The sequence below is a fragment of the Drosophila albomicans genome, chromosome X (genome assembly GCF_009650485.2).
Source record: "Drosophila albomicans strain 15112-1751.03 chromosome X, ASM965048v2, whole genome shotgun sequence".
Taxonomy (NCBI): Eukaryota; Metazoa; Arthropoda; class Insecta; order Diptera; family Drosophilidae; genus Drosophila; species Drosophila albomicans.
This window is the reverse complement of record NC_047627.2, coordinates 25263785-25335873: the sequence shown is the minus strand read 5'-3', so window position 1 is coordinate 25335873 and position 72089 is coordinate 25263785. Positions and strand designations below refer to the sequence as shown.

General features: G+C 38.7%; 1 protein-coding gene across 5 annotated transcripts; it reads left to right on the top strand.

The window, feature by feature from the left end:
* The first annotated feature begins 30397 nt into the window (after window positions 1-30397).
* LOC117577872 (chondroadherin) lies at window positions 30398-66689 on the top strand. 5 transcript variants are annotated; one of them, XM_052008649.1, is made up of 4 exons: window positions 30398-30546; window positions 35036-35185; window positions 60052-60671; window positions 64896-66689. In XM_052008649.1, the coding sequence occupies exons 3-4, from the start codon at window positions 60552-60554 to the stop codon at window positions 66057-66059; spliced, it is 1284 nt and encodes a 427-aa protein (XP_051864609.1). In that variant the 5' UTR covers window positions 30398-30546; window positions 35036-35185; window positions 60052-60551; the 3' UTR covers window positions 66060-66689. The 5 variants fall into 5 exon arrangements, with proteins under 5 accessions (XP_051864609.1, XP_051864608.1, XP_034118721.1 ...); XM_034262830.2 differs by lacking the exons at window positions 30398-30546; window positions 35036-35185 and adding exons at window positions 37552-37619; window positions 38249-38456; XM_052008648.1 differs by lacking the exon at window positions 35036-35185.
* The last annotated feature ends 5400 nt before the right edge of the window (window positions 66690-72089 follow it).

Here is a 72089-nt window from a genome sequence, read left to right as displayed (position 1 = left end):
AGAAAGATTTTTGCAATTTATTTAAGTCACGTGCCACATTCTCCATCCCAAAGTCAAAGGCGCGGCGAGAGAGGCGAGAGGGAAGCGAGTGAGCTACCTGCCAACTGCCACCTGCCTGACTTGATTTGGAACTCAAAGTGACTGACTGACTAACTGACTAAAAGACTGAGAGACAGACAGACATGCAGACAGACGGACGGACAGACAGACTGAGGGACGCAGAGACAGCGAGACTTTGTTGAGGCCAAGTGGCAAGCAAAGTTATGCCAGCCAGCCAGCAAATGTAACATAAATTATATGAAGCAAAGGCCCAAGAAGTTCTGATGTCAGAGGTGTTTTTCGAAAGAGCAGAGCGGAGAAAGGGGAATGGGAATGGGAAGGGGAAGGGGAAGGGGCATGACTTTGGGATAGCAGCAGCTGCTGGAGCCGATGGAGGCGATGGAGGTGAAGGCGAAGGCATCTTCTTGCTCATCATGAGGCAACTTACTTCTTACTTGGCAGCACTTAATTAGTGTGCGCGAATTTTGAGCACGTGAATTTTCACAAGTGTGTGCGAGAGCAGGACACAACGCAGGTGAGTGTGTATGAGAGAAAGAGAGATAGCGGAGAATGAATCAGAAAGAGAAACAGAACAGAGAGTGAAGAGCAGGAGAGGAGAAAGGAACTACAAACTTTGCACAATGGCACAAAATGTTTGGAGCAGAGCGAAAAAAATTAACGAAAATTCCTTCAAAATGAGACTAATAATTTTGTCCACTTTCGAAATGAAGATTGCTTGGCAAACACCCATTTCAATTGAACAATTTTTTAGATGAATTTCTGGCAGAATTTTTCTTGAGCCTAGACATAAGGTAGCCAATAATTTGATAAATTAAATTAAAGAAAAATATTTCATGATATAGAGATGAAATTCTCTTGGAGAAAATAATATTGTCTATATTCCTTAAATAAGAAATATTTTAGAATATAGAAAACAACTTCTCCAAAAAAGAAAATATTTCATAATGTAGAGACTTAATTTCCTAAGAAGAAAGTATTTTCATAACATGGAGACTGAATTTCAAAATGCAGAGGATAAGTTACGCAAAAAAGGAAATATTTCCTAATGTATTTCCCTAAGAAGGAGTTATTTCATAATGTAGAGGCAAAATTTCCTAAGAAATATTTCATAGTATTATGATGGAAATATTTTAAAATATTGAAGATAAGTTTTAAAAAAATAATAGAAATATTTCATAATATAGAGGCTGAATTTCCTAAGAAGGGCATATTTTATGATATAAGGGCTAAATTCCCTGAAGGAAATATTTCTATGTTAAATATTGAAGATAAATTACTCAAAAAATGAAATATTTCAGTTCTTCAAAAAGTAAATATTGTATAATATAGCGGCTAAATTTGCAAAAAAGGAATTACTTCATAATATAAAGGATAAATTCCCTAAAAGTGAAAATATATGTTAAATTTCCCACATGTCATAATGTGGAGACTAAATATCCGAAGACGGAAATATTTCATACGATGGAAATCAAATTTCCTAAGAAGGAAATATTTCACATAACGTGTTAATATTTTCGGAGATAATTGTGAAGTATATATTTGCTTGCAAAATTATAAACACAATATATAAATGGAAAATTAAAAAAAAAAAAATTATGGTTTCAAACTATGATCGAATCATTTCAATAAATGAACCCAAAAATTCAAACTCACTTTCATTGCAATTTGGCAATCTTGTGTAATCATATTAATTTCAAAATGTTCGCCCCTCATTTTGTGTCACTGTGCGTTGAGCCTTGAAAGTTGAAGTTGCGTTTTTCGCCGCGTGCGCTTTGAAACAGTTTGATTAAGTTTAATTGATGTAATTACACTCTTAAATTGGATTGGATTTGTGAATACAAAGCACGGGCTTGGGCACGCTACGATGACAGACAGCGAGAGGGAGAGGGTGACGGAGAGATAGATAGAAAAAGAGAGAGAGAGAGGAGTTAAAAAGTTGGCATCAGGTAGGCAGTGTTATTGAGTGAACTGTTCTAAAGTCCCGCAGTATTGCACGGCCCATGCCCATCGATATCTTTAACAACTTCAAAGTCCAGAATGCCTCCCTTCTCCCCTCCTCCACCTCCCCCCCTCATCTGTGCTGTCCCGACCCTCTCTCTTCATCAGTTGCCCGCCTGGCGTAGTCATCATAGCAAAGCGCTCCTCCCCAATTTATTGAGTTCCTCTTTGCGATAGACACACACACACACATACTATCTCTTTCTGTCTCTGTCTGTCTGTCTCGCTCACACACGCACACGCAAGTTTCATCAATTTGAAAATGAATTTGAAAGTGTTGTTGCTGTTGCTGTTGTTGTTGCTGTCGTCAATGCACGTTGACAACGGGCCTTGGAATGGCCAATGGATGGCAACATGTTTGCCTCCACTCAACGCCTCGCTTCCCTACTCTGCGTTCCCTTCTGTCCGTTCCCTTCCCTACTCTCCCTCATCTCTTCCCTTCCCTTCCCTGTTCCCTCGTTTGCTCGGATTGTGCTTTTGGTTTGGTGGCGCGCATATTTTGCATAATTTAAGCAATTTGTGCAACTGCAACGGCCCCGACGATGACGCAGCCCGTTGACAGCAGCGGCCAGGGACGGTGAGGGGACGTTGAGGGGTCGGTGGCTAGCTACAGGCGGCGATTTTGGGTAGGTGTGAAATGCACCCACATTATTGCATTTGACTGGCCAGTGAAGTTGGCTGCCGTTGTTGCTGTTGCTGCTGTTGCTGGACACAGAGTCCAGATAATGAAGCAGCAACATTTTAACCAGGCAAACACGCGCACAACAACCAAGACCGGAGACGGGAAGGAGGATTGGACGGGGTGGAAAGACAAAAAGCAGAGGACAGGCTCGAAAAATGAGACGTCCATGTGTGAAGTTGTTGCTTGGTGTTGCTCTGTTGATTGTCGCAGTCACCAGAGTGACTAACGCACTCACTAAATGACTGACGGAATGACTGAATGACTGACTGACTGACTGGTTGTCTGATGCACTGACTGAATGACTGCCTGACTGCCTGACTGGCTGAGTGAATGAGTGACGTGGTCGCCCCGCCGTACTGATTCATGAACTCACACAACGAGCTTCGGCGGCCAACCTGAACCTGAGCCGATCTTTCTCTCTCTTTCTGTCTGTCTGTCTGTCTGTGTGTGTGTGTGTGTGTGTGTGTGTGTGTGTGTGTGTGTGTGTGTGTGTGTGTGTGTGTGTGTGTGTGTGTGTGTGTGAGTGACGCTTTAGCTCATATTTCGTTGTCCACAAACGTGGCCAGAACGGGGCAAAGCTCTCACTCTGACTCTTGCTTGCTTGTTCAGCTGCTCATGGCTGCTGTTTTTGCTGTTTGCTGCTGTTGCTGGCGTTGCCATGACACTGGATTTTACAGAGACTTAAGTGTCGACACACGCTGCCAGGCGCGCGCTCACTCGCTTACAGAGCTCTCCCCTTTACCCTCTTGCGCTCCCCTCCTGCTCTCCACTCTGTGTGATATATGCAGCTGACTCATTCTGCTGACGCTCCAAATTCAAACGCAAACACTGTTGCATACTTTTGTGCGTCGCCAACGCCACTTCCGCTTCCATTGGCATTGCCACTGCCACTGCCATTGCCACTGCCACAGCGACGACTCCTCTTGCAACAGAGAGCATTGCGTTGCACTTGCAACGGACACACATATTTTCTGATAAATTATTGCATTGTTGATTTATTTTTGGCTTTTCGCTGTCTGCGGCTTAAGATTAATTTCCTTGCGTTGTTGAATTCACACTTATGTGAGTGTCTCTCTCACTCTCTCTCGCTCTCTCTACCTCTCTCTTTCATCCTTTCTCCATCTCTTTCTGTCAGTTGCAGCATTCCCCATTCCCATTCTTCGCTTTACTTTCCTCCCCCCCAACTGTAAACTGTTAGTGGCGAGTGTCGTGTTGTGTTGTCGCTCGTTAAATGGCTTTTGAAAAAGCGCCAATAAAAATTAAATCAAATAAATATAATTTTTAATTAAAATGCCCTTTAATCTTTTTACAATTATTGCAAGCACAATGCACAGCCCAGGCAACAACAATAACAACAACAACAACGGGTGAGCTTAATGGTCATTTGTATTGGACATTTTCATGACTGTTAAACGAATATTGAGCATTGAGTATTGAGTATCGAGTATTGAGTATTGTGTGTATCGAGTATCAGTCGCCCCATTTGATGGCTCTCGCAACGATTAAAGTGCCGTCAGTCCGTCAGTTAGTCAGTCACTTTGTCTGTTTGTCAATCAGTCCCATATGAAAACATTCAACACTTTACAATATTGCAAAACTAAAAGGCTTACCTGCACTCACAGTGTGTGAACTGGACTGCACTGTGGACTTCGCTGAGTCTGCTGTCTGCTGTGTGGTGTTCAGATGTCTGTCTGTCTGTCCGTCTGTCTGTCTGACTGTTTGGTTATCGATAGCTGTCAATTCATCGCATTAATCGATTTGCTGGTTTATGTCGCGTATCATTAGTGGCAATTAAATGAATGTTGTCGAGGCGTCGCTTGATACACATTGTTTCACATTCATGGCGCCCAACGTGGGTAGCTCAACTTGCACTGCTTCACGTTGTCTTCGTTCGATTCGATTCTATTTTGATTGTCATTAGAATATATTGCAGTAGATTTCTTAAATTATCATGTTGGCTCCCAAAGTGGGTGGCTTTAAGTTCAGCATTGTCTTCGTTGGTTTCGCATGCACGTGTTTCTATTTTTATTGCTATTAGAAATATATAGCAGAAGGATGTATATCTGTTGAATAGTTGTTTGGCATTAATATCATTTTGGCGCCCAACGTGCGCAACTTGCACATGTTTAAGATTGCTTTCATTGGTTTCGAATTCCCATTTTGATTGTCATTAGATATACATATATTGCATTAAAATACGTGTCGCTTATTGACATGACAATTGAACCAACATGTTGGCGCCCAACGGGGGTTAATTTGCGCTGCTTCATCAGGTTCTACATTATTCCTATATTGCGTATCCATTATATTATTTTTATAGTTACCACGAAATTCCCTTTGATCGCCATTAGAAATGCAAAGCCAGAGTATTCACACCTGTTGAATAGTTTTTCAGTTTGGCGTTCAACGTGCGTTAAGTGGGCTGCAACATTTGGCGATAGTTGATTGCGATTTCAGCTACTGTTTAAGTCGCATTATGTTGTAAGATGTCAATAGATGTTGACTGGAGATCACAAGTCGCTCAACTTTATTAAATCTATGAGTGTTTGAGTGCTTGAATGTGTGCTCGTAGTGCAGAATCGCGGCCTGTGCTGAAGCCACTCGATTGTTGCTGAGGTTATCTGCTGCTCTCAGCCTGCACTCTTATTGTTTTTCCTTTGCTTCTGTATTTTTTCTTTTTCTGTGTTTTTTTTTTTTTATTTTCTGTTTGCATAAAAGTGGAGGAGATGTGGTCCAGTTCAGTGTTTTGCCCACTCTCGAGTCTAATCTGTGGACTGTGCGTGCATTGAACTCGCCAAGGATGTGAGTGGAGAGTGGAGACGCAGGCAGAAGGCTAAGCCTGGCTGGCAAGTGGCCTTTGATTTGATTGGTTGACCGGCTGGTGATGTTGCCCTCAAGGCACGGGGATGGGGCAGGAAGGCCACCGCACATATTGAATCCATGGAACGTAAATATTTAAGGAGTACTTTATTTTGTTGCGCATCAGCTCCTTAAATCTTTCGTTTGCTCTACGCTTCTTTTTTATGGATACTCGTTTCATTCTTTTTTTCCCATTTTTTTTTTTAGTTGTAGTTGTGCGGCAAAGTTTGCCAAAGCGTCAACAAGGCAAGTGGCAGAGTTGCGAGCGGGGCCGCAGGGCATGTGTGCTCAATGCTAGTTGCTTTGCGCTTCGCTTTAATCTGGCCCAAGTAACTTTTGCCTTTTGCACACACACACACATTCATCGAGACTTCAGCTCTTTGAATTGGGCAGAGAGACGAGTGGCAGAGACTTCGACTCTGATGTGAATTGTCATTTAAATGATGACCTATTCTCTGCCATCGTCAACGTCATCGTAATCGTAATCTTTGTCGTTCTTTTTTTTGTCTACTTTCTCAATTGCGTGAATAATTCTTAGCTGCAACGAAACAAAAAGAAATAAATTGGGTAAATCGTTGTCTTCTCAAATTCAGCTATACTCAAAGATATCCTGCAGTATGAAAATGAAATTCATTCTAGTACATACAATAATAACTATAATCTTTATCATTCCTGAAAATCAAATACAAATTGTAGATGTTATTTAAAAAATACTTTTGTATGGGCAAAAACTCCTACTTATTATGTATTATGGTTACTTTGCCTGACAATCTAGTATATTTTGCACCCTATGGTATATTTTAAATGTAGTACTATATTAATATACCGAATACAGTCATTGGCATATTATTAGTATTTTTGTGGTATATTTTAAAATTAATACAGCACTGTTTTGCTTTTACTCCACAAGGGAGAGTATATTTAGTATATTTTAGTATTTTTGTGGTATATTATTTAGATATATTTTAAAATTAATATCGTAATGTTATGCTTTTACTCGAAACGAGTAGCGGGTATTTTCGGTATATATTTAGTATTTTTTGGTATATTAATTTGTTACATTTTAAAAATAATGCAACATTGTTTTGCTCTTACTTAAAAAAGGTAGCGAGTATCTTTGGTATATTTTTAGTATTTTGGTGGTACATTAATTCGGTACATTTTAAAAATAATACAAAATTTTGTTGCTTTTACTTAAAATGGGTAGCGATTATCTCACAGTCGAACACACTCGATTTGTAGGTGTCGGACTTGTTGATAAAAATAAGAGACATTTCTTTAGGTAAACATTTTATGAAATATTCGATTTACTTGCAATTACAATCTCTAGTTTAGAATTCAGATTGAATAACTTAATTTTCGGATGCGGAACTGAAAAAATTTCTTAACAGTTGCATTAAGGTTGAGTAAATATAAAAGGAAAATGTAGAAGTAAAGTGTAACTTGTAATTGTTAATTGAAAGTGTACGATGCCTTCATCTTCAAAGTCCATCAAGCTCATGCAGCATACCGTTTTAGTACTGGGTATTGGCAAAGCTGAAGCGAGCATAAAAAGTGGCAAACAAAAGTCGTGTAATTGTTGCCAAATGGCTGCAAACTGAAGCCGAATCTTGTCAAGTTTTGCAACTCCTGACACGCCTTCTGACACCCACACACACACAATGTGTGATTCATCACGAAGAGAGAAATGGAGGGTTTATGGTTGCAGCAAATTGCAGCGTTAATTGCATACAAAGAATAAGAAAAGTGCCCAAGAAATTGCAACAAATGGAAAAACAGCTTCCCCCTCAGCTCTTGGCAAATCCAGAGCCAGCCTCTTAACCCGAGACGACAGATGCTCAAAGACACGCACACACGCACACGCACACATGCAGTTACCGAGTGATGTCTGTCAAAAAGAAGGATAGCATAGGAAATGTGTGTGAGAGAGAGAGAGAGGGAGAGGCTGATTCCGTTTGGAAGTCAGAAAGTTGACAATTGACACATTTGCAATTCAACACTCGAGTGAGCCAAGCCAAGAGAGGGACCGAGAAAGGAAGAGAGAGAAGGAAGTGAAAGGGGGAAATGAGGGGGGTAAGAGAGAGAGAGAGAGAATGGGGAGAGTGAGAGGCTGCAATCAGCGCGTTTAGGCTCGTTCCCCGTTTTGCATTTTGATGCTCGGCGCCTCGGCATAAATATTTGCAGTGTTTGACGTGACATCGCTGCGATTGCGATTGCGAATGCGATTGGGATTGGGGGGGAAAGGCATCTGGTATCGGGTTTTATGCCTTCAGATTGACGTTGCGCGCTTGCACACACGGATTCATTAAGTCGAGCCCTCTCTTTGTGGCACTGTCGTCGGGACTGGGCTTAATTATTGCCTGACTGGCATTCGACTCAACTCAACTCGACTCGACTTGCGAGTTGCTGTTGGAATCGAGAGAAAGAGACAGAACGAGAGAGAGAGTATTAACAGTGTATGAAGTGAATGTCGATGGAAAGGCGGCGATGTGGAGTTTGCTGATCAAACGGTAATTGCTGTGGCCAACGATTTGCAAATTGAAAAAAAGCAAAAGCCAGTGAAGGATATGACAGGCGAGCGACAAGCACAGACAGGCACAAACATGTTTACTCCTGTTCACTGTTCACTCTCTCTCTGCAAAATGGAAATGCTAAAGCGAACGCAGACAATTTTGTATAAAAACTAAATTTGAAATTGTGTTGACTTAACGTTTGCGCATAAAACGGCTACCCAAAATGGCAAATGCATTCGCACACACACACACACATACACATAGACACACTCACACACACAGAAAGAGAGTTGCAGCACTTTGTGCCATGTCTCGCCTCATAGTCGTCATGTTGTTGGAAATTTATTTTCATTGCCGCCGCAGGCAGCGACTGAGTGTTCAGAGAGTGTCCGGACTCGACTCGACTGCGGAGTGAGTGCTGAAGGGAATCGTCGAGCAAGTGCAGCAGTTGTCCAGAGCAGAAGCAGCAGCAGCTGGAAACTGGCAACTGGCAACTGGCAACACTCGGCGGCAACATCGACTCGACGCCTCGACAAACTTTGCATGCCCCGCTGCTGCTGCCGATGAGTCTGACCAAGCATCAGCAACAATAACAACAACAGCAGCAGCAACGAAAAAAAACTGTTGCCTACTTTTGTGGGCGCTGTTAGCGTCGCTGTCAGCAGCGACTGCGACTTGAGCAGAGCTTCTATGCTGTCGCCTTTGCTGCTCTTGCTGCCGGCTTCATAAGCATAAACGATGTTGCAATTGTTATGATACCCTGCATACAGACTGGTAATGGGGTAGACTACCCTTCTAGCTTTAGATCTATTTTTAATGTAGTACTATAGACACTTCCTTGTGATATGAGTGAGAGTTTTGGCCCTAAGACGTGTTCCTATGGAACTTTATTGCTGTAATGGTTCAACTATTATATCGATATATACCAAATATAGCCTTTTGTACAATTTAGTATATTTTTGTATATGAATTTGGTATATTTTTAGAATATGTTACTAATGGGGTAGATCAAACTTAACGCATTTGATATATTTGCCATTATACCATATAAGTGCTTAGCTATGTTTTAGTATTTTTAGTATATTAATTTGGTATATTTTTAAAGTATGTTGCTAATGGGGTAGATCAAGCTTAACGCATTTGATATATTTTGCTTGTAAGTACTATACCGATATACCACAAGTAACCTTCGGTATATTTTATTATTATTTGGTATATTATATATAACTTTAAATATATCTGCAATGTAGTATTTTACCAATATACCAAACATAAATTTATTAAACGACTGTTTTACTTATTCAAACAAATTTAGTAATATTTTTTCAATCTTAGTTTCATTTTCAATTTGGAAACCTTATTACTTGAATCAGTGAGTTTTATTCTTCTTTTCTTAATAACGCTAGATTGCTTTTCTGTTTAAATATGAGCTTGAAATATAACCCCAATTCTGTTTAAGAGAAAAATAACTTAAAAAAGAAAACCCGGCGTATTCTGCAGTCGATCAGACTGTGTTTCATTTGTTTGCTGCTGTTGCTGTTGCTGCTGTCTCGTTGCTCTTAACGTTTCAATAAGTGCGTCAATGTGGTTGGCAGCTTAAAGCGGCTGTCTCTCTCACTCTCTCTCTCACTCACTCACTCACTCACTCACACCTCGTCGACCACTCTCCCCCTCCAGCTTCCCCTCATTGCCGCTTTTCGCTGCGCTTGTGCAAATGTCACAGCGATTATGTTGCGCGATTTGTTTGTGTGCAGATTTGAAAATGCTTTACAAAAAGCTCACAGAGCACTGAAAACTTCACACACAGTCAACCACATGTGCGAGTGTTTGTATGTGTGTCAGTATGTGTGTGTGTGAGTATGTATGTGTGTGAGCTTAGCTCGCCGCTTTGTTTTACTGCTTAGCTGTCCAGTTTTTGGGGCCAGGCAAGTGCAGAGACGTGACTGCTCGCTGGCCACACTTTCTCGCAACACTTTCACATACAGACAGACGGATAGACAGACAGACGGAGGGACAGTTGGTCAGACAGAGATATAGACTGTGCCAACCAGGAGGAAGCAGAAGGGGAAGTTCAGGTTCACTGACGACCCTCGCGTCCCGATTAAACTCAAAGGCGCTAGAGACGTAGACGAAGATGGAGACATGACCTTATGCGATGCTGCTACTGTTGCTGCTTGCTGTCTCTCTTCCCACCCCTCCCCCACCACAGTCATTCGGTCTGCCCTCGATTTAGCTCTGGCCACGCCGTGCGCCATGATAGCTGTAATCGAGAAAATCCCGTAAGAGACGATTTAATCCCATATTTCAAAGTTATTCAAGTGCAAAAATGCCAAAAAGGAATGCAAACATAAGCACTGCTCGAGCTGAGCTGAGTTGAGCTGAGCCGAGCCAGAGTTGCCACACTATGCCAAACCAAAGACAGAGCAACAGAGACAGCAAGAGTAGTAAGAGCGAGAGAGAGAGAGAGAGAGACTGAGTTGGCGACCACTGCTCTGGGAACCGCGCCACCTGCTAAATGCTCTACCAAAAATGCAGCAAGCAAAATGACCGACGAGCGACAACCTTCCCTCTCTTCCCTCTCGTTCCTCCCCTCTCCCGGCTCCCGCCTGTTGCCGCAAAAGGAGCCACCGCAGCCTGGGAACCCTAACCACATTGGACACTTTGTTGCCGTTGCATTGAATCAATTTGCGAGCACAGGCAGCGTCGTGTGCCCGCTGACTGATGGCGACGACTAATGATGACGATGATGATGGGAACTGTGGCAAGGGGAAAGGGGAATGGCCATCATGATCATTCCCCTCATCACCATCATCATCTGCATCAGCCTTTGATGCGGGGCATCACAACTGCCCGCTGCAGTTTGCAACGCTTCCAAAGGCTTACTAAGTAAGCATATTACTTTGCTCCTCATCTGCAGCTTGCAGCTTAAATCTAACAACTAACAAGTTAAAGCGTTAAGCTCAAAGTTGCCAGACGCAAATTTTGCCCATCAATTCTCAGTTGCGCTTTGTGCTCCTATTCTTAAACGTTTCTGCGTTGCTTTTGCTGTCTCAGAAGAGAGCTTTCAAAAAACGTAAGTTTGTCTCCCTCCCTCTCATTCTTTAACGTTTCAGCATTGCTTTTGCTCTCTCGGAAGAGAGCTTAAATCAATTGCAACTTTGTCTTCATCTGACTTACTTTTATTTCTCATTCTTAAACGTTTCTGCGTGGCTTTTTCTCTCACGGAAAAGAGCTTAAATCGAGTGCAAGTTTGTCTCACTATCCCTCTCCCTCTCCCTCTCAGTCTCATTTTCTCTTTATCACAGTCGTCACTTTTCTCAAGGTTACTCGTTATTTTTGCACTTTCGAAGCTCCTCTTATTTCTTTTATTCTATTGTGTACCTTTAATCGATTACCTCTTATGTTTTTCTCTTTTCGTCAGTACTTAGTTTACTTTCTTTTCTTGCATTCTTTATAGTATATTTCATCCTCTATGTTTTTCTTTGCAGTCAGCACTTTCGCGTTCTCTCCTTTTTTCATTCTTCTTGTATAATTTTCTTCTCCTTCCACTAATTATCACTCGGCGTCTTTGCATCACCATTTTTTATTTCTCTTATCTTTGTTTTCTTATATTCTTTGTGGTATCTTCCATTTTTTGTCCTCTCTCTCTTACTTCTCTTTCTTGTATTCTTTGGAGTATATTGCTTCTTCTATTTTTATCTTTTGCGTCAGCACTTTAAATTACTCGTTTTTCCTTATGTAGTATCTTTTTTTTCATTCTTCTTCTACGCATTTCTTTTCCTTCCACTAATATATTTTCACTACTCTTTTTGAATTTCTCGTTATTTCCTTTTGTAGTATATTCCTTTTTCTTTCATCTTCCATGCATTTCTTATTCTCTCACCAATATATTTTGATCACTTTTTCGATGTTTCCTTTTCTCGTCATCTTAAACGTTTTCGCTATTTCCTTTCCTCAACTGTTTCTTAAACGTTTTCTGTCAGCTGCTTGAATTCCTATTCAAATAGCTGTAGTGTATTGGCTCTTCATGGTAATCGTTGTCAAATTGTTTTCTCTTTGCTGCTGTTGTTGTTCTTGTTGTTGTTGTTGATTTGTGCTGTGGCCGCAGATTCGTCATCCATTTGAATGCGAGCGCATTCATTTGAAACAAATTTGCAATGCGCTCGAATAAACGAGATACAAAATGAGCGTCACATTTTTGTGGTAATCCTTTGAGCAATCCTTAAAGGATGCTCTCTACTTTTGCTGTCTGTCTGGTCTGTGTGTGTGTGTTTATATGTGATTGAATTCTGAGTCAAGGATCTGCTTGTAATTTTAATTGGACAGTTGGCTAATTGTTGTTGCGCCATGAGTTGCAGCTTGCTCTCTCTCTCTCTCTCTCTCTCTCTGTGTCTCTGGCTGTGTCTTTCTCTCTGTTTCTGTGGCACAACTTTTTACAAACGCCCTCGGCAGGACGCAGTGCAGCAACGAGAACAACAACAACAACTTGCCACACACACACACACACACATGAGAGAAACTGGTGCTGCAATTGCAGTTACAGTCGTCGCTTGGCTGGCAATTAATTGCAATTCAGATATAGTTTATAAATATGGCGCAACTTTAAATTGGCTCATTAAATTTCATTTGCGCACAGGCGGCGTCACACATCAATTGACACCACATATGTAAGTACTAAAACACCACCGAGTCGAGTCCTGGTCCCCCAGCAGCCAAGACTCATCCTCATCCTCATCCACATTCTCTGCCTCTGCCTCCTCTTTTACCTCCTCCTAGCTGGCAAACCTCACAAAAGCCCAACGCCAACACACCTAGCCGCCAAAAAGCAAATAACCCAACAACATATGCACAGTCATACAGGGTGACTCAGTTGCATTCTCAATATGCATTTGAATTTCGGAACTCAAAACTTTATGTGCTGCATTTAAATTGAATGCAACTAAATAAACATAAGTTAAGTAAGTTTTTGACAGTTATTTTGAATGCTCTGCTAAACAAGCTTAAGTAAGCATATTTACTTAGCTTACTCTTGAGTCAGTCAAATGTTGAATTGCACAATAAATAAAAACAGAATTGTATCTAAATTGTTCAGCTTAAGTGCGTAGCATATAATTGCATATTTTAAATTATTTCCAAATTTTCGAGTTTAGTGTAAGCAAAGTTAAAGCAAAAATGTAGTAATTATTAATGGTGTTAATTAATGGTCTCACAAAAAAATGTATTCGATTTATTTGTGTTTTAAGTAAAGTTGCAGTTAAACGCACAGCTGCTATTAAGTTGCAGCATTTGACAGCATTACTAAAATACTGAAAACTCTACTTTTGATAATGAATAACTGAACAATAATATACGTATTATTATTCCAATTTGACATTGCAGTTAATTGCATAAATTTCGGAATTATGCAATTTCTGAATTTTTTAATTAAATTGGGATTAGGAAAAAAATTTTTTTTTTATTTTAATTGCAAATTTTCGATAATTGCCTGGTACTGAAATAAAGTAAAAACGAGTGTTCTTTTTTCATTATAGTTTTAGTTGAAGATATTGATATTGATTTTATGAATTATACGTATGAAATATATGTATTTTTATTTTAATTTTAAATTGCAGTTAATTGCATAAATTTTTAGAAATATGCAATTATCTGCATTTTAAAACTAAAATAAAAATTAATGTTCTTTTTTCTTATACGTATGAAATATATGTATTTTTATTTTAATTTTACATTGCAGTTAATTGCTTTCAGAATTCGGCAATTATCTGAAATTTGCAATTGAAATAAAAAAGAATGTTCTTTTTTCTTAATCATTTAAGTTTAAAATATTAAAATTTACGTTATGAATTATGCTTTACTAAGATTGCTCGATTCACTCTACCTGCTAAAATAGTCAACATATGTATGTGTACACATGTGTTAGATATAGCTTTCATATTCTTGGACACCCTGTATTTGTGTTGGGGCCGCAATCGGAATGCTCTACATTTTTCGGCGCGTGTTGTTCGCCAGCGCAATTTACTCGCGAATTTTCAGTGTGTGGATGTGTTTTTTTTTTACTACTTCTATTTTGTTTGTCTGTCTACCAAATTTGTTGTTGTTGTTGCTGTTGTTTTTTATTGTATTTTATTTTTGTTTTTGTCGCGCTTGCAAGTAAGTGAGAAGCACTGTGTGTGTGTGTGTGAGTGTATTTTTGCCATTTGCTGTTGTGCTTTGGTGCTCAGCGTTCGCCGTTTGCGCTGTTTTGCGCTGCTCTTGTTAGCTGCCTTCGTGCCCCTTTCTTCTTACCTTTCCCCTACCCCTTACCTTTCCTCTTCCCCTACCCCTTCCTCTTACCTTCCCTTGGCTGGCAAACTGGCCAAAGCGTCGCTGGCAGTGTAAAAGGTGTCGGAATCAGAATCGAAATCGCAGTCTAGAGTTCCTGGCAAGGGGGCAGAGACGTCGCAGTTTTGCAGATGGACTCCAAGTCAGCACTGCAGGGCTGCCCCATGTGTGTGTGTGTGTGTGTGTGTGTGTGTGGCGCTTGGTTTGCTATTCATACGTTTGCCTGGCTTGTGTTTTTCACACGCTTTTTTTTTTTTTTTTTTTTTTGTTATATACTTATACCGTGTTTGGCTGTCTTTTCTTTTGCTTTTCTATATTTTCCTTTTCTCACTCAATTTCTTTATTTTCTTTTTGTGTGTATTTTTTTTGTTTTTTTTTTGCGATTTTTTAGTCCGTTGTCATCGTCACCGTCGCAGTCGCAGTCGACGTTGCAGTCACCGTGTGCACATCCATTTGTAGTAATCGCTTTAAAATGATGGCAACAGATTTATGGTGGTTTATCTCAGTGCACTCGGCTGTGAGCTCGCTCTGTGCTCTATGCTGTGTGCAGGCAGAGGCGAGCGTTTAGAGGGCACCCACATGCCACAGACAGACACGAGACAGAGAGACGGAGACAGCGACACACAGAGAAAGAGACACAGAGAGAGGAGAGAGAGAGAGCAGGCTGTGGCACCTGTGCGACTTGCGACCTGCGACTTGGCCAAACACACCGCCCTGCCTCGCCCTGTCACGCCCCCATTTGTGGCCCCATTCTCCGCATCTTTTGAACCCCCTTGGCTCATGATTTCTGCCTGCACTTCTCTATACCCTGGAAAAAGCACAATTATCAAACTATTAAAAGTCTGTTCACCCTCAATTGTAGTTCATTATTTGCTGAACTAAATTTAATTTTGGAGCTGTGTTTGAAAATTCAACTAAGAAAACGAAAAAGCATAACTTCCGAATTTAACTTAAAGAAATATAACGATATTAAAAAGATAAAAGAAATCTTTATTAATCACCATTAGTTATCTGATCAACAAAAAACAAAAAAAAAGTGCTTCTATTTTTAATTTAAAACTTTCCAACTTATGTAAATCGTGCTACATAAGTTATAACTGATATTTATTGCAAGAATCGTTAGTTAAATAAAATAAGTAGACAATCAGTAGCTAAAGAAAGACAGCGTGCTAATATTGATGAAACATACCAAATGAATATACCGAAAAAATACTAAAACATACCAAAAATTATCATCGAAACATCAAAACAAATCAGTGTGCTATTATCATACAAATGTACCAAATAAATATACCAAAAAATACTAAAATAAACCAAAAACTTTACTTCGTGTATAGTAAGTAAGAAATCCACAGTCAAAGCAAAACAGTGCGATATAATCTTGAAATGTACCAAATTAGTATACCAAAAAAATACTAAACTATACCAAAAACTATATTTCGTATATAGTAAGTAAGAAATCTGCGGTCAATGAAACACGATGCAGTATTATCATTACAATGTATCAAATTAATGTACCGAAAAAAGACTTCAAAATACCAAAAATAACATTTGGTATATCTATATACTCCAGCATTTACTAGGGTATCTGCTAGTCACTCACTGCCGTCTAACGTGCCATTCAACTACTCGTAATAGTTTTTCCCTTTCAACTTTGCACCTCATTGTTGTTCTAGCTGTTGGCATTGCGATGTTTGAAAACCATTTGACACACTCGAGAGTGAGTGTTTTTTTCTCTTTTTTTTTTGGGTGTAAAAATGAGTGTTTGAGTTTGTGAGTGCTTGAGCGTGTGAAAGTGAGTAGCTGTGTGTGTGTGTGTGGGCAACAACAATTTAAAGGTTATCGCCTGCAGCCTTGACGATCTTATGCCTGACTAAACAGCCAAGCCCCAGGTTGCCCCGTGTTGGTTACGACCTAACCCAGTCTCAATCCCCATTTCAATCCCTTGTCGGAGGAGCAATCCCTTTTGGCCAGGCCAAAGGGGTCATCATTACCCAGCGGCGTGTGACATTCTCTCTTTTTTTTGTAGGGAGCTCTAAATCCTCCGCTTGCAGACAGCAGTTGGTCGTGCCAAATCTCTGCCAAAGTCCGGCATGAAGTTCCCGTGATTGATGATAAGCGGAGACTCTATGAAAGCGAGTGTGTGACTCTCCCTCTCTCTCTGTCTCGAGTCGAGGAACTGCAACTATTACAGTACTACAGTAGTAGTACAGTAGTAGTACAGTAGTAGTACAGTAGTAGTACAGTAGTAGTACAGTAGTAGTACAGTAGTAGTACAGTAGTAGTACAGTAGTAGTACAGTAGTAGTACAGTAGTAGTACAGTAGTAGTACAGTAGTAGTACAGTAGTAGTACAGTAGTAGTACAGTAGTAGTACAGTAGTAGTACAGTAGTAGTACAGTAGTAGTACAGTAGTAGTACAGTAGTAGTACAGTAGTAGTACAGTAGTAGTACAGTAGTAGTACAGTAGTAGTACAGTAGTAGTACAGTAGTAGTACAGTAGTAGTACAGTAGTAGTACAGTAGTAGTACAGTAGTAGTACAGTAGTAGTACAGTAGTAGTACAGTAGTAGTACAGTAGTAGTACAGTAGTAGTACAGTAGTAGTACAGTAGTAGTACAGTAGTAGTACAGTAGTAGTACAGTAGTAGTACAGTAGTAGTACAGTAGTAGTACAGTAGTAGTACAGTAGTAGTACAGTAGTAGTACAGTAGTAGTACAGTAGTAGTACAGTAGTAGTACAGTAGTAGTACAGTAGTAGTACAGTAGTAGTACAGTGGTAGTACAGTCAGACTGCGTTATGACGAACTCACAACTCGATCGGTGACCAAATGCAGCTGACTTTGCTGCAGTTAAACATTGATATGTGTGCCCAGCAACAAACAAACACCAGCAAAGCAGCCGTAGGCCTTCAGCACAAATAAGACGAGACAGAGAGAAGAGAGAGAGAGAGAGCCAGGGAGACAGTCAGATGGTCGCACAAACAAACAGTCTACAAAAACATTGGCCAAAACTGTAACTGTAACTCTATTTGCTGCATGCCAACCACAGCACAGTGACACAAATTGGCATTTTTTCGGTCATAAATTAACATAGCGAAGCAAAAATATTGTAAACCTATTTGCTGACATGTATTAGATTTGTAAGAGTGTTATGAAGTGTTAACACTATACAGATTAAAAGAATGATGAATATTAAACAATAAAAAAATAAATGTTTTTTAATTAGTGTTAGAATAAAGATTGAAAAATAAACAAGCAAGAACAGTAAAATATATTGAATTAATGCACCACAAAAATACTAAAAACATACCAAAGGCTGTATTTGATATATTGATATAGTACTACATTCAAAATATACCATAGAGTACAAAATATACCAGATTTTATACCAAAGCTGTATAGCTCTATCTCTTTTAAGGTTTGAGATTTAGGTTTTCATAGGAACGGACAGACAGACAGACAGACGGAGATGGCTTTATCGTATCGCTGTTGATGTTGATCTATAATATAACACATGGGCTGAAAAGTCCCGGGCCTAACAAAGAAAACACGCTTTTTTTGGATCAAAATTGGCGTTACTCATTAATTTAATCTTTATCAAGAGCATCGCAATCATTCCAGAGCCGCTGTAACATTTCAATATAAATTTTTTAGAACGATTTATTTTTTGCCTCAAAATAGGCTTCAATTTCAGTGATAACCTCTTCTTTCCTACGAAATTTTTTACCGGCGAATATTTTTTCAGGACTGCGAACTTCCAGAAGTCGCTGGGAGCCTAATCTGGCGAATACGGTGGATGTGGGAGCAATTCGAAGTTAAATTCATGTAGTTTTGTCACTGTCATTGAATCATGAACACATTCTTGTTGATGGTCAAAAGTGAGCAAACGCGGCAGCCACTTTGAAGAGAGCTTTCTCATAGTCAAATGTTCATGCAATATTAGGCCAACATGTTCTTTTGATATCTTTACGATGTTAGTTAATTCATGCAAATTTAATTTTCGATCATTCAAAACGATTTTGTGGATTTTTTTGATGTTTTCTGGTGTGACCTCCCCATTTGGACGTCCACTGGGGTCTGCATCATCGGTGTCTCTACGACCACGTTTGATTTCAGCAAACCAACGTTTAATTGTTGTTTCTGATGGAGAGGAGTCCCCATAACACTATTTAAACCAAAACTGTGCTTGAACGGTATTTTTTCCCATCAAGAAGCAGTGTAAGATTAGAACACGAAATTGCTTTTGATGCATTGTTTTGAAAATAGCAAAAGTAGTGTCACTCTTAGCTCAATAACTTACAAACTAATGAATAGAATATCATGAAATTTTAGCAGCTGTCTTCTGAAGGATTGTATTAACTGAAAAAAAGGTGACTGCAATAAAACTAGCGCCACCTGTGTGTAAGGCCCGGGACTTTTCAGCCCACGTGTTATATACTTTAAAAAGGAGATGCTTCCTTTTGCCTGACAATCTGGTATATTTTGACCTCTTTGGTATATTTCAAATGTATTACTACATCGATATACCAAACCTTATGGCCTTAGGTATATTTTAGTATATTTGCGGTATATTATTCGGTATATTTTAAAAATACTACTTTTGATTTAAGTACTGAATGCCAGCAAAGAAGTGCTGAATTATGCCATAGTGCAACTTGTAAAAGACAACACGCAAGAACCACACACACACACACACTGACACACACACTCACACACCTGCAGTCACATAGATAGCTAGGCGTTGCCAGACTTTGAGATTTGCACTGCGGTCGCCATCGCAGCAAATTTTGGTGCCGCAAAGAGAAGAAAACAGCAGCAAAAGACGAGCTGAGAGGAGGAGGAAGCGAATTGGGATTGGGATTGAGAACGAGGACAACAACGGAGAAGGACTGAGAATGGCAACGACAACAAGAACGAGAACGAGAACGAGACTGAGACTGAGAACGACATTTACTGTTTACCTTGATTATTTCATCAAAGTTTGAAAATATTTACATTGGCATTCCGAGCTCGGAACGTGATGTAGATATTTATACATGCCTCTCTCTGCCAGCTTCTAGCTGCTGGCAACTGTAAACTGAGCTGTAACTCTGCCTTCTGCCAGCCTCTGCTTCTGTGTCTGTGTCTTTCCTCTTCCCCTTCTTTTTGGGGGGGACAAGAATAAGTTTATTTTGATACACAAAATTAATACGTTGTTGGCATCGGGCATCAACTCATGCGTCGACATCTCGTCGACCTGCACTCACCACGTTCTTACCAAAGCTAAGCCTGAACTTCTCCCTTCCTTTCCTCTCTCCTCTCTACCCTTCTAATACGTAACCCGGCAAAGCGATTGTCTGACAGTCAGTCAAAGCTAAAAGTCTCAGTCTCAGTCGATGTCTCCCCTTCCTAGTCTCAGTCCCAGTCTCGTGTCTCGTGTCTCAGCCTCAGGTTCAGTAGCTGTCACCGACGACGTCGTCGTCGTCGTCGTCGACACTTGCCACTTGTAAACGACATTTTATTAGTAAAGTTTATTTAAATTTGTTGTGTGTGGGAGTGAGTGTGCACGGTTGAACATACCCTGTAGTTATGCTGAGAGTTGACTTTCATAAAAATTAAAATGGAAAAACTTTTATTGCAACTGATTACTGGAATTAAATGATTTACCCTTTCAAATTAAGCATAAAGTCTACTTTAAGCACTCGCAGCATAGCTGAAAGTCGAGCATACTCAACCCTGGCCCACTTATTTGCTTTGTCTGTCCGTGTGTGTGTGTGTGAGTTTGTGAGTTTGTGCTGCCATTTTGCGTTCGCATTCCACATTTCACATTCCCATTCAGCGTCTCTTTCTCTCCCTCCCACTCCCTCTCCCTCTTGCACGCACGCCGAGTGAATACAAGAGAATAGAGTTGGAGAAGTCTCGTGGATTTCGCATTCGTATTCAAAAGATCAACATATTGCGTTACGTGGTGTATTTTAAATTCAAAATTGACTTTCAAGCACTTACAGCTACATCGACTGCGACGCTGACGTCAACTGCGACGTCGCGAGTCTTTTTTTTTTTTTTTTGGTTACCTTATTCGTCGACGTCGCAAATCCAGTTCGTAAGTAGTTCAAGTATAGGAAAAAGGGAGTAAGCGTGGGTGTGGATGTGGGCGTGGCAACAATGCCTGACCCACAGATCAGGCGACAAAGTGCCTTAAACGGTACAACTTGTCGTATACGCAATCAACTCAACGCGAAGCTGAACAGTCAGTCAACTTACAAGAACTTACAACTTAACAACACACTTCCATCAAATTGTGTATTTTCTACTAGTTTAAAAGCGACCTTTGACCTTCTTTTCGTATCACTCAAGCGGCAATTAAATCAGAACATAACTAACTCTAATGACAGACCACAAAACTAAGCAATGAGAAGAGGTAACAATATGAGAAACAGACACAACTTTTATATTACGCTCAAGTTAAGGATATTATATATTATATTATGAAATTCACAAACTTACCAAAGTAAATCGCAAGCGTAGCAACTGGTTGTAAAATTAATCTGAAAAAAAAATTAACGTCTTTTAAATATTTAAATTTATATACAATACATGTAATTAGTACTATGGTTGAAATTTCTATTTCAGACTTTTGATTTTAAGTTGCGAGAAATAAACAATTTTTTATATGCATTCGATACAACTTTTTGTGGAGTTTAGAGTCTCGCAATTCAATGCAACTACGTTATATCATATCATAGATACTTCAATAAAAATTGTGTTATAATCAAACTACAACAAAATCTATTAAGTTGGCATATTTTAAGAATAAAACCACAATGTTTAGCTCTTGTATAAAATGGGTGGCGGGTGTCTTACATTCGAGCACACTCTACTTGTTTAAAGCAATATTCAATTTAAATAGAAAACTGTCTTTGAATATTACGTATACGTAATGTGAGACATACATTGTGATATCGCAGATTAAGTATAAGCAAAAATGTGCGGCATTATTCTTTAAATACTAAATGAATATACCACAATAATACTAAAATATAACCTATTTGGTATATTGATAAATTACTACATTTAAACACAACAGTGCAGTATTATTCTTAAAAATAAAAAAAAATGTATAAATACTAAAATATATACCAATTGCTATATTTGGTACATTTGCTACATTCGAAATATATCATAGAGTACAAAATATACCAAATTGCAGTAGGCACTTTTTCCCCCTACAAAACTGTTCCCTAAATACCTTCGACAAATGTCAGAGTTAGTTTCTTTATCCTTTCCTAGTTCTAAATCTGAATTTGAGTCTTGGTCTCAGTCTTTGTTTCGCCTGAGTTCTCTTCTGTCCAAGGGCGTTGCCATCAATTGCAATGGTCACTTGAACTGGGCACTCGAATAAACGAGGTATGTGTAGCCTTAAATGCAAAGTTCAAATTCAACTTTGCTGATGTTGTGATTGTTGTTGCTGTTGTTGTTCTTGTTTTGGTTTCTCTTGCTTTTGTTATTGCTGTTACTATTGCAATTGTTGTTGTTGTTGTTGTTTTAGGTATTGTTGCTGTTTGTTTCGGAGTTGCGCAAATTGCAGGGCCAAAAACTTTATCGTGTAATCATTTTAAGTTCACTTTCTTATTATTTTTGCAGAAAGCGTCGGCGGCGTCGGCGTCAGCTGTATAAAGTGAGTCTGCACGACTCGCTGATACCCTGTACAAGTTGTAAAGGATTCTTTAGCAGCTTTTGTTATGCATTCTCATTCATTACAGGGTATCCCAATGAGCAGGAGAGGGAGAGAGAGAGAGAGAGCAGCGTGGTTGAGATAGAGACTCAAATTGCAATAGTTTCAGTTGCCTATGTCATTTTCAAAGTGCTTAGTGCCCGGTTTCGAGTTGATTGCTGTCGTTGTTGTTCTCGTTCTCGTTTTCGTTCGCATTTTTGGTTGTTGTTGTTGTAGCATTTATTGTTTTTGTATTTGCCACGGTGTGTTCACAGTTGGTAATTGTTGTCAATGTTGTTCTTGTTGCCATTCTTGTGTTATTTTATACCCGCTACTCACAGCATAAAGGGGGAATTTGCAGTTAGTTCTCATTTAAGTTCAATCTATGTATATTTATTATTAACGAGTAAAGCCATCTAAATGTTTACAAATCGCATTTATTGATAATTAACTTCCTAACGTTAAGTAATTAAGCAATTTTCAAAAATATGAGACTCTTTAAATGTTGAGACCCTTTCCTATTGAAATAAGTTAAGATGGTTCTATTAGGTTTCTTAAAATTAAACATAATAATAATATACCGCAAAAGTATTAAAATATACCAAAGGTCATACCTTCAAAATATACCATTGAGTATAAATTATACCAGATTGTCAGCCAAAGCAACTAAAATCCATGTCTTAAATAACTTAAATAAGTTACTATTTTATTTACCAAAAAATATGTAGCGGGTATGGATATAAAATTAAGAATTAAGGTTTCAGAAGAATAAAAATTGTAAAAAAAATAATAAAGAAAATTAAAATGTAAGAATTCAGAATAAATATATTAGTCTAGAATAATAAAGTTTAACTTGAAGCAGCAGAATAAATAAAATAATAACTTTTAAAGTTTGTTCTATGCTTCGCCTTTATAATATATAGCATTATATGTTTTGAGCATTTACTGAAGAAATTTATACTATTCATACTTTTTATTGAACTCCAAAGTCTCCTAAATTGATTACTAAACTTGTTTATTTTTTTTAATTTATGTTTAACGGGTATCTAGCAGTCGAACCCACTCGAATGCAGCATTTTTTTTTGTTGCTGTTGCTGTTGCTGCAGCCACTTTGAAGTTTTGTATACAACTTTTGTGACACTTTGTCTTATTGTTGTTTTCTACTTTGCGGCGAACGTGTCATATTCAGTTATGTATTTATTCCAATTCCATCCCATCCCAACCCAATCCCCAACCTCGAGTCTCGCTCCTCACGTCTAGCAGCTGGTCTGTGTCGGATCTGGGCCACTTCTTGGGCTCCGCTTTTGAGCATCCGCTTTCACAATTCCCAGTTAAACTATATGCATCCTTTGCTTTCGCTTGTCTCATCCTCTCGCTTCCTTCCTTCCATTTCGTCCTGCGAGCATCTTTAATGTTTGCTTGCAACGATTTCGGACAATGTGGCAGACGCCGTTTGCTGCAAGTTGCCGACCAACTTGCCACTTGCAACTCACAACTAGCTGCAACTGGCAACTGGCAACTGTCAGAAAAACGCTTGTGGCACAAATCAAAAAGATCTCGGCTCAGTCTCGCAGACTGATAAAACAATCTGGGATAAACTTTGTTAGAAAATGCATTTATTGTGAATTATAAGGTATACTTAGGGTACACGTAAGTTGTGCATACATTTTCGATGTGATTGAATGATTGAACGGTTGATTAACCAATGAAAAGTCTAGCTGAATTTGCAGAGTGAAGTAAAAAGCGGATAGAAACCAACTCGGGTCAAATTTATTAAAAAATTGTATAGCAAGTTTTAAGTGAATGATTGATCGGCTGATTGATCAATTAAAAATCTAACAGAATTTGCAGAATGAAGACGAAAGCAGATAGAAACAAACTCGGATAAACTTTGCTATACAAATTTATAGCGAATCTTAGGAAATATATAAGGTATGCAATGAATTTGTGATGTGATTGAATGATTGAACGGCTGATTGATTAATGAAAAGTCTAGCTGAATTTGCTGAACAATATATTCTGAAGTCTAAAGCAAACTGAGATAAACTTAGACATAAGATGTTAGAGGGAATGGATATGCAATAACTTTCGTTGTGATTGAATGATTGGACGGCTGATTGACCAATGAAAAGTCGGAAAAATTTAACATTAAGTCGAAAGCAGATAGAATCAAACTCGGATAAACTTTGCTATACAAATTTATAGCGAATTTTAGGAAATATGTAAGGTATGCAATAAATTTGTGATGTGATTGAATGATTGAACGGCTGATTGATTAATGAAAAGTCTAGCTGAATTTGCTGAATGATCTTTATCTTTAACTCTATAACAGATTAAAACAATGCTATAACATTTTTTAGCGAATTTGAGGTTATGCCAATAAGTTCCTATTTGATTTTACATTATAAATAAATGATTGAAGTTTAATAGAATTAAGTGATTGTCTAATTTAATTAAGAAACTGAGTTGCATAGCTTTAACTCGACATAAAAATCAAATAAAATACTGAACGGCTTTAAACATTTCTGAAACTTAGTTGCACAACTCGAGCTTGAATTGAATTTGACTTCAATTTGTTATAAATTGGATTTATAGAAAAATTATAGGATATGTTTTAGCTGGGGATCTAAACCAAGAAGATTCTGTATGATTTTGAATTGCTATTTAATGATTGAAAGACTGATTGAGCAAGGAATAGACTGACTGAATAACCTTATTGATTTTGTTTATATATGAAATTATGTTTACATCTCAATTTTAAATAATACTTGAAAAATTTGATTTAAAGCAAATTGTATAGTATAATTCAAATTATCGTGCATTTTGTATACAATTGAATGATTAAAAGACTGATTTACCTAATTACCTAAATGTTTTTTTTTTCCATTTCTAATACATTTACATTTCAACCTTAAACTTTGCTATAAATTTCGATGGTAGTAAATTTTGTATTTTAATTGAATGATTAACTTACTAACTGAACATATGATTTAACTAATTGAAAAACTGCGTTTTACATCTTTTATAGAGGACATATTTCTTTAGCTCATATTACGCCTAATCTTGAAGACCTGGTGACAATCTTGGGCGTGTGTCTTGTGATTTGAGGCTTATAGCCACGCGATTGTTTTGTTTACATTTTTCGAATCGTTTCGTTTGAGAAATTAAAAGTTGTGCAACTTGTATTTTCCATTGAAGGAGGCTGACTGGGCTTTGCTTCGCTGCCACTCGAACTGTGCTCCCGTTGGGTATTATATTCCTAAGCAGGTGTAGCTAAGTGTGTGTGTGTTTGGGTGTGCATCTCTCTCTCTTTGTTGTGCTCTTAAACAAAAATCAACAGAGGCGAGCATGGCGGCACAGAAGCCGCAGTCCTTGGCATAGCCCCACTGAATTGTCCTGGAGGTCTCTCTCCCACTCTCCCTTTCCCTCTCTCTTCCTCTCTCTCTTTCTCTCTGTGTGTGCTGGGGAATTGCCATTCCATGAGGGGATTGCAGATTTCGCGCGACTCTGGTGAGCGATAGGAATGGAGGAATGGGAGATGAAGATGTAGGAATGGGGTACAAGGTTAGCGCCCTGTTTGTGCTTGTGCATCATTTGATTAACGTAATTGAATGACACGCCATATGCCAGTCACTCAGTCAGTCACTCAACGGAGTCGTCGCTGCTTCGACTTCCCATTTTCTACTTCCCACTTCGACCTCCACCACACCAAGTGGGAGAGTTAAACGAACTAAGTCGCTAAAAGGCACCAAAGGTGTACGTTAAACTCACACGAGTGCGTATGCTTTTCTTTGTTGCATACCCTGTACAATTGGATCAGGTTTAAAAGTGAGTTTGCTACGACTTTTCTTCCAATTTATATAACTACAAAATTTGCCATCAAATTATGCAAAAATTTCATGATATAAGTCTGTGGTTCGGCCTCAATACTTTTTATTCTAATGTGTACTTATATCGCTTAAACTGGTTAAATTACTAAAAAAAAAAAAAAAAAAAAAAAAATACAATATTGCAATTTTTCAAAGCTTCATAAGTTTTTAATTCTGCATGATATTTATTTCATTGTCGGCATGCTATTAACGTTTTATACTAGAGTCATATTCTGAAAACTTCAGCTCTATTTAAGCGAAAGTATAAGAAATATTTTATAATTTAACTTGGTGTGATATAAAGTTTCTTATAAATAAAGTATACATTAATGAATAACCTCAGACTCAGTTTCTTTACAATGTGTAATGCTTTTAGTGGTTGAATTACTAAAAAAAAAAAAAAAAAAAAAAAAAAAAATTATTCGAATTTGTATTAGTTTGTAAAATTTCATAACTTTTAAATTCTGCATGATGTTCACTTTATTCTTATTAACTTTTAACCATACTTCTATGTTCTGAAAACTTCACACAAGCGAAAGAAACTGAGTTATTTGAAAATGTAACTTGGCATATTATAAAGTTAAGTTCCATATAATTCATATTAAAATAATAACATTGAATAAACAACTATCATTTGATTCATTTGATTCAAGAAATAACATTTAATTACAAATATTTCTAACAAAATATCGTATTTTCCTAAAATACACATAACAGGGTATTTAGTTAGTCGCTAGCAACTTGAAATGACTTATGCTTGCTTATGTGTGTGTGTTTTTTTTCTTGTTCGCCGCCTGATAAACAATTGACATACGTATCAAGGAGGAGGAGGAGGAGCAAAAGGGAAGCCGAGGCGACAACACATGTCGCAAAATCAATTTTCACCTTTTCACTTGATCAATTTCTTAACGGCAATGAAAAGTTTTTTGCGCCAGCATACAGCAGACGGCAGACGGTTGTGGAATGCCAAGCAGAGGCGCAGAGAACGAGACACGTAGAAGGCAGCAGAAAGAGGGGGAGGAGGAAGGCAAGCAGTTGGGGCAGGCACAGATAGCATCATTTGCATTTGCACGCACACGCGACGAGCTGAGATGAAGATGGAAGCTGGAGATGGAGTTGGAGGCGGAGGCGGAGGCACAGAAAATAGGCAAAAGACAGCAGCAGCAGCAGCAGCAGCAGTGTTGCAAGGTGGCACGCACGCATTTGCCATGCCCGTTAACAGTTAGTTGGCGTCGAAGTCGCAGTCGTAGTCGAAGGCGTAGTCATAGTCATCGTAGTTGCAGCTTCTCCCACTTTACGTCTCGTTGCGTCCCATTTAAAATTATGCTGAAAAGCAGCACGAAGGAAAGAGGAAGGGCATGGACATGGCCACGGATACGGATACGGATATGGACACGGATAGGAATAGGAATAGGAATAGGGATGGGAATGGAGATAGAGGGACACACTGACAACACTCAAAAGGCCGGAAGCAGCAAATTTTCATTTTATTTATTTTGTAAAGTGCTGCTTTCGCTCCCCTTGAAGAGGGAGAAGGGAGACGGGAGCGCAGCACGTGTCATGGTCGTGTCAGTGTAAACTGTTGCCGGTTAACTGTAAAGTGTAAACCGTAAGACCGTAAGGCCGTAAGGCTGTAAGGCTGTAAATGTAGTCGCTGCGTCGCTGTCTGCTTCAGTTTCAACTTCATTGGCTCAGCATAATTGTTTCCTCTGTTCACAATTTACATGTCCAGCCAAGTCAAGCGACGCTGAGCTGCAACACTGCCGAGTGTCCTTGCATCCTTTTCCACTTCCACTTCCTCTTTCCTTTCTTTCTCTCTCTCACTCTGTCTCTCTCTTTTTCTTTCTCTGCCTGCTGCGTGGAAAGCGATCAGCTTTCTGCTCGCTAATTGATTGAGCTGCCTCACTGTCACTGCCACTGATTGTTGCATTGCTTGCATTGATTGACTGATTGATTGATTGAGTGAATGACTGTCTGGCCTACTGTGCAATTGGACTACAATCAACTGCTGTTTCTCTCGCATAAAAGTGAAAGCTGCATCTTTAATTATGACTTATTCAATTAATCAGTCAGTCAATCGATAAGTCTGTCAATCAGTCAGCGAGTCGGAAAACACAGCGATGGTGTCACTTTAATGTCCATGGCATCGACACGACCACCGAACATTGAAAGACACGCGGACCTGAAACTCGCGGAAGCCGATTCGCATTCGCACTCTGCCGTAAACGCTTTTCATGTGCCAACAAAAGCAAAATTAACCAGCAGCAACACATAAGCCAAAGTACAAGGCGCTGAACGACTCATAGATACCCTGTTAGTTTACTAAATTAACGAATTCAATTCCTTTATTTAATTTATGAATTGAGAATTTATTAAAGAGTGTAAATTCTTCAATTAAATAACAGAATTTCTTGTTCTTAATTAAATCAAATATTTTCAAGGATAATAAATTCGTTAATCAAATCAAAAAATGTATAAATTAAAAATGTATTATTTAAGAAATTTTGTAAATTCTTGATTTAATCAAAGAGTTTATTATTTAATAATTTATTAAGAATTGTTAACTCTTTAAATAAGATTAAAGAATTTTAAAATGTTTTGTAATAAGAATTCGTCTTGAAGATTTTTTAAGGAATTGTTAATTCTTCAAATGAAATTAAAGAATTTTAAATTGTTTTTTAGAAAGAAATCTTATTAATGAATTTATTAAGGATTGTTAATACTGAAATGAAATTTTAAAATGTTTTGTAATAAGAATTCGTCTTGAAGATTTTATAAGGAATTGTTAATTCTTCAAATAAAATTAAGGAATTTTTAAATGTTTTGTAATAAAAACTTGAAGCGTGAAATAATAATTTTCTGAGCTATGTTAAAAATTGGAAAAAAAGTATAATACAACTCTTTAGTCGTTATTTAACATATCCCACTTTTGATAGAGCTTAATTTTCCTCTCTACCATGCTACCCGCTATTGCATTTTATGCCTCTAGGGTATTAAAATCGACAACAGCGACAAATTTTGATGTGTTTGGCGTCTTTGCTCGCCACAATATACAGGACAATATTGTACGCTGTACTTTGGGGGCGACGCTCAGCTCTCGCCGTCTGTCCCAATTTGGAAATGAACTGTAAAGTAATTACAGGAATTATACGACATTTGGTCGCAGCGTTCATATACATATTAAATGCGCACACAAACACATCTTTACGTGCTTTATAGTGTTCAATTTAATTCACTTTGCAATTTACCTTGCCAAGTTAATTAAGGAATTGTCATGTTAAGTTTAACTGTTGTTGTGTTAAATTAATTAAATGTTAACATGACAATGTTAAGTTGTCCCACAGCTATGTTAAAGTGCTTTTTAATTACTAAGTAAATTCTGTTATTTTTTTGTAGATTTGTATCCTGTCTGGTGTTATCTTAAATAAATGTTAGCATTGTTAGGTAATGGTAACATTGGAATGACAATGTTAACATTTTATCACACAGATATGTTAAATTACTGTTAAGTTACTAAGTGAATTCTATTATAATTCATTGATTGAAGTTGTGGCGGCTGTTAACATGTCTTTTATCTTGCTGTCTCACAACTATCTAATATATATAACATGATAAGTTAAGCTGCTAGTTAACATGTTATCTCATAGCAATGTTAAATTAATGTTAAGTTACTATGTAAATTATATTATAGATTGATATTTTGATTGCTGTGAACGTTAACATGCTGTCTTACAGTTTTCTAACGGTTATGTTAAATTAATGTTTGGTTGACATACCTGTCAACATGTTATCTCTCAGCTATGTTAAATTAATGTTGTGTTAACATGACGGTTAACATGTTTTCTCCTAGCTAAATTAAATAAATGTTATGTTAACATAACTGTTAACTTGATATTTCTCAGCTATGTTAAGTTACTGTTTAATTACTTCTGCTAAAACCTTGAAGATTATAGTTAATAAGTTTAATGGCGCTTACCTGCAGCAATGTTGCATGATTCACTCCAAAATTTCCAGGCTTTATTTAGAAAAATACTAAAAAAAAAAACAAAATAATTGAAATGCAAGCTATTAATATAGGGTTTAAACTTCAAATACCTAAAAATTATGCTAAATAAATCTATTTAATATTATGTATGAACAGCCAACTCACAAGACGTTTTTTTGGGATTGATTGCTAGCTAATGGCACAAATTAGAAGCGTCAAGTGAAGATGTCGTTTAACTGGGCGTTAAGTACACAAATTTATATGTAAATTGAGCTTCGATTGATGGCAAAGAGTTGAGACTACATTAAGTACCATTATATTTGAAGTTAGGGAGTGAGAGAGCTCCTTATTAGAAATACAATTCATGCAAACCAGCCGATGGCAGTGTTTGCTTTGCAATTTTTATCAAAAAAAAAAAAAAAAAAATGGAAAAAAATTGAATGTTTGTTGTAAGAGTCGACGACGGAATCAGAATTGAAATTGGAGTCAACTTGCACACACACGATTGAAACAGGAGTGGAAGGAGGTGGAAGAAGAGATGGAGATGGAGAGACACACATATTATTGGTGAGTCATTCGCATAGAGAGGAGAGGTAGAGAGAGAGTGCTGGATGGATCTATGTAGACGACAGACTGCACGTCAGTCAGTCATTCAGTCAGCGAGCTAGTCGAGTCAGTCACTCACTCAATGGAGACATTTCGCGACAGAATGGAACGAAATGGAAATGCTAAGGGGTTGAGGTTTGGCGACTGGATGAGGTTACGAGTATGATAGTATGTGAAATGCTAGAGGAAATGGAAATGGAAATGGGAAATGGAGAAGTCGACGACGATATTCGCCATTACAAATTCAATTACATGCTTAGCTACACTTTAGAGAAATTGAATTTTTATGTGCATTTATATTTAGTATATTTTTGCAACACTCAGAGAGCCGTAACCCGCAGTTGTCCCCCTCCCTCTATCCCTACCCCATCCCAACCTCATCCCATCCCATAACCCGTTAGTAGTACTCGTATGTTCCATTCCATTCACCTCTTCACGTACTTCAAACTCACACATTTTCCTTGGCAATTTTAGATTCTGGCTGCTGCTGCTGCTGTGGCGGCTGTCAGGCATTTTCATAGTCGCAGGCAGGCGACAGCGTAATCTACACAGAGAGAGAGAGAGAGAGAGAAAGGAAGGGGAGAGGGGAAGGAGGAAGCGAGGCGACTTGGCAATTGAACTGGCCTCGGGGCTAAACGAGCAGCAGTCCCCGAAATTGCAGCAAAGAAGCCATTTCCATTGCAACACACAGGTTGCTACAGATAAAAAGGGGAAATGTAGAGAGACTTGGAACCTTGGCTGCAGGTTGGAAGCGACACCTTAATTATGGCACCCAGAGCGAGTGTGTGTGTGCGGGTGTGTGTGTGTGTGTGTTTGTGTGTGTGTGCAGCTTAAAGTATCATCGGGTGACAGACAGTTGAGCCACCGCATCCGTATCCGCATTCACATCCGCAACGTTACGGTTGCATGTGTTCCACCAGCTCCAGTTCCTCCATCTCCGTCTCCATCGGCAGCTACCGGCATTCTGCCGACGCCTCTCACAAAGAAGAACTACAGCTGTAGACCGCCTCGAATCTCTCCCTCTGCCCTCTCCTTCTATGTCTCTTGACAAACTAAATTAGATTTCGGTTTTGTGTATGTCAGCGAGGACAGACTGCCGTCAGCCCCATTGCCATTAGCGTCGAGTTGTGCCCCTCACAGACTTGAGCACGATCTGCACACACGCAAAGCGGTGAAAGGAACGAGGGGATAGGAGGGGACAGAAGAGGACAGGAGGGGACATAAACGCTGTGGCAGCTACCTTCATGTGCTCTGCTCTGTTGGCAGGCATTCTTCTACCGACTATTACACGCGATTGTCCTGGCGTCTTTAATTTGCCAGACCATAACTTGAAAGTTGCAACAAAATGCTGCAGCAATTAAGTCAATAAATCAGTCAGACAGTCGGTCGCAAGTATGTCAGGCTGACGGTCAATCAGTCAGTCAGCTTTCATATAGTCAATCTGACAATCGGTCAGTCGAGCAATCAATCAGTCGGCAGTCAGTCAATTTTTTAGTCATCAGTCAGAGAGTTTATTAATCAAATATTTATCTTCAATCAATCAATCAGTTAGTCAGTTTAGCATAAAGTCGTCAATCAGACAGACAATCACACAATCAATCAGGCAGTCATTATTCAATCAGTTAGTCAATCAATCAATCAGTTAGCAGTCAGCAGTCAGCAGTCAGTCAGTCAGTCCTCACGTAGTCAATCAGTCCGTCGTGCAATCAATCAGTCGGCCGTCAATCCTTCTGTCATCAGTCAGACAGATTGTTAACCAATTAGTTATTTTCAATCAGCCAGTCAAGCAGAGAGTCAATGATAGAGGCAGTCAATCAGACAGACATTAATCACTGAATCAATCAATTGGTCATTAGTCAATCAGTTAGTGAATCAAACGGTCAGTCAAGCAGTCAATCAGTCTGCAGTCTGTAAGTCAGACAGTTCATCAATCAATCAGTTATCATCAATCAGTCAGTCAGTCATCAGTTACACAGTTTGTCAATTAATCAGTTGTCGTCAATCAGTCGGTCAGGGAAAAAGTTGTCAGTCATTAGTCAATCCCTTAGTAAATCAAGGAGTTGGTCAATCATGCAGTCAGTCAATCGGACAATCGGTCAGTCTAGCAGTCAATTAGACAGACAATCGCACAATCAATCAGTCGGTCATTAATCAATCAGTTAATGAATCAGGCAGTCGATCAATAATTTTCCGACTATCAACTAAAATTATCCAAATTATTGTCAAACTGTCCTCATTCCCCACAACTTATCAATCTTCCTTTTCATAAGTAGAATATTCCTTTGATTTGTTCTGTTCTCTTGTTTTCAATTCGTGGCAGTTTCTTTAAAGTGGCAGCGTCCTTTGTTGCCTCTCATCCTTCCGCTTGACCACTACTCTTCCGCTTTATGCCCTGCTTTCGTAAAATATTTAAAGTCAGTCAACATAAGTTGTTCCACAGGCTAGAGCAACTCGATCCGAAAGTCTTGCCAGCATTCTCCATAAATTTTACTTAATTTTCTTATTAAAAATATTGTAGAACTTGATATCATTACCTGTTTCGTAAGTTAAATGAGGCTAATGCCTTGATTTTAGCTTAAAGTTTTTTACGAAACTTGTTCTTCACTTCAGAAAAATTGTCTTATAATATTTACAATATTGACTTTACATAATTCTAGTCCTCGTCTCGGTTTCCATTCAGATATATTTATGGTATTCTGCTTCCTCAATTTGTTATGTCTTTTTAAACCCTTTAAAGCTATAGCAATATTTTACAATGGAGACGAAAATTACAAATCAATCGCAATCGCAATTGCAATCGCAATTTTGTTGCTCTCTTTTTTTCTCTTTTATTCCTCAACTGCTGCAAATTTAATTTTATTATATAGCATGGGTGTGTGTGTGTTAATCTGTATAATTTATGCGACAATTGATGCAAAACTGAGTTTCTGGTCAAAAAGAATGAAAGATGCGCAGTGGCTGTTGATGAACATGCCGCTGCCTGCCACATGCCACATGCCACATGCCACTTGCCACTCTTTGGCCCCCTTTCTTTCAGGCTTTCTCCTTGCTTTCGGCTCCGCGGTGCCTTTCATTTGCGTCTCTCAGTTGTCTGCGGGTTCAGGCAACAGCACAGCGTCCGTCCGTCCGTCCGTCCGTCCTTCCGTCCGTCCGTCCGTCCGTCCGTCCGTCTGTCTGCTTGCCACAGTCATCGCAGCCTGCCACACAGCAGCAGCATCGTGTGTGTCTGCCCCCTTGTGGCACAGCTCCGCTGCCGTTGCCTTAAACGTGGCATACAAATTGCACTCATTTTAGTTTCTCACGTTTGTTGCATGTTGTACATGACTGCAACGCGCACGCACACACACACACACACACACACACACACACACACACACACACACACACTACCACACACACACACACACACACACAGAGTCGCATGTAGGCCTCTGGTCTGAGCTCTGTGCTCAGTGCTTAGTCTTCACCTTGTGCTCTTCGGCATGCGACAAACGGAAATGTTGCTTTTATGCTTTAAATATGGCAACTTTGTGGTGTCGTCACACACACACATACACACATACAATGTGTGTGTGGCCCGTGTCGATTGCACGTCGCCTCCTTCTCCCAGGGTCTCTGACACTGTTGCCTGTTGCCTCCTGGTGGCGATGATTCTGTTGCTTCTATTGCTGCCACACAGTCCAACTGTCTGCCTTAGTTTGTATGTGTGTATGCGTGTGTGTGTGTTCGGGTATGTGTGTGTGTGTGTGTTTGAGCGATCGACCATGAAGCCTTCATTATTGCATTTCAATTTCATGATTTTGCGGTTCTTTATGCTCGCTCCTTCACATTCAGACGCGATACCAGGCAGCTTCTCTTCCTCTTCCTCCCCGACCGGACTGCGGCATGTGGCATGTGTTTTGCACTGGCCCAAAACTGGTGTCGACACTTTCACAACACATCCTCAGAACCAGAAGCAGAGCGAGAGAGTCAGAGTCAGAGTCAGAGCTAAACCCATCAGAATGGCTTCTGCCTCCATTCGGCAATCGCCTCTAGTCCATTTCTATCTCTTTCCCCTTCCCCATCTCCCTCTCACACTGTCACACTCTGTATTCATTCAAATTTTCAATATGTGTCTCTGTATGTGTGTGTGTCGCTGGTCGTTATCACGCATTTCCTGCCATTTGCATCAGCATCAGCATCGACATCACACACACACAGAGAGAGAGAGAGAAAGAGTAAAAGGACTTGGAACAACTCCGACTCCATCTCCAACTCCGTCTCGAAAGAGAGAAGTGAGAGAGGAGCTGCCTTCTTCTTCTTTTTTCAGGGGGAACATGGCAACCGACTTGACCAATTTGCCGTTTTGCGGTCATATCGGATGTTGAGCGAATTATGGCCAGAAAATGCCAGACATGCTCTCGCCTCGTGTCCAACACATTCCCCACATCTCTGATGATCTTTTCCTCAGGCAAAATGCAACAACATAGAGCAACACACACACAGAAAGAGAGAGAGAGAGAGAGAAGAAGGGAAACATGTTGGACAAGCCTATATTAACAACAGCAGCCATGTTAACCAAATGAGAGTCGATGCGAACGATGCGAAGAGAACGCTTTCGGTAAGTGCTAAAAACACCTGCAACACAAACTGCAAGTAAGCAACACTGAAGCAACTACTAAAACTGTAAAATAGAGTCGCAAACTCGGAAACTCGTGTCAGCTGATAACACTCTAGGGATGGGACAAATGATGCCTTAAAAGGAATACAAAACTACAACATAATGAATTGTTTTTTTTTTTTTTGTGTTGAAAGCGGCATAATGAAAATTCGCATTTTAAAATGTATCACAGTAAAGTAAAATTTAAGAAAACAAAAAAGCTATAAATATGAAAGGAGAAACTTTAAGCCAAATGTGAGTAGAAAACAACTAAGAAAGTAACAGTCGAGTGTGCTCGATTGTGAGATACTCGCTACTCATTTTGCGTAATTTTAAAATATACCAAATTACCGATAAAATACTATAAATATACCACGTGTATATTTGGTATATTAATAGTACTACTTATGAAATATACCATAAAGTGAAAATATACCAGTACGGTATTAACTTTAAAATATACCACAGAAATACTATGAATATACCAAAGGTCTGGTATATTGATTTAGTATTCCATTTAAAATATAGCAAATAGTGCAAAATATACTAGATGGACAGCCAAAGCAACTAAGACACAAAAGTTTCGTATTAGTTTTTAAAAATATACCAAAACTTAAAATATACTATGCAGAGCAAAATATTCTAGATTGGTAGCCAAATACCAAAAATAAATATATGAACATAAACTATAGTTAATATTATACCAAATTTCAGATTCGATGCGATTTGAGGGGGCGAAAATGGGCATGGCAAAAATTTGAAACAAACTTGATTTGCGTACAAACATAACAAATACTGTCGCAAAAAGTTATAGCTCTAACTCTTATAGTCTCTGAGATCTAGGTGTTCATACGCACAGACGGACGGACAGACGGACGCCTCGGCTATTTAAGTAACTATTTTCAGTTGAAATCTCTTCGAAGACCCTTGGGCATTATTAGGGTAAATATATGATATGATGGTGAACAACATCTTCTCCCTGAGACACTCTTCGATCTCCTCTGTCTGGTGTTGCGTCAAGCTAATCGTAGCTTAATTATCATTCAACATTTCAATTACAGCTTTCACCAGCATCCACTTTGTTAGGACAATAAAATCTGTGCACACCCCGCCCACCCCCGCACCATTCACAGCCCGTCGCCTGCCAAAATTTAAGCGTGGAAATTGAGGACAACGAGAGCTCTTATAGTGAGTTAGTTAACTACAACTGTCAGACAATAATTAAATGGTGTCAACTCTGGCAATTGAGCGTCTTCGGGGAGGCGAAACGAATGTTGCCCCAAGAGTAGAGAGGGAAGGGAAGGGAAGGGAAGGGAAGGGAGAGCAGTTCACTCACTCAGTGTCGAACTGCAGTTCCCTCTGCCTCCGCTTCCCCCCTTTGGATGCTCTTTGTTCGAGACTGACCAACAATATTGTTTTTAACTGTTAGCTCCACTGATTGCTAATAAATTGAAAACCATTTGGGCATTTCAATGGCACTCACACACACACACAAACACACACACGTTCACACGTGCTGAAAAATTTACAGTTGGTATATGCAAAAATGCCAAAGGTAAACAGTGAATAAAATCAAAATAAAAACTCATTTATCAACACACGCACACACATTCACCCAATCGACACACACACAGACATATGCAGATATTGAAGCTGATTCATCTGCAGTTGGATTTCCATCAGTTTGGCTGGCTCCACACACAAACACACACACACACAAACAGCACAACGCAACATCGATACAAATGGACAAATCTGGGGAAAAGGTCACAAAAGCAGGTTAAGCTGCCTTTTTAAATAATACGCACAACACATTAATACACATGCCCACACACTCACAGTCGGAGGAGTGACTGTCAGCGTAAAGCAGAGAGAGAGAGAAAGGAAAGGGAGGTAAGAGAACGACAGCGTGGTACATGGAAGATGGCAGCTGCATTTTGCCGGGCCACGTGCTGACGTTGTCGTCGATGGCCCACGACTGAGGCGGACGACAACGATGCCAAGCGAACGACAAGCGAACGAGAAGCGAACGCGTGCCGAACGTGCCAACGAAGAGGAGACGAAACAGCAGACGAAGCAACAGCCGATGTTGACTGCAAATCGTGCGCTTCGATGCGAGGCTTCGTATGCGAAAAGCCGAACGCAACGAACGAACGAACGAACGAACGAAACGTGCTCGGCTTTTGCTGCTGCTGCTGCTGAGCCTTCTGCTGCCAACAGCAGCGGCAGCAGCAGCAGAAGCAGCAGCAAAAGCAGACGGCAGCAATGTTGTCCGTAATCCGTTCGCTGGATTTTTTGAATTAGTTGCGTGTGGTAGCTTGTTGACATCAGTACCGGGTACCGGATGCGGATGCAAAATATACTCTTTGAAATACAAAAAGAAAGAAGAAAACACGTGCGCAAGATCAAAACTACAAAACTAAACTTGGGCAAATAACGCGACGACAGCAGCAACCAGCAACCAGCAGCCAGCAACAGTAAACAGTGAGCAACAGCAACATTCGGCAACAGCAATTGAAAAGGCGGCAAAAAAGCAAAAGCGTGCCTCGTGCCACTTGGCTAATTGTCAGTTGACTTGTTCTCGGGTTTTATTTTGCGTGGGATTCCCCCAGAGTCAAAGCAACTGCTTTGTTATTTTTTTTTTTTTGCTCGTTGTGCCACGTGCCACGCGCCATATGTGTGTGTGTGTGTGCGGTGTGTGTGTGCGGTGCGTTCGAGTGATTTTTGCCGGCTGATTGACCACTTTGTTGCTGCTGCCGTTGATGTTGCTGCTGTTGCTGTTGCCGTTAATGTTGCTGCTGCTGTTGCAGTTTGGCTTTTTTGCGGTCGCCGTCGGCTGCGAGAATCGCGTGTGTTCCGTTTTTAGCCGTTTTAGCTAGTTTTGCGGTCGCTTTGACGCGGTTGCCGGCCAATTTGAGCAAAGCCAACACATCGTCGCGATCTCCCTCGTTTTTCCCCTCTACAAATTGCAATACATATAATTCGACGTACGTTCAACGATTTTTTCTTTTTTTTTTTTTAAAGCGAATACAAATGTTAAAACAAGAGTGCACACAACAAAATTAATTATTAACTTGCATATATATGTATATATGTGTTTGCAAAACTGTGTAAATGACAGCTAAAGAAACAGATTCACAACGTAAACGCCAACGCCAACGCCATCGCCTGTTGCAACAACAGCAGCAGCAACAGCAGCAACAACAGTTGCAAGTATTCAATGTGCGCACAGGTGAGTTGCGAGTTCAACGGAAGCGGAAACCAGAGATGCTCAGAGAGTGAGAGGGAGAGAGAGAGCAGAAGGATGGAGGATGAAGCAAGGAGTGAAGTCGAAAGCCACAGCCAAGTGGCAAGTGAGGCAGCATCGAGTAGCCCTCGGCAAAGTGCTCAAGTCAAGTCAACCTTGAGTACGAGAAGCAGCACTTCAACGACTTCAACTCCGTCTTCGTCTCTGTCTCCGTCTCCAAGTGCAACTGCAACTTCCACAAGCTATAGCACGCTGCATCCTCTAATCCAGCTGGCCAATGAAAATATCAACTATTATCATTGAATCTCGCCCAGCTACTTACTCACTCTCTCTCTCTCTCTCTCTCTTGTAAAATTTAGAAAACGATTTTAGTTATTCAAAAGTAGATTTAAAATATTTTGCAAAATAAAAAAATAAAAACAACAACTATGGAATATCAATTTAGAATATTCAAATCAAATACAAAACTTTTTCTGTTTAAGCATGGGGAATTAGTAAGAAAATTTCGACATAGCTTATCCTTTGCATTTATCTACGCTGCCAGCATAAAATGGAAAATGGAAAAGCACAGAGCTAGCATATGGAACAGCAATTTGGATATTTAAATTAGACATTTTGAAAACCGTTTCATAGAAAAAGATTAAGCAATGGAAACTGGGCAAAGCTAATCCTTACATAGATTTTGCCAGATTCATTTGGAAAGAGGAAAACAATGAAATAACAAATAATTTCGATAATATTTCATAGAAAAAGATTAAATTAAATTAAGGAATTTTTGCAGACTATGGGAAATCAATTTGTTACTTCAATTAAATATTTCTGAATATATTGCATGTAAATGTAAATTTTAATACAATGAAATTATAACAATTCAATTGCCATCGAAATGCATTTGACAACTTAAGCCACAAAAATATTGAAGAGAACATTCGGTAAAAAATACAGAAAATTCAAGTTTGTTTATTTTTGAAATTAAACTTTTCTAGGCAAAAATAACTTGAAATAAGATTTCAAATTTTGAAATGTAATTTTTCGTTATGTATTTTAATTAAAATCGAGTGCTTCATAAATCGAGGCAAATACAAATATATAAATATATAAACCAAACTACAAATAGATTGCCTCTTGTCTTGGCGCCGTAAATTATGTATTTCTGTGCCACAGAAATTGAGTTTTATGCTTGCTGCTGAGTAATTACAAATAAACTAGATATGCCACTCTATTTTGTGAGATCAACAATGAAATAACCAACTGCAACGCAAAACTGAGCAATTTCATTTCGAAAGTAAATCAATTTAGCTGTGCTTTGAATACTACAGATATGAAGCAAGGAATTCCAAAACGTAAGAATAATTATATTAAAAAACAAGTAAGAAAACTACAGTCGAGTGGGTTTGACTATTGTGAATAAATGCTAAATAGTGTGGTTGGTAAAATATATCAAATTAATATACCAATAAAATACTATTAATATATTTGGTATATTGGTATAGTGAAAAATATACCAGATTGTCGGGCAAAGGAACTAAGACCGAAAATTGTGGTATTACCTTTAAAATATACCAAATTAATATACCGCAATAATACTAAAAATATACCAAGAACTGCAGTACAATATTTAAAATATACCATAAAGTGAAAAATATACCAGATGATTTCACAAAGCAACCAAGACTGAAAAGTGCGGTATTAACTTTGAAATATACCAAGAGTGGAAAATATACCAAATTGTCATCCAAAGCAACTAAGATAAATAAGTGCGGTATTAACTTTGAAATATACCAAATTAGTATACACTTAAATATAATACAAAAATTAAAATATACCATACAGTGAAAAATATACCAAATTGTCAGTCAGTAAGTAAGTGTTTCCAGGAATTATAAAAATTATAGTTATTATTGTTTGATTTGAGGGAGCGTGGCAAGCATTTGAATCAAACTTGAGCAAAACAGTGCGGTATTATTCTTACAATATACTAAATAATTTACCGTCAAATTACTAAAATATACTGAATGCCATATTTGACATATCTATGCTATATTACTGCCAAAGCAGATAAAACCCAATTTCATTAGACGTAATTTTCTATACAGATGTACTTCATAAATAACTTATAGAATTTGCATCCAATCGTAATCAAATCTTTAGGAATCAATACTATACTCAACTTCAAAATTACGTTTCTTTTAATATACTATATATGTATGTATACATACAGCACTGCTATTTCAAAGTTCATAGCTGTATATAAAATTATATTCCAGACCAGGGAATGGTGTGCTTAAGAAAATTTACAATTTTAACCAACAAGAAATGCTTAAAGTTGTCTTGGGATTTTCTTCTGTCTCATGCGTACTTGTTGCCAACTTCTTTATCGTCGAGATTAGCTTCATTATCTATAATTATATAAAGCTCTCGATGTCCACATCGGACTTAAATGAGATATACTCGACATCGGCTAAAGCGTCGCTCTGAGCTGCGTGTGGCCAAAGAATTGAAGGATATTGTGTTTGGGAATTGGAAATTTTATTTAGCTTCCACTCGCTGGCATCGCTGCTCAGCTCGCTGCTGTTTGCTCTGGCCAAGGGCAAGGGCGGTAGGCGTGGCAGTCATATTCGAATTGAGCTGAGCTTGCCTTTAAAATCGATGTGTCGACGACAACAGCAACAACAACAACAACGGCAACGACAATGAATTCGAGGAGTATTTGAATTATTTGCCTATGCATCGTATGTCTCCAACTTTCGACTGCTGTCCAGTCCAGGCACGTAATCTCCACACCACACACACACACACACACACAGACAGGGAGAGATAGAGTAGGCAAACAATCCTTGGGGGGAATTAAATTTTATGGCAACTGCATTCGCATTCGCTTCGCCTTAAAGAGAGGCGTCACCCCATGCGATGCCACAAAACATGCGGCAATTGGCAGCTACCACAACGAGCAACGACCAACGACCAACTGCCTGACTCTGACCTCTTGCAGTCAGCCCCCTCCGTTTACCCCTTGAACCCTTCTGCTACAAACAGAGCAACTGCAGTCGAGCTGGTGGCCACAACTTACATTTGATATAACGAGTATATTTCTTTTGGCTCTGCGAAAGTGCAACAAATAAAACAACTTAAAGTGTTCCAAGTTCTGACAAACGCGCCTAGCAAAACATTCGACTGCAATAGACCCTTTAACAAATAATTACAACGAATGAAAGAAGTTTGCTGTAAAGAATTTTAAATTATTTGATTGTCTTCATGGCAAATAATAATAATATTATAATAATATATTTTGAAGAATTTTTGACAATATTCGTCAAGTTAAAGACTCGACAGTAAGAGACCCTTAAACAAATAATTACAACGAATGAAAGAAGTGTGCTCTAAAAAATGCTGAATGATTTGATTGGACAACAATGTCAAACATATTTTAATGAATTTTTATCACTATTCGTCCATTCAAAGATTCGACTGCTTTAGACCCTTTAACGACTGAAAGGAATTGTTATATGGAGTAGTTAAGCACTTGACGAGAAATAAAGGCAAATATATATTGAATAATTCTAGTCAATATTGAATACTCTATTCGACTGCAATAGACCCTTTAACAAAAACAACGAATGGTAAATTCTGATGTAATGAATTTCAAAATAGTCAGAAACTTCATTCTTGTCATTTGTCTTGTAATTTTATTTAGGTATTCTTGTTAAGAATTTCAAAGAGAATCAACTTTCACTTAGTTGAAGTTTTGACAACGCGCCTATTCAAAGATTCGACTGCAATAGACCCTTTAAGAAATGAAAGAAGTCTGCCCGGGTGAATTCCTTTCAAATAATTAAAAAATAACTACATATTTTTAGACCTTTTAACAAGGAATGAAAGTAGTCTGCTGCTTAAATTGGTTTTTCTATGAGTTTATTGCAAATCAATACTGGTATTTTAAGTGCATTTTATATATAATTATTATTTTCTTCCCACATTGAAATAAAAGAAGAAAACAGCTAAAAAGTACAACAATGTATGCCTTATTTGTTTGTATCAAAGCTGCAGCGACTTTCCCAGATTGAAAGCATCTATTAATAATTAATGATCTGTTTGAATTTATCTCTCTGCCTCTTCTCTTTGCTCAAGTTAGCTTCGACTGCAAGAGACCCTTTATTGAATTCAAGCTCATTTGACATTGGAAGTTAAGTCTTTTTGCTTTTTTCGTATGCAATGTATTTGACAATTTGCTTAAGGCTGCATTTGAAGTTTTGCATTGGTTGTTTAACAATAATATTTTGCAAATGCCTGTGGCATTGAGAATATTTGTTAATTCAATTTAAACACTGATATTTGCTCATCTTAAACTGTTGCTACTCCTTAAAGTAGCTTTCACTCTCTCCCCCTTTGATTTGTTATAAGTTTGAGAGGGTATTCGCTGCCTGCGTTTAACATAAACAGTTACAACTGCAACTGCAACTGCAACTGCTACTTATCATTCTGATTTCGTCCCGTTGACCCACGCTGCTTGCTTCCCAAACTTTTCCCCAGCATTCTCTGCTGCATTCCATTTCTTTGTCGCTCGTTTGTGTTTCTCTTTTTCCCTTTTTTTTTGTGGGGTGTAGCAAAAATAAAATGCGCTGTAGCTGCTGACCAGTGTCCTAGTATCCTAGTATCCTAGTGTGCTAGAGTCCCGTGTCGTGGCTCGCTGCACCACAATTTCGTTTTGGTGGTGACGATGATGATGCTGCTGTTGTTGTTGCTGTTGTTGTTGCTGTTGGTGGGAAACCCCGTTTAGCATTTGCCATTTTTGGGGGCATTTGGCATTCGGCATTTGCTGCACTTGCAATCCTGGCAGCTTCCGGTTGCCAGCAGCAGCAGGACTCGCCACATTGGGGCAAGCAGCAAGCAGCGTTGCATTTTGTCGCATAACCTTTGCCTTCAGCAAATGCCTCAGCCTTGCCACATCCTGCAGCTGTAGCTGTAGCCCTGACCTCATTGCCTCCCCGCCACCACCACGCACTGTCACCCCCTCCTCTTCCACCTCTCTTCCACACACACACACTCACACACACACATTCACACGTATTGCGAGCGCACATAATAATCCTTTTCGCTCTGTCTCTCTAATTACACAGCAAATTTACTACAAACGAGCAATAAAAATCATTCAAGCAAAATCTCTGCGCTAACCACGTAACCAGCTATCCCCACGTTCCCCCCTTTCCCGCCTGTTCACCCCTCACTTCTCCCTCTCGCCTAAAGTGTGCGAGGGAGCAACGAGTTGCCGTTACATTTAAATGCAAATGCTTTTTTCTCACGCACACAAAAAACATTAACAACAATGACAATAAATGAAAGACATTAACGCTAAGCGATTCCCTTACACTCTCCCCCCTTTTGAATTTACCCCCTCTCTCCCCTCCTCACCACTCCTCCGCGCTCCTCTTCAGTTTCCCAAGCAGCGACCATGTCGAAGTTGACGTTGATGGCGACGCTGACGCTGACGTTGACGTTCACTGTGACAGCGTCCGCCATTCAATGGAATAACATTTAAACAATTATAAAAAGCGACGCACAAAGAAAAAAACGTAAAATACACAACAAATGCCGCAAAGTCGAAGAGTTTTATACCCTTTCTTTTAGTCTTGAGAATTGATTTCAATTCACTTCTTGATTTCACTTTAATCATTTCCAGCACTGACAACAATAATTGAATTCCATTGTTATCATAACTCGACTTACTATATTAGCTTTATTTTTCAGTATAGCACATTCATAATTCATCGCTCAGTCAGTCAGTCAGTCAGTCAGTCACTCAGTCAGTCAGTCAGGCTCATTGTGCATACAAATGCGATAAAAGTCTTTGCCATCCAAATGAGAGAACACTGCAAATACACTGCGCAAAAAGCGCAGCTACTGTGAAAGCTTTTGTAGTATGAAATTAAACTTTACTTCCTTGCTTCGAAATTAAAAACTTTCAAGCCAGAATCCTATATTAAATGGTAAAGAATTTTCTTTTTTTTTTATAAGGAATTTCTTCCAACAAAGAAAAATAATGCCATAACATAGAGGAAGAATTTGAGCCGGAATAAACAAAAGAATATATTTCTATAATACAACATAACTTTAAGGATGCTAAAACACCTCTGGCTTAAATTTAAACGCTTCAAATTTCTCACTATAACAAGAAAAAAATTTTTTTTTTTAAAGCCCTTTATGTGAAGAAACCGAATCCGAAAGAAAAGAAAATAATACGAAACTTGCTTATCTGAAACCTTTTCTTGAACTCAAACCACACAAATTTTGCACTCAAAAAATAAATAAACAAATGAAAATTTTACTATAACATACATCGAATAAAAATAAGTTTGCTTTTTTTTTTTGGATACAACTCTGGTTTACAATCAGAAAAATATCTCACTCGAAAAGAAAATTTCTTAGAGCTGCTTTTTATGTAAAGAAGGAATCCGACAAAAAATACAAAAAATGGACTGCTACAAAATAAAATGATTCTTAACAAAAAAATACAAATCTTTAAATTAATTGAAAATAACAATAATAATGAATAATAAATAAACAATCAATTCCTTCTCAAATTATAAATTTAATTTATAAATCTAAAATAAATCCTATATAATAATCATATATATTCTCTTTCTCTCTCTTTTTTCGTTGATCTTAATCCTTATCTAACTAGCTGTCGCTTTTTTATGCTATGAATTCCAATAGAAGTTTGCTTGCACTAATCTTGTATCTTTATTTAAGTTAATTCTTTATTGTTTCGAAAGTTTGTGCCGTACTTTCGAGATCCGTATTCATTAATCCTTTAACTGCTGTCGCTGCTGTAAAGCTCTCGAAATCTTTTGCAGTTCCACTCGGATTCCGTTTGGCTTTTCTGCCAACTTTCCCACCCACTTCTTCCCTCTCTCTCACTCATTCTCTTTCTAGCTTTCTCCCGCTGTTTGGCTGTTGGCTAAAAATATGGTTTAAGCATTAATATTAAGCCATTTGGCTGCTAACGGCACTTCCTCCAGCTAAGCAGCTCTCCAACCGCCGAAACGTAAATGTAAAATGTAAAAATATCATTTTAATGAATTTGTTTTAGCCGGGCAAAAGTCAACGATACGAGTGCCCTTTCCTTCCTCCTTCCTTTCCCTCTCTCCTTCTCTGTTGTGCTCTTCAATGTTTCGCTGCCCTTCTCAACTTTTGTAGTGCGGGAGAGAAAACAACCCATTCATCCCCCTAACTCCCCCTTGGAGAGCCTTACGCTGTGTTTTATAACAATATTATTTGATGTTTTACTGTCTGTTCGCACACCCTGTAAATTAATCTGCTGAAGAGTATGCTGACTTGTTCGCAGCTTAGGTAACAGACGAGTAATTATAGAAAAGGAAATTCAGGAAATTTTAACCTTAAAATATCATTTCACATATTATATTTCTCATATGAAATTTTTTAATACTTAAAATACAAGATTTTGTCAGCAAACTTTTGAAATATTTGTGAGTTATTTATAAAATTAAAAGAAACTTGGGTTTAATCCTTCAAACAATATGAATTTTATACTGCACTATTTCTTTTTTGTTTCTACGGATTCTTTACACAGATTCTTCTTCAATCTAAAGTGACAAATCTTTTTTTTTTCTTATTTTGAGTATTGATTAATCTTATAGTTCTTGATTAGCACTTTAATTAGATCTCATCATGATTTTGTAATTATTCTTCTGTTCTAAAATAATTGGAAAAATTAACGAATTCGTAAACAAACCAAAAAATGAATGAACGAATTTATATATTTTATAGCTTCTAAAATTTATCTTAGTTCTAAATATAGTTATAGCCTAAAGCTATAAGACTTACCTAAATATTGTTTTATATAGTTTCAGTTTATGTTTTTTACTGCAAATATTGTTGCACAAATTTCGTTTGTATTTGTTATAGAATTAAGCATTTTCAAGCTGCTTCAACTTAACTTGACTTTACTTAAAGCACACCTGGCGTATACGTGATTTGTGCAGGGTATAGCTTAAGCACAGCATTCGCACTTGTTGTACTCCACTGTGTCCTGTCCCTGCCCCGCCCCGCCCCACACACCGCTCCCCTCTGCTGAAGTCTCACTTGGACTCGGCAGCAGCAGTTTTTTGAGTTGAGTTTGGAGTTGTGGAAATTTTACGCGACATAATCGTAATATGATTATCGTGCCACATAATCTCCACTCGGGGCGCCACTCCACAGCACATTGAGTGTGTGTGTCGATGTGTGTTGGTGTATGTGTGTGTGGTCTTCTCCCACTCTTCACTCTTCACTGTGTCGCTGTCTGTCTGTCTGTCTGACTGACTGTCTGCTTGGGTATGTGTTAAATAAGTTCCTTCCGGTTCCACCGGTTGACTAGGATATCTCTCCCTCTCTCTTTCTCTCTTTCTCTCTTTATCTGTCATTACATTCATGCTGCCTCCCCTAGTGCCACGCCTCGTTACTATATCCGCTTCCGGCAGAGCCAAATGACACCGCAGAAATGCTCTAAATCTCATATCATCATTTACGCAGTAATTTTTAGAAGCCAAACTCGGCATGATTCCTCCTCTCTCTCTCTCTCCCTCTCTCTCTCTCTCTCTCTGAGTGGAGTTAGCATCTCATCTCATCTCATATCGTCTCATCTTCAGTGCTGTTGTCGCTCCACTCGAAAATCCGCTTCTCGTCTCTCTGACATCATAAACAAAGCTTCAGCTCGCAACTCATGCGAGTCACACAACTTGCAACTCTCAACGACAACGACGACGACGGCGACGACGACGAGTGTGGCACGTTCACTACTTGCCACGTTCATGTTCATGTCCATGTCTCTAGCTCTGTGCTCCTGTCATTTGAATACTCTAACTCTTACTCCAACTCCAACTCGAACAGTGGAGTAAGCAACTGTTGCATGAAACGTTCTAGCTTTTAGCTTTTATTTGAGCTAAAATATCTGACATTTCAACCGATTTTTAAAGTTCGCAGTTTTTTGCAAAGTATATTTTATAAGTAATTGTTATTCTTCCTTTAAAATTACTATAAATCAACCTTCCTCATGCTTATGTTTTCATATACAATACAATCCCATTCTTCAGATATATGAACATAATTGAAATGAAATGATTACAAATTAATTAATCTATCTTCCAAGACTTCTAGCTGTTTTTTCTTATTAGACATTGTATTTCCCAATACTCAGCACACTTATAATGTATGTGCTTAAATTGAAAATTAAATTGAATTTATGAAGTAACAGTCATTTTAAGCTACAAAAATAAAAGTTTTAAGTAAACATAATTTTTAAATTTAATAATTATGAAACAACCAAAATCATTATAAAAAATAAATATAAATGTATAATAATTAAAATAAATAACCTACAGCAAAATAATTACTATAATTACTATTAAGCATGATTCTAAAGTTGTGCTTGTTATTTTTGTAGCTCAATTCAAAGACAAAAAATAATAAATAAAATAATCAATTAAAAAAAACAACAAAATGAAAAAATAAAAAAAAATAAATATAAAAATAAGTGCTATGAAAACAAGATTCTAAAGTTGGACTTGTTGCTTTTGTATCCAAATTCTAAGTCAGACAGAATTATCACAGTTCCTTGGTTCCTTTTCCTGAATTGCTTTTACTATCACATAAATTCAGCTGAGATTGCATTTTGCTAAACTTATTAAAATAATTAATTCAATATTCAAGTAGTATTATAATTAAAGTATTATAATTAAAGCTTAGCTCAATTTCTAAATTTATGTAAATATGTTCTCTATATACGATTAGAAAAAATGTTACAAAAGAAAAGTTTGAAACTCGGAAAATTTCATAATATAATTGTATACAAATTTAAAAGAGCTAAGCTTGAAATTTTGAAAATTTCTTAATATAATTGGAAAATCAATTTATAAAAGCTAAGCTTAAACATTTTGAAAATTTCGTAATTAATTAATACGCTTCAAAATCTATCAACTTGTTTGGTTCAACAAATCATGTTCTCTAACAATAGTTCTCTAGATATTTATAGTTTGATAGCCGAGTATTTCTTTAATAGCAAAGCGCTTCAATTCGATGATAGCGTATTTATATAGTCGGCTAGTCGTCTAGTTTGTTGTGCAGTTGCTTGTTTTACTATTTTGCGAGTGTCCTTATTTTAATCTCGACACAAGTTAACGGCATTGTGTTGGGAGCAGCGCGCCGTGAGCTCTGCTTTCAGCACATCAACATAATGCGGCCATGCGACCCGAACGCCAACCTCAACCTCAACCCTCCAACCCCCTAACCCTCTAGCCCTCGAACCCTCCGCAACCGCAGTGTTGCCACAAGCTATCCCGCTATTCCCCCAAAAAGGCGCCCTAGGCGGCTTCCTCCTCGACTCTCACTCTCTCTCTCTCTCTGTTTCTCTGTGTGGCATCTCTATCGACTGACTATGCTTTATCCTTGTCCTCCTCTTCATCATTAGCAGTTAGCTGTCGTTGTCGTTGTCGCTGTTGCTGTTTCTGTTTCAGTTTCACTCGCCTGTCGCCTGTCAGTTGCCGTTCATAATGTTATGATGGCTAAAAGCTAATTGCGTTTGTCTGTCTGTCCGTCCGTCCGTCCGTCTGTCTGTCTGCCCGTCCGTCTGTCTGTCTGTCTGTCTGTCTCTCCGTCTGCCTGCCTGCCCTGCATGAGATGTGCTCTATACATAGCTTGGTACTTTGGTGTGCGACATTTGCTCTGCTTTCTGCTCGCATCGCTGACGCTGACGTTGACGCCGGCGTTGTGGCATTAAGTGTCACTGAGTGCGTGATCCTTGTAAGCCGTCTAGTTACACATGTTTTTATAACCTCCTCTTCTCCTTGTTGTTCTTGTTCTTGTTCATCTTCTTCATTCCTCATCCTCATCATCCTCATCATCATTGCCATCGCCCGTCGCCTTTGTTTTTGCCAATGTCATCGCTCGTCTCTCGCTTCAGTCTCTCAGAGAAATCAACGCGGCACGCGCCGCATTGAAACGGATTGAAATTGGATTTGGAATTTGGGATTTGCTTGCAAATTGAAATTATTCACGTATCACTTGGCTAATGCTTTTGCTTCTGGCCCCCCCCCAAAAAACTTTAAAATTCGTAAGCACTTTAATTGCACAGCATCATTAAGCCATCAAAGCACAACTCTGCAGCAACAGCAGCAAGCAGTCAAGCAAACAAACAAATATCAATTACATGAATCAAGAAGGAAGAAAGAGATATGCTATACATATGCATTTGAGTGGATTAAAATTTAGTTCACGTCATAAATTTCAATGAGCGAAAGTGACTAGCTAAATTTGATGGGAATGAGCGTGGAGTACCATAAATCTATAAGCGATAAATTTCAGCAGTCGAAGAGCTCTTTTCCCTAATAATAACTTATGCATTATTCTTCATTCATATTCAATTACACAAGCAACTAAGTAAGGTTTCAATGAAACCATATTTTTAAAATATACCACAAATATACTAAAATATGCCAAAGACTATTTTTGATATTTCGTTAATAACCGCTACTCATTTTCCATAGAACCATATTTTAAAAATATACCAAAATATACCGAAGACTTACAGGAATACCCATTTCAATAAAACTAAAATACTAAAATATAACAAAGACTATTTGTGATATATCATTAAATACCCGCTGCTTATTTTCTATGAAACCATATTTTAAAAATATACTGAAAGTATACCCCAAATAAACCAAAAATACCGAAGACTTTTTGGTTTATAGTTACAGAGATACCAATTTCCAATAAAACTATATTTTTAAAATATGCCAAAAATATACCATAAAAATACTAAAATATAATATTTGGTATATTTTTGGTATAATATTATATAGAGATATCCGTTACTCATTTTCTAGAAAATGGGGTTATTTTAAAAAATATACCCTAAAAAATATGGTTTATATGGTATATCAATATACCAAAGTATATCCGTGACTATACGTTTCTTCATTTTGATTAGCGTATAAAACAATGTAGTACAATAATAATATGAATATTTTTAAAACTGCACTTACCACAAATGTTTTGGCATAAAACTAGATATTTTTAAACTCCCAACAAAATCGAAGCTGAAAATAAATAAAAATAAATTCTATATTTAGAATCTTAATTTGGTCTTAATATTCCCTTATTACCAACTATTATTATTACATGCTAAACTAATAACTTTTCATGTAGCTTTTTGCCACACTAAATGGCAAAAATTCCAGCCTTCACAATTTGCTAATCATTTTCAGCACATTATTCATACAACAAATATAGTATAGTGCTTCTCATGCTGTGAAATGTTCGTCAACTTTTGAATTTGTCACAAATTTCATGGTGTTTGTAGAGCTACAAAAGTTTTTTGCTTAAGTTGACGCACAGACAAGCTGACAGAAAGGCGTTGTCCTTGTCCTTTAGTCCTAGCCTAATCAGCTAATCAGTTTGCTGAGTCCTTCACCTGTTGGTCCGCTATTCTTGTTGTTCTGGTTGTTGTTGCTGTCCATTTATCGGTGACAAATCGCCAACTGAGTGAGTGGAGTGACAGTGAGAAGTATCATCATTAACGAGCACCCAAAACAAGCCCCAAAACAACATTTATCAATATCAAAACAACAATGACAAAACAATTAAATAAAACAACTTTCTTTTACAACGGCAGCGCAAACACACAAAATACCCTGTAATTTGGCAGAAATATAATAGAAGAACTGTATAAAATAATAAAATATACCAAAAACTATTTGCTATAACTATCGATATACTTATAAATTGCAAATTTACGATATAATATAATAATATAGCAGTTATAATACGTTAAATAATGTATTATAATAATAATATGAATATTTTGAAGACTGCACACTCGACCAATTTATTACTTTATAAATTTATTTGAAATAGACTAAAAGTCAAATTGAATATTAAGTATTAAAATCAAAATATAATATATATAGATGAACAGAGATGCTTCTTTTTATATTTCAATACTTATACACTGTACAACACTTAATCGTTACGTTCTACTCAACACTTAAAAAATGGAAATATCGAATTGTGAGTAATCGACAATTGATTGTTAAATAATGAAATCTAATAAATTCAAAAATTCATCTATTTATAAGTTTGGAAGTTTTGTTTAAGAGTTAAAGAATTTACTAAGAATTGTGAAGTTTTATTAATGTCTTTGTACTCTTTATTTTGCATTATAAATCTCTACAGACTCCATAAATATAAAGTACACATTTACACAGAAGAAAATCTAGATTGAACAAATCTTCATTTAATATTTTTCAGATCTTAAAAAAAAACAATCTTGATATAAGACTTTTAGGTTAAAACAATCCTTCATCAAGATTTAACATAATGCTTAATTTGCACTTTTAAATTAAGAACATCTTATTTTATGTTTATTTTATTTTTTATTTCAATTTTAACATACAAACAATCTTGATGTAAGATTTTATTCATAATTTTAACGCTTTTCTTTCTTTCTGTGCACAAATATTTTAGAGTAACTACAAAGTTATTTCTGTTATGTTGTAAATTCAAACTACTACAAACTACCCGCTTGTGGCTGCTGCAAATTTGCAGGGTGTGCAAACAAACGATAAAACAAACGAAAGCGTCGAAAAGTTTGGCAAATTAAATGGCAGCATTTCAGCGCGACCTACAAGACAGACCCACAACAACAATGATGCACAACAAACATACACACACACACACATTAGGAGTATGAAAAGTTGTGTTTGGCTTTTGTGTTATGTTGGCTAACCGCGCAGTAACAATCTCTGAGCCACTCGACCAATTGGCTAAACCGACCTCTAGGCCCAACTCTCTCTTAACTCTCCAAATCCAAATTCAACTTCAACTCCAACTCGAGTCGAGTCGAGTCGAGTCAAGTTGACTGCTTAGCTTGTTGTTGCCACAGCCACTGACACTCTTGCCACTGCCACAAAATGAGGCAAATCGTATTAAATAACAGTTAATTACAAATACACACGACCCAACCCAAAGTCGACTCGAGTCGAGTCGAGTTGAGTCGAGCCGACCCAAATCGCGGCGTCGACATGAAGCCAGCAAATAAATTTGTGCTAAGGAGCAGGACAACAGAGGGGATCTCCTTCTCCTCCTCTTCCTCTTCCTGCTCCTGCTCCTTCCACAATTTCCCTGCATCTCTTTTCCCACCACAATTTGTATGTGTGTGTGTAGCATACTCATTACTTATGAGCTCTGCCTAATTGGGTATAAGCAATTGATAAACATTTCAATTGATAATTCCGTTTTGTATTCTACATTTTTATGACTAAATACTTCTCTTCTAAAATATATAAGTTCCTATTTTTCCATTTAAAGTACGGTTCCTAAATTATCATAAGCTTTCGTTGAATTTACAGATAGAGTGCAACAGCAAGAAATTATAAGTTCATTAACTAATACAAGGTCTCTGCAAGTCGAGTATACTCTAAAAATTAAATTCTTGCTCTAAGAGATCCTTTTAATTTCATTAAAGTAGAGCAAATTCGACTACTAGTTGTTTACTAGTTTATTATTAAAGTTGACTACCACAAAAAAAGATATATCTATAAAATAATACGAGGTCTCTGCAAGTCGAGTATACTCTACAAATTAAATTCCTGCGCTAAAAGACCCTTTCATTTTCTTGAAAGTATTCTAAGACAATGTTTTTCAAACAAATAGTAATATAATTGAACGGAGATGAACAAGAAAAGCTAAAGTAATAATATAATACAAGGTAACTGCAAGTCGAGTATACTCTCTAAATTCCTATGGTACTTCCTTTAACTTTCTTAAGAAGTATTCTAAGAGAATGATTTTCTCTCAAATAATAATAGAATTGAATGAAATTTGAAGATTAAAAAGAAAAGCTAAAAAATGAAATAGCACAAGGTAACTCCAAGTCGAGCAAACTCCACTATATACTGTTTACTTGTTGGTTTATCTCTTATTTGTATCTGCGTTGTCAAGTTGTCCGTGGCTGGGGCACAACTTGCGTTTTGTTTTCGGCTCGTTTGGCCTTCTGCAACAAGGAGGCTGAGTAGCTGGCTTTTGGTGTTGGGGTTGGGGTCAGGGGTTGGGGTTGGGTTTGTGTTTGGGGTTTGGGAGTTGGGAGTTGATGTTGTTGTTGTTATTGGCTGGGGAGATGCTGGATGTAATGTGAACGCCTACGAATGTGCTTGAGGTTGCCTAAATGGTTGAATTAATTAATGATATGCTTGAATGATTGATTATTTGCCCCGAGATGATTGAATTATGCGATTGCTATTTTATATTGCCAGTCTCTGTCCGCCCCTCAACCTCGACTTCGACGTCCACCACTTTAGCCACAATAAAAACCCAACTCATTGGGTAGAGAAGAGAGAGAGAGAGAGAGAGAAAGAACGCAAAACGCAAAATAAGCAGCAAACATTGGAAGCGACGGCGGCGCCCTTTGAACTTTGGGCCAATAATTCAAGGCCTGGACAGATTTGGGACATGCATAAAAAGCCATAAACACAATAACCGACCACCTCATGTACGTATATGAGGCAAGAAAAAGACGAAGAAGAAGAAGAAGGACGAGTGGCTGCTCCCCAATGTAACGCACACACACACACACACACATATATACTCTCTCTCTTTCTTTCTTTCACACACTTCGCACGCAACGGCTTTGGCAGCTTTCATATGCAAAGCTATGCCAAGAAGCTGTCGTGCTTTATGCGCCGTTACTCGTCTGTCCTCAATCCTTCTCCCTTTCTCTTCCATTGTCCCTCTTGCGCCTCTCTACGCGCTTCTCACGCTTCGTGATTGTCCTGGCTTCTTGATATGCCACACGCAGCAGCAGCCTTTATAAAGCTTCGCATAACCCCATCATCACTTTGCACTGAACACAAAATCTAAAGTGTAAAGCGATCTTTGATTCGACAGGTCAATCTGTATTCAATCTGGCGTCCACAGTTGCTCTAAGCCCAAAAACTTACTACTGCTCCACAATAACTAATAAGGATATTTTTTTCGGGTGGTAACTTTAAGAATTTAAGAAACATGTTACAGCTAAGTTTATGTAAAAAAATTTCGAATTTTTGTGGAATGTTTAAGGCTAGAATACTTAAAGGCAATTCGAAAGGATTGGTATTTGAACGACATCGATAGAGTTTTAAATATATAATGAACATACAATTTCTAGACTAAAAAGAACATTTTTTGAGGAGGTAATTTCAAGAATTTAAAGAGAGTTCTAAGAAATATGTGGCAACTAAGGAAACTTGAAAAATATTTATTTTAATTATCACACTTAAAACAATTAGTTTACATCTACCACACATTTAATAATAGAACGAAATGTTGAATAAAATATGTAAGTTGCAATTAGCAATGAAAATGGTAAAACTGATTTACTAAATTAAAAATATCAATTTCAAACAAGAAACTACCTTCAATATTCAGGTAGCTCACCTGCGTCAAGTATTTTCTCATGTTTGTTTTCGCTCAGTGTATCTCACGCTAGACAAAAGGGAGGAGATAGGCGTGTCAAAGGGCGGCACACGCACTTGGGAATTGCTGATGATGTGAAGGACGAAAGTGGAATGAGAAAAAGGAGCAGCAAAGCAACAGCAACAGAAGAACAACGATGATGGTGTCGATGGTGTCGATGCGATGTTGATGCTGATGGAGATGGAGATGTTTGTTGCTTGTTGGCGCCTGCTGATGATGCTGACAGCCACAAATTGGGCACAAGCCAAGGCCAGACAGACAAGACAGGGGAGGACAGACAGCCAGACAGACAGACGGACGGACGGACAGACTGATGGAATGATGAGCGTCTAAGCCTTGACGGGGCAGCGATTCTTTAGCCTGTCTGGGCCAAGTGTAAATCGTTGGCCCAAAGTTGAACATATGTTTTATGTATTTGACTTTATGGCGACGTTGCCATCTTCTTCTTGGCTTCTTTGGCCGTATCCTTATTCCCCAGTTAGTAACTGAGATTTTCAAAGTTTTTTTTTGCCAAAAAAAAAAAACCTTTTGACATCGCTGGGCAATTTAGTAGGTCGACCAAATTTGTAAACTCCTCTCTCGCTCGCTCTCTCATTCACTGTCTCTGTCTCTTATCTACACAGGATGAGCATGCAACTGGATGAGTGACCAGGTGAATGCCGAGTTTCCGCTCTTATCAACATTGCTTGCCGTATGATCGCTCGCTTACAGCATGCTTTCCAGTCTGGCACACTCTGGTCAGCTTGTTAATTTGATTAGTTGACATTTGCCGAGGCATTTGAGTGCAAAGATAAGCGTGCCACAGCGTGTGGACAGCTGGTCACAGGCTGTGCAACTTGTGCACTCGTTTTTGTTTTTTTTTTTTTTTTTTTGGGTTTCTTGTTGAACTGTTGCCAACTTCGTTGCCCTAGCTTCGATCAAGCTAGCAACTGCTGATCAGAAACCCTAATGGAGTGTGCCCCGAGCTTTAAGCTAGCGTCGCATTTTTTTCAATTGCAGCCACAGAACTTAAGTCACTAATGCACTCTAATTGAACGCAGTGGCAGCAGAAGTTGTGTACTCTCTCTCCTCTGCCAACTGATTGACTGATGGCACACACTCTGGAACATTCTCTGTCCGTGCTCCGTGCTCCCTGCTTTTGCTCTTCTTTTCTAAATTATCTTCATGGGCGCCAATGGTCAAGCACTTGGCAGCTGGCTCGCTGCTTCGATGCTTCGTTGCAGGTGCAGCTCGCTCACATATCCTTGTTGGCAAAGCTTGCCAGCTCTCCTCCTCCTCCTTCTCCTCTCTGCTCAGCTCTGTTCTGGCAGCAATTGAATGTGGCCCCGGCGACCAACCGACGACAAACGACACACAAAATGTGCCACGTCCTGTGTCCTGTATGTCCTGCGTGTCCTGTGCATTGTCCATTGTGTCTGTTGTCCAACGTGGCTCGTTTGTCCTTTGGCCAACGTTGTGTCCTTTTGCTTTTGCTCTTGCTCTTGCTGCGGTCTTGTGTGCTGCGTGGTAAAAATAATTCTATTTGCTGGCTTCTTTGCTTATCTATTTAACGATATTTATTTTGCTTGCTTGCGAGCACAAATGGCACAAACGCAGATTAACTTATGAGCTTACATATCTCATAGATATCATTTGCCCGCAGATGCTTAGCAACAAACTATCAACTATCTATCTAACGACTATTCTAGTCAGCCGTTACTCGTATTGCAATCTTGCACTTGCGCTCAAAGTGCATTAAGTACATCGAAGTTTTTAACAATAAGCATTTGAGATAAAGCTTACAAGCTTTAACTGCTGCACTTAAACAACAAAAATATGTGTTTTATATAAAGAGAAAACAAAAGACTCCCAATATGAGAAGAAAGTTGGCAAGTTTAAATCAATTGTGAGTTGATCTCTATTTAGGATTGAAAGCTGCTGAAAGCTCTTCAATATTACAACAAAAGTTGTTCGTTCTTCAACTGCATTTGAAAGCTGCTTAAAGCTCCACTGAAGCTCTTGCAGATTCGATTTACAGATAATTCAGCTGATTTGAAACTTTGCCTTAACCGCATGCATCCAATTAAGAATTTCCGCGCCAATTGCGATGCAAAAACGTTTAGAGAAGGGCGAAACAAACAATTTGGTGGGAGGCTAAAGGCATTTGCAATGGAACTGTTTAAAGTTGCGGAACTAACAAATCCCCATCGAGAGCATGGTATAATTATGCTGTCATTTATCTGACAGTTGTGTCGTTCAGTCGAAGCAGAAACATGATATGTTTTTGTGGCATCGCCATCGCTTGTTGCTGCTGCTGCTTTTGTTGTTGTTGTTGTTTTTACTGTTAACGTTGAATGTTGTATGTTGAATGCATCCACTAATTGGCTCTAATAACGGCTTAAACGATTCCAAATGCAGCTGCTGCAGCATGCCACAAATGTTGCACTGTTGCACGTTGCACGCTGCACATTGCATTGTTCGTGGCTAAAGTTTGTTGCCTGGAAATTTAAACTGCAACCGCGCAAGTACTTTTTATACTTATATATATTGTGTGTGTTCTATTATATTTGCTTCATTTAGCCCTTGTACTTATTACGTAAGGAGCTTAGAGTGCACTGCACTCTACGATCAGACAAACAACAAAAATGTCACTCAACAGCTCAAAAGCAGTGTACGGGCGCCATCTAACGTGCAGCTTCCCCAAGTTTTCATTTAGACCAGACGCCATCTACCCAAGAGGTAATTAAAGAAATGTGCTGGCGCCATCTACATAATAATCATATTGCCCAATCTTACCTTTCGATCGCGTAAGAAATTTGCATTAAGGATTGGCGCCATCTGGCAAAAATATGTTGTACTTGTTACGTTACCTGTTGTAATGTGTTCGACTCCATTTTGTTTTTCCTGAAGCTTTAGCTGCTCTGCTGGTATTGTTGTTGTTGATTTTAGTTGATTCAATAAAATGTTGAATAAAATTGATTGATTAGCTGCTCGTGGCCTTTTGGCTCTGAGTAGCTGGCTGGCTGGCTCACAACAAATATCGACCGGCTGCTTCTTCTTCATTCGCCTTCCATCTGAGCTGCAGCAGCTGCAAACTAAGCTGTCTTTCTGGTCTCTGCTTTTGTTGTCACATTTGTGATTCCTTTTGCATTGTCCGCCATTGTTGTTGCTGCTTACACAATTGTCTGTGCATTATTTGAGCTTGTGCCGGCATTTGTTATTTTGCTTTTATCCCTTTGGATCAGCATGTAATGCAATTGTGTGCGTCTCGCTCACACTGCAGCACGATAAACACACACACTTAAACACTTTCACAAACACACGCGTAATAACCATGTATTATTTAAACCGACTGCGGATCGACGCTACGCGACGCTACTTTTCCGTTTGGTAAATCGCGAAATGCAATTGTGAGCGTCTCGCTCACGCTGCTGCACAAAACACACACACTAAAACACTAAACACTTTCACAAACACACGCGTAATTACCATGTATTATTTAAACCGACTGCGGATCGACGCGACACTATTTTTTCGTTTGGTAAATCGCGCACTACTAAAAGTTCCAATGAAGTGTGCTTCGCTCTTTCGAGCAGCAACTCGTATTTGCTAACGCACACGCTCTCTCCTTTCCAAAGCTTTACTTTTTTGCATTTGCTTCTAATTAAGAGCAACAGTTGATCTGCGCTTTGCCATATGCAAAGCTCTTTAGCTCTCCCTCGTTAGCTTGCGCTCACACTCGCACCCACAACTGAAATTGCTGCTCCTGCTCTCTGCGCTCTTCGGTTTTGCGTTGCCTGGCTGTACTCTTCAATAAGAATGTCACGCAGTTTTGCCAGTGCATGTTTACTGAGCCTGCTCTCTTTCTACTTTTACATATATAGAGCGTTGCGAATAAGGGCAAAATAAATATGTATGTAATGCAAGAATTGACTTGTATTAGATTTATTTACATATATTAAATTTGTATGTGCAATACAAATTTTTATTTATAACTAGTTATACATTGTTATTTATATTCTATTATTAATTATTTAAGCATTTTTATGCATTAAATTGCATTTTTAACATGCTCGTTATTCTCTCTGTGTATTTGTAATTTATAGTTCTTCTTCTCGCCTTCCCTTTCGTCTAGCATTGTGCATTTTGCTTAGTCCGCTGGTCTCTTAGTGTTCAATTAAAAGGCAGAGAGCTCTCAGTTCTTCATTCTCAGCTGGACATCAGGTGCTGCTTATCTGTATTTGTGTGTATATGTGTGTGTGTGTGTGTGTGTGTGTGTGTTTGCCTGTTTGTCTTTTCGACTGCTTGCATATTTGATTTGTGCATTTAAACATTTCAAACACACACACACATACCTCACTCCTCTCTACATCTACTGCTCTCCTATTTCTGTGACGTCGCCTTCGTCGTCGCTCGTCGTTGTCTCATCGCAAATTCTCTTTGGAGCAATTTTAGTTATTATATTGCATTGGCTTTGTTCCGGCTTGTTGTTGTTGCTGTTGTTATTGCAGCTAGCTGCTGTTGCTGCAGCTTGACGTTCACCTGGCATTACTTATTTATTATTGATGATTAACAAGCAGCTATTTTGGCCAGGCCAGTAGGAGCTGACAGCCAACCAGCCAACCAGCAACCAGCAGCCAAGAGCCATGGCAGAGGCTAAGCTCAACGTCAACGTCAATGCGGCCTTTGCCGTTTTGCCTCCGTTTCAGCCTTAGTCTGCGTCTCAGCCTCAGGCCTTTGGCTTTGGCAGTGGTGAGTGGCGAATTTGAGGGGGGTTGGGGGTGGTGGGTAACCAAGCACACTGAGCTTGAGCCGCAGCCAGCTTGCCAACTGTCGATCTCGCTCTGTCTCTCTCTCGCTCTAAGCTGCGTATACATTTTGCATGTCATCGCAGGCAGCAGATTTTAAGTGTAGGCTTTGAGGTTATGTATGCATGACAGACTACTTAGATTCGTAGCAAATCATCTACACACACATACATACATACATTAACTATATGTATTTGTGTATTTGTTATAAGTTTCGCATTGCCATTTCTTTAAGTTTAATATTTAGCTTTGCTTTCGTCTTCATCCCATATTTTCCTCTTCTTTTACAGTGCAGTGCGCCACGCCCAACAACAAAAAGAAAAACAGCGCCCCGCCCAACAGCAGCAACAGCAGCATAAATAAATATGATTAAGCTTAAGAATATATAAAAAGAAAGTTCAAATGAAATAACGCAATATACGAAAAAGAAGCAGCGCAAAAAACAACAACAGCAGAAGCAACGGCGACGGCGACGAAGAAGAAGAAGAAAAAATATAAATAAATAAGTAAGAAGCAGCGACGCAACGACGTTGGCAGCGGGACGAAGGCAGCAGCAGAGAGCTGTGGGGAGTAGCTGGCAGCAAAGAAGCAGTCTGGCAATTTGTGGGCAGTCTGACAGTCTGGCAACCTGCAAGCTGGAACGAGTGAAAGGCGAGAGTGAGAAGGCAGCAGCAGCACCAGCGGCAGCAGCAGCACGGACTGCAGGACAGACGGAGACGGAAGGAAGTGAGAGATAGAGAGAATCGAGCTCAATTACGCCGCCAAACTGTCGTGTCAGCAACAACGTGAAATGTGCAATTCCTGGCTGCTGCTCATAATTGCGCTCACTGTTGTCTGCCTGTGGAACTCGCAACAAACCGAAACATCCAAATCATGCCCAGCCGAGTGCATCTGCTTGTCCCAGACTCAAGTAAGCTTAACACAATCTCTCTCTCTCTCTCTCTCTCTCGCTGTATCTCTCTCCCTTTCTCATTCACTCACTCACTCACAGTTAGGCAAGTGTTTTGTAGTTGGCATTCCACTTGTTAGTTGTGCTAGTTGTTAGCTCAGTGCAGCAGCATCATCATCATCAACAGCAGCAGAAAAAAAGCTTAGTAAGTTGCTCGACTGCTGGAGACCCTGTAATCAACTTTAAACCGCACTAGCTGTTAGAGTTTTAAACCGATTTAGTTGAAACTTTCAGCTTAGCATTGAAATAACTCAAGCTTATCGTATTATGACTTTAAAGAAAAACTGTACAAATTTAGATTATTGCTTGTTTTGTTTTATTCAAATGTATGCAGTATTCTTTGCTAAAACTCTATTATATTATAATATTTTTTTCTCTATTTATCTTTTTTTTGTTATTATATATTTTCTTAATTATTATTGCATTTTTCATTTTATTTATTTGTTTATATTATTTGGTAATAAATAAAAAAATCTAGTTGCAATTATTTATATTATATTCTACTTTATATCTTGAGGAATACAGTTTTTCGGCACAACGTATTGAAGACCCCTCCAACAATTTACTTGGAGCACAGGGCATGCAAAAAGAAAAGCAAATCAGTGTGTAGATGAGCAGCCAGTCGTCTGGGGGATCCCCAGCTGGTCAGCTGCTTCGCTCCGTGCTCGTGATGAGCACGAAAAATTAAATCGAAAACTGCTGGGCAAAATGGTCATTTCCCTTTTGTTTCAAATGCACTAAAGAAGGGCAAGAGACGGAAGCGAGTTCCTTTCGTTACTGTTCACAAGTGGCTCGCATTCCACTTGTTACATGGCCTCCGTCTGTCTGTCTGTCTGTCTGTTTTTCTGTCTGTATGAGTGTTTGCCCAGGCTCGCATTCAATTGTCTCCCGCGAGAGTTTTGCGGGTAGCCAAAAGCACAAGTTGGGGGGTCGGTCGGGAGTAGTCTTGATGCGCATCCTTATTACCATTGGGAGCAACGCTGCTGGCATCGTCATTTTTACCAAATTGAGAACTTAAGTGATTTCATTATTCCAGATTATGAACAATGAAATGATTTACTCAGCACTCGAAACACAACAAAATATCTCGCGCACACAACATCAAGTAATTTAAGCTGGAGACCCCCTACGACCCTATTCTTTACTTTACTTTCACCTCCATTGCTCCATTGCACCAAAACACTACTTTTCTTGCCTCAACTCAACTCGACTCGACTCGACTCTATTCAAGACTCGGGATTACAATTGTTGACCGCGCCAGGTGTAGCATACTTCCAGGGGTTCTCGAGGCAATTACACTTCGCATTTTGGGTTCAGAGTCCGAGTCCGAGTCCAAGTCAGAGTCCGGGCAACATTTTTACCGTTACTCGTTCACGTTGTCGCACAAAACTTCATGGTGAACAATTTTCCACTTGTTTTCGAAACAAAAGGGGAAAATTTCATTAAAAACGGCGAAGAAACATGCCAAAGTCGAAACAAAAACGCGATAATAAAGCTGCGAAACAATATGGAATGAAACGCAGTGCAAAATGCAATGCAATGCAACGAAATGAATTGAAATGGAAAGCGGAAAACGCAAAAAACGGAATGAGCAACAAAACATTGCACATAAACAACAGTTACACGAACAATAACATCCAAGAAACACAACAACAACAGCAGGAGCAACAACAACGTGAAGAGCAAGAAAACATAAAGAAAGCAGGAAAAGAAATGAAACTTTTAATTCGTTCATTTAAAAGGTGAAGCGTATGAAAATTGCGCAAATGTGTCGACCAAGGGGACCGAAGAAGGCAGCTTGGCTTGAGCTATTTTCGAGTCTCGCGATTAGCGATGACATCGTGCAAGGGGAGCGCACCTGGTTGAAAAGCGGAGTTGGAATAAGTATATATATCAAGGTGTTAAGGAAACTCCTTTGGAGGTCTAGCTAACTATCCGAAGTTCTAATTCAAAGAAGTGAAAAACCTTAACTTATCCATCCCAAGGTTGCCCTTGGACTTCCTTATAAACTCCAGCAGTGTAGTTGGGATAAGGGTATATGAAGGTGTAGGAATTACATGTCCTAAGGAAATTCCTTCGCAGGTCCTATCTATCTATCCGAGTATAGTCCTAAGATGATGAAGTCGGAAGCCTTAATTTATTCATCGAAAGGGTGTCCTAGGGACTTCCTTATGAAGTCTACATAATCGTGTAGTTAGTATAAAGGTATAATGAGGTGTAGGATATATTATACTTCGGAATATAGTCTTAATACTATGAAGTCAGAAACCTTAACTTATCCCTTCAAGGGCTGCACTAGGAACTTCCTCACGAAGTATATATAATTGTATAGTTAGGATACGGGTATAAGGAGGGGTAGAACATTTCTTTAGAGGTCTACCTATGGATCCGGAAGTTATCTATCAAAAGTCTGCCCTACAAAATTTCTTATAAAGTCTATGTATTCTAGCACGAGATTTATGTCATAAAATCTGTCTGGATGTTGCGTGAACTTTAAGCGTCAAGTTAAAGTTATAAAAATAGTTTACTTTTTTTTGTGTGTGCGTTCTTTGTAATAATGAAAAACTTGATGATAAAGGAACAATTAACTGGGTTATGCCAGCAGACAGTTATCGCAACGAGTTTGGGAGGAGAGCAGCAACACACGCACCCATCTCTAGTGAGTGTGCAGAGGGAATTGCAGTAAAAACATGTTGTAGAGCAGAAAAGCGTAAGCGGGGTTTTTCGGAATAGGTCAGGACGAGAGGGGAGGGGGAGACGAGAGGACAAAACGACGATGACATCAACGTGACAGCGACAAGCGTCGCGACAGCAGATAGACAGATGGTCTAGGTCTAGGCAAAAGGCAAAGAGAGATGAGAAGATGCCAGAGATAGCGGAGAGCTCCGAGCTCCGGAGCTCCGGAGCTGTCGGAGAAGTCAGGCAAACGGACATTCAGCAGCACTGGACATCGGACAAGGTCCTGAAATGGCAGCGAGGGTGGGAGGGAGGCAGTAAGGAGTTTAGGGGTGCGTGGTGATTTCACAAACGCACACATCAGCACATAATAGTTATAAAAAATTAAAGCACAAAGCAGAGACGCGAAATAAAGATAGAGCCACACACACACACAGCTGGGGGAGCAAAACAATGTAAGACAAAGGACAGGACACAGCAGAGGAAAGGACTGGACAGCACAGAGATTGGGTGAGTTGAGGGAGAGGGCGAGGGGAGGAGAAGGCCGCCAGCAGGGTGCGAGGAACGTGCGTGGTAAACCCGAAAAATGAAACACTGACTGCATAAAGCAGACGTAAAAGAAGCAACAGCAGAGCAGACGTTCAGAAGTTCCGTCCACAAAAAGAACAACACAAAAAAAAAACAGAAGAGAAGAGAAGAGAGAAAAAATTCGATTTAATTTTATTTGCAGCAATAAAGCCGCAAATTCAATTTTCGCGCCGGGTTCCAAGTACTCGTCGACTTCCCCCGCTGCCTAATTCAGCGAGTGTCATCATCAACATGGCACTACATTAGCTGACTTCTCTCGCCCCTCGCCCCTCGACCCACCCTAACCCCTAACCCCTAACTAACCTTACCTTATCGTGCAACTAGTCAAGGCGTTAGTCAGTTCTTTCGGTGCTATGCGTTGAGTTTGCTTATCTGTATGTTTTTTGGCGCATAACATCGAAGTGCGTAGGGAGTTGTTTTTACAGCTGATTGCTAAAATCTAACCTGAAATGAGTTTAATAATACATTTCATGCGAAAGTTCCTAATTGAAGCACTCTCATGTCATGTAACCCTAAGCAGCAACACAATCTTTAGGTGCCTCTAAAAAATGCATTTTTTTTAGAATTTGAAGTCATCGTCGAGGAAAAACTGTCGAAGATCCTTTCCCTAGTAGTCTAAGCATTCTGAAACTTCTTTTCTCGACTTAATACTAAATATTTTATCGCACTTTTATCTCGAAGCTTCTGTTCCCGACTTTACATTAAATATTGTATCGCACTTTGTAAACTAATGTATTATTGAACATAGAAACTTGTTAAGTAATAACATTCCTAACTCTTACTCTCTATATTTGGGTTTATTTTGATCCTAATTTAGGTAATTATCCTGGAGATATACCGAACCTCCAACCCGGTTTAGCCACCCAAAACGTACATTACCAACTCTAAGAATCACTTTCCATTTCTCCCTCTCCGTTCCAGGTGCTGTGTAACACGGGCGGACTCGAGCAGATCCCGCTGCGTCAGCTGCCTGCGACAGTCGAGAATTTGGCGCTGACCAAAAACAATTTTCCGATCATCAAACCCGACTCGTTCGCCGGTCTGCGTGCGCTGAAGAAACTCTCGCTTGACGGCAACAACATCACACGGATCAAACAGTTTGCGTTTCGTGGTCTGCCACGTCTCTGGGATTTATCCATACAACACACACCGCTGCAGACGGTGGCACAATTCGCATTTGCCGGCCTCCAGAATCTGTCGACAATACTGTTGAGTAACAATCAGATACAACGGATCGAGGGCAATGCGTTTGCGGGGACATCGAACATCAAGCTGATATTGTTGACCAACAATCCGTTGATACGGATCGAAAGTTCGGCGTTCTCGAGTCTGACGAACGTTGGACACTTGATATTGCCATCGGGTATACGCAGCATCGAGAAGGATGCATTCTTTGGCATGGATGCCGTGGGTTTGCTCAAATTGGCGTACATGGATCTCAAGGAGATCTCACCGTTCACATTTCGTGGACTGTCCAATGTGCTGATACTCACGCTCCAAGAATCCGATCTCGGGGTGATTTGTGCGGACGCATTTACGGGTCTAACGCAGGTGGATACGCTGCAGATATTGAACAATAAAATCGATTCAATTGAGGAGCTCAATTTTACGTATACGGCGGCGATAAAGCATTTAAAATTCCACGGCAATCATGTGCTGGAAACCCCAAATCCCAATGCGATCATCGTCGATGGGGTCGATCATCTGCAGTTGGAAAACAATCATTTCCCCTGCGGCTGTCACATTCACACCCTCCTCGATGGTCCGCTCGCCGAGGGGGCGCATAACCTAAGTGTCTTTCTGCAGAAGAACTATTGCATCTCGCCGCTGGAGGTGAACGGACGTAAGATGAGCGAACTGAATATCGATGGCATTGGCCGATGTGCCGATATGCTGACCAAGGGCAATCTGGGTTCATCGTCTGCCTCATTGGCGCTGGGCATCAATGCGATGCTCCTCATCGCAGTCGTCAGTTGTGTCGAATGGTGGCGTTATGCTCGTCTCTTGGCCTCGCGACTTGTTCAGCTCTTGAGTCACGGTCACATCGCTTGGCGTCGACGTCGGAAACGTCGGCGACCCAATTAAATATTAGCCGCATCATCATCAACAAAAAAACAAAACAACCAAACAAACAAAAAAGAACAAACAACAACTCACAACAACAAACAGCAAAAGATCAGTTTGTACTTTAATCCATACTCGCTTAATAAGTAAGTAAGTAAGTTTCGCAAGCCCCTAAAAACAAAAAAAAAAACAAAAAAACATAAAAAGTAACTGCGCTCTATACTCTAAGAGAATTTCCATTATCCTCAAGTACTTTCCTCGAATGCATTCCAAAAACATTAGCAACAATTCATTAGCCTAATCTAGACGTGTAAGTAGGCATCGTAGAACATTCACATTTGAGGATCATCTGCCCTTAACTCTCAACCCACGTAGATGTAAGTAGCTGTCGAGACTTCAGCACATAACGAACTGAGTACCTATCTTGAGTTTAGACTCATTCTTTCAATTTTAAATACAATTTGATATCAAAATTTATTTAATAATACAATATTATATTTTATTTCAATTGAAAAAGAAAACAAAATGAGTTCATAAATGCTTTTCACAAGTTTAACTTTATCGACTAATGCTTCACAATAAGAAGAAAAACTTGGATTTGAGGAAAATTTCGTATACTACAAGTTTTACCGAAGTTCCCAAATACTTCATCAAGGCACTTTCCATCAGATTTCAATCTCAATATAGCAATTGATATTTATGTGTATTTATATTTCCGTCATTTTTCGATCTGTCACCCACACACGTATTTTGTACTCTAAGGTATATTTTGAAAGTTATGGTATGTGGATATGCCGAATATACTTTTCGGTATATTTCAGTTTTTTTTTCGGTATATTAATTTGATATGTTTTAACGATAATTCCCTACTGTGTTGCTCTTATTGGAAATGGATGCAGCTCTCTTACTCGTATTTAATTGTGAAATACTAAAATACTCTCAATGATTTTTATACTCTACGATATATTTAAAAAAAAATTAGTATATCAATATACCATATATGGTTTTCGGTATATTTTGTTATATTAAATCGACATGTTTTAAAGGTACTCAACGGTATATTTTTAGAGTTGTAGTATATCGATATACCAAATCGAGTGTTTGCTTTATTTCGGATGTTTTTCGGTATATTAATTCGACTTGTTTTAACGGCATTCCACGGTATATTTTAAAAGCTGCAGTATAACAATATACCATATTCAGTTTTCTGCATATTTCAGTATTTTTCGGTATATTAATTCGATTGTCTTGCGCCTATTGAAAATGGGTAGCAAGAGTGCTCGACTTCAACTCACTTACTTGTTTTCAATTTAAAAATTGTACGTGAATAAAATACTTAAAGTAATCGTTAATAATAATAATTGGTACCATGGACAGTATTTCTTTATACTGAACTTTATTCGTAAATGTTCTCAATGATTTTCTACTGACTATAAGTGAATAGTTCACATTGCTTTCATCTTGACTTCTTCATTTTGATGGCACCACAAATTTGTAGATTTTAGCAGCTGTCGAACAGAAACAGAAACAGAAAGAGAGAGCGAGAGAGATTCGATTACATGCTGTGGCAATTGGAAAACACTTGGCCGACAATCGCTCAATAGGATCTTGCATTGAATCTAAGTGCCTTAAAAGCGCCCAGGGATCTCTGTGGATTGCATAACGCATAACACACACTCACACACACACACACACATGCATGCAAATATATATTTGGACTATATACAAAGAGGAGACGACCGAATAAGCAAGCAGGAACGCAGCTATCAAATTTTACGTTTCACTTTGAAAATGCAAAATGGAAAAATGGCAATGGAAAAATGGCAACTGGCAAATGGTTTCAATGCTTTTCTCTCTCTGTCTCTGTCTCTCTCACTCTCTGTCTCTGTCTCTGTTTAAATGCATTTGCTGTTGTGGCTTCAACGTCATATTCCGAACCGTTAAACAAATCCGAAATCCGAAATGCTTTTTGGGCCGACTTCGACTTGGATTCGGGATGGGGAGAATGGAGCAATTGAACTGCGGCTGCCTTAAAGACAACTGCAACAGTAGCCAAAAGAGAGAGGAAGAGAGAGAGGGAGAGGAAGAGGAAGAGAGAGAGAGAGAGCGCAACTTGAACAGCTTCATTGTGGAAGCTGGAGCACACTTAAAGTGCTGCAGGCTCAACTTTTGAGCCACAGCCTAGGGTCAGAGGGGAGAGAGAGATGGAGAGGGGAGAAAGAGAGGAGGAGAGAGAGGGGGAGGGGTTGTTGCTCTGCTCTGGGTTAGCATACAAAAACGAAAAACGGAAATTACAAATTCTATTCACTCGCTACGGCATTGGGAGCGCTCTAATTCGTTGGTTCAACTTCTCCTCTCCGCTCCACTCACTTCCTCTATCCCCACTGAGCGAGAGAGAGAGAGAGGGAGAGGGCAACAACAAGAGTTTTGCTAGGCAAGAGCTAAAAGGAACAGGCGGCTATTCTTTAGTCGCTTATCGCAAAGGATTTAGATTTATCTAACTTGATTATGATGCTAAGCATTCTCTCTCTCACAAACACACACACACACTCAATGTTTGGAGCTTCGCTTGGGATGGAAGGGCAAGGGGAAGGGGATGCAACCCCCCCAAAACAAATGCGCAGAGAAATCATTGAAGGAAATTAAAACTTTGTTTACTTTCAAGTCCACTTCTTGTAATGTAGCCCAGGTTCTTCTCCCCCTCCGTCCTTCTTTTGTGTTGAGCTGCTGGTTTTACATTTTCGCATTTCCCTTACGTATTTGCTTCGTTCCCCCTTTACCTTCACTTCCCTATTCTCCCTTTAGTTGCAAACTCTGGGCACACATAATATGGCAATTCATTTAATCAGTTTGACGTTTGGCTAATTGAAGGCATGTTTGGGCTACAACTGAATGCCAAAAACTTGGCTTCAAGCCAACAAGTGACCAGAGTGTCCAGGCACAGTCTGAAAGATGTGCTCAATGCTCCTCAATGCCCAATTTCCCCAAGCAAATTGCACATATTTTATGCATAAATTTATGGTTCAACTGATCAGCTGCTTAAAGTGTAACCAACATTTAACAAACTTGTGAAAATAAACAAATACTATATGAAAGCTTTAAAACACACTCAAAAGTAAAACAAATCTACCGAATTATTATACCGAAAAAATACCTTAATTTGCAAATTACGTTATTTGGTATGAAATATTAATATACCAAAAAAAAGTAAAATTTCACACAACATTTTTTTTATGCTATAAGCAAACACTGTTAAATCGGTTTTATGCTTTAAATATACAGAATTAACATACCGATAAAATACGAAAATCTACCAAAGGATTTATTTGGTATGAGTATAACAAATATATATACCACAAAAATACTAAAATATCCCAAAAGATTCATTTAGTCTGAGAAAAGTGTTAAAACGGTATTATCGTTAAAATATGCCGATTTAATATATAAATTACTAAAGTATACCAAAAGTAAACAATGTTAAAACGTTAAAACATACCGAATTAATATACCGAATATATACTAAAATACACCAAGAGCTTTATTTGATATGAGTAACCAATATTAAGACGGCATTATCATAAAACTATTCTTAATTAATATACCAAAAAAATACTAAAATATATTTGAAGATTTACTTGGTGTGAACAAACAATGTTAAAACGGTAATATCACAAACTGCTTTATTTGTTGTGAACGAACAATGTTTAAACGGTATTATCCCTCAAATACAGTGATTCAACATACCAAAAAAATACTAAAGTGTCACAGGAGCTTCATTTGGAATGATCAAACCATGTTAAATCGATATTATCGTTGAAATATACAAAATTAATATACCGAAAAGCGTCTTATAAACTTTTTTTGGTATATGTAAACAAATACTAAAAGCTTTATTTGGTATAACAAACTCCACACTCGATTAACTTGGCGACACTTGAATTTTAAGCAACACGTGACGCTTAGTTTGATTTCTCATTTAAATGTCAGCAAAAAAAAAGTTAGCAAGTGAGAAATATTATAAACACTTTTAATAATTCTTATGGAAATGCGTTTATTAATGATCGAAATTTTATTTGAAGAATGTGTTTTAAGAAATTTGCAGAACGTTCTTCGCTCTGTACTTTAAATCAGCTGTATCGCACAAAACTATATTTAGTCAAGTTTTAAACGTTTTAACGGAGGCCCTACTCTAGGGGGGGTTGCTGAGTTCTGGGGGCGTGGCTACGTGTGGCGCGGCGTTGACCAGAGCACGTGGCTGGACTTTGGTAGCACGATTTCTGTCACTTGGCGTTCCTCATGTCCGCAGATCGTTAACTTAATTGTTCCGCTTGAAATCATGAAAACTGTCGTACGCCATTGTTGCCAATGATAGTTGCACACCACGCCCCCTCCAACCGCCCTTTTGGCTCTTTTTGCTCCCACTCGGTCATCAGCCATGTCAGCATTGCAATAAAATTGGCGTGACTAACTCTCTCTATCTCACTGTGTAGATGAAAGGCGCACGACGATGAGACCAATAGCAGCAGCTCTCTACACTGTGAGAAAAATATTGACACCAAATTCGAAAAGCGCAATGCAGATTCTTTAGTTTGAGAATTTTATGTTCTTCAATATAAAGTTCTTGAATTTCTTTTAAGAGTCTTTTTGTCATTTATGAAAAGTGACTATTAAAAATTATGAATTACTCAAGTCTTTTTTTTCTGAATAAAAATAATAAATCAAAATAATTTAAACTTCTGCTTTCACAATTTGACAATCTTGTTAGCTTAAGAAATTGCTCTGTTGGTGCAATTTTAAAACAATTTTTGTCTCGCTACAAAATTTTATTATTCTTCATTATTCGCTTCATTTTTTTTTTAATAATACCTTGAAGAATTACGCTTACGTCACATTTTAAAAGTCTGATCTTAATACTATTTTATTCTAATCTTAATGGATCTAATCTTGAAAGGTTTCTAAAATTTGATTTATGACTTCAAAATTTTAGCTTTTTTCTTGCTGAAAAATTTATTTCTTTAAATGTAAGGGAAAACAATACATAAAATATTCCACATAATTTAAAGATCTCAAGACTTAAGCTGAAAAAAATTACTTCAATCTTCCTAAGAATATTTCAAAAACTTCCTTCTTGACTTTAAAATTTACGATATTGATTCGATTCTTGATTTTCTACTCCTTCTTTTCTCACAGTGTACTACTCTGAACTATGTGTGTGTGTGTGTTGGCTCGCCTTAGCTTGCCCCGGCACACGCTAGAGGGCGCTCTAGTCGTGCGTGCCGCTGCTGACAGCGCTGTTGACGTCGCGACAGTCAGCGTCAAGCTGCAATCAGCAAACGGTCGACCGCAGCAAAAGTCGCGTAATTAACGCGAGTGTCGTTGTCGTCTCCCTCCCTCGGTCCCTTCTCTTCGCCCTGCTTGCTGACTGTCACTGCGACTCACTTGCGTAGCCAGCTTAGCCAAATTAAAGCCAGGTTTCTAACCTCTGTCTCTGTCTCTGCTTTTGCCCTTCCTCCCAGCTGCCCAAATTCCAATAGACAACCAAGTTCGCAATTCGTCAGCGCATTTGCAGCTGTAAACAATTTTGCGAGCCAAACATGCAGCACATTACTCAATTTCTAGCAGAAGTTCACAGCCAATCAACGACTCTTATATACCCTATAAAGATACAAAATAAAGTTTATGTTCGTCAGTCTTTTCTACTAATTAAACAAGAGTTCATAATTGCTGAGCAGCACTGTATTATCATTTAAATATACCAAAAAACACTGAAATGTATATTTGGTATGTTTATATACCACTCTATTCTAGACTCATTAGTTGAGAGTTTATAACAGTGCGGTATTATAATTGAAATATTTATTAATATACCGAAAAAATACCGAAAAGTATACTTAGTATGTTAGTATATTACTGCAATCGAGACTCGATAGTCAAGTTAATGAATCTCAACAGCGCAGTATTAAGGTTTAAATATACCAAAAAAATACTGAAATATACCGAAATGTTTATTTGGTATGTTGACATTCTATTTTAATCCAAATTCGATAGTCA

What these genes read in the sequence shown, in the direction of transcription:
- LOC117577872 (XM_052008648.1), top strand. Translation starts at nt 60,552, where the DNA reads ATGTGCAATTCCTGGCTGCTGCTCATAATTGCGCTCACTGTTGTCTGC. An exon ending in TCTGCTTGTCCCAGACTCAA is followed by an intron (nt 60,672 to 64,895) that starts GTAAGCTTAACA and finishes TCTCCGTTCCAG; the next exon opens with GTGCTGTGTAACACGGGCGG.